Genomic DNA, 72089 nt, shown 5'->3' on the forward strand with positions numbered 1-72089 from the left:
TTTCCGGCCAGAGTCGGTACATGGTTCAGTGTAACGTTCGCTTGGAGTCCATTTCCCGTAACCGATACGACTTTTCCAGTACCCAAACCACCGGACTTGATTCGAGTGCCATCAGCCAAACAAATTTCCACTGACTTGTTTTGGCTCACATTGTTCAGCAAGCTAGCGTCACTCGTCATGTGCGACGTCGCCCCGGAATCCAAATACCATTTGCTGGTATCACACGGAGTAGCAGCAGACAAACACATTTCAACCGCACTCGGCACTTCAGCGGCCAAATTTGCTTTTCTAGTATCCTTTTTGGCACTATCCGATTTGTCCCGCAGAAATTTTGAACACTCGCGACGATAATGTCCCGGTAGATGGCAATAGTGGCAAACAACTTCTTTCTTCTTCTTCTCAATTTTGTTCTTACCACTCACAATTTTCAAAGCCTTTTCTTTGCTTTCTTCAACACTTTCACAGGCTTGTCTACGACGCCATTCTTCACGCAATTTGCTCTTCACAAAGTCTACAATCACTTCCGCTTCCGGTCGGTTCTCGATCACATTGATCAGACTACCGTACGACATCGGAAGGCTCGAAAGAATCAGCGCCATAAAAACTCTGACCTTTGGTCCTTCTCCCATCACTTCTAACTGGTTATGCAACACTGTCATCTCATTGAGATGCTCCAACAGGTTGCCCTCCTCCGATAACCGCATCGAACACAATTTTTGCAAAACGTGCAGCGTCGAAGGTAACGATGATTCCTCATGAATTTTCTTCAATGAGTCCCACATTTCTTTCGCGGTCGTCTTCCGGATAATATGCACCAGTTGCGTGTCCTCCACAGCCAAACCGATCATCGCGCGAGCTTTTCCGTCTTTCAGGATCCACTCCGTTTTCGGTTCTACAGGCTTGGCGGCCAAAACAACATCCAGCAAACTCTCCTTCAGCAGGAACAGTTCCATTTTGAACTTCCACACGGCGAAATTGTGGTCATTCAATTTATCGAACGACACTTTTGCGTCCGCCATTTTTGTTTTCACTTGCACCGGATCCGCAAAATGTTTTGCACTTCAAAAAAGGTTCGACTTTTTATATCACTATCCTCTATACTGCTAGGCCTATAACCTATTGGGCCGTCATCAAACTACAGTGGAATCAGTATTTGAGGATTACAGTAATAAATAAAATAACTTTTATTAAAACGGTGTTAACCGTATGAAAGTCGTAACTCGAGTGGATAAAAAAAACGGACGCGAAGTAAGCGCGCCAAAAAAACGAACAAGGTAGGCGGTGTTGTCAGCCCGCGAGAAAATTTTCACTTTGACAGCACAGCTCTATCAAGCGAGTTGCCAGTCGCTGCACCAGTCAATAGTTTTTGCCAATACGTAACGCTAGCTGCTCTTTTAATGCCGTTAGTATGTTTGTCTCTTGCTCCTCTACATGCTGATTTTGTCGGGACACGCGCCATGTCGGTTTCTCAATGTGCAGACAATAACTCACTTTTAGCTAAAGTTTCATAGATCGAATCATTGCGTGTAGAGGCGAAATTCCAAATTGATTTTGTTTTTGTTTTTGTTTGGATTATTCTCATTTGTTTCAGTTCTTGAAAAAATCAGGGCTTTTCCTGAGCGCTTGCATATGTACCAAGCTTGGGATTGTGTGCCTGTTATGTCGTTTAACACTTTCGTATCGTTCAGGCAGAACACTAGCTTCGTTGATACAAATACTTTCCCCAGTACTGTGGGAGAAAGCTCTGCAATTTCTGCATTTACTTTCTCCACTTCCTGCTTTGTTAGTTCCGTGATTTTCTTATGAAAGATGATTATTTTTTTGCAGCAAAGGAAAACAGATGAAGTATAATTGTTGCTCCAGATTATCCAGCCTTCTTGCTCAATAATCAATCGTAAGGGAACCAAACAGATAGCAAATAATGTACAGTAAGGAAGCGCAAGCGAGTCGAAATAAATCTATTCGCAAGTATAGGCAGTTCCATCCGCAGAAATTCAATCGTTTAGTGAATCTAGAGGATGTATTCAAACGATTTCTTTTAACGTCTGATCCTGTAATAGCATTATCGAATAGAGTAACAACCAAAGTGAGTGTACTCCATCTTCCCGATTAAGCAGCTGAATTAGTTTTAACACGCTAGAAGACAGCAATACATTATTTTAATATATATAGCTAATAAATGTCTTACATGAAAGAGCATTTTTCAATTAAAAACCCAAATGTTTGAACACAATTTAAAAAATTTAAAATAATATCTCCTCCGCCATTTTTTTTGTAAACATGCTCGAAAGTATTTTCTATCAAATGAAAGAAACCGATTTCTTTTTCATTTGCTCCAATGTTAGATATAGCAGTTTGAAAATTATCTGTTTTGGAACTAGTTTTGCTCATAACTTCAGTTTAGGAAACGCTACCTGAATGACACTATTGTAGTATCTCTAACGGTTTTAGTGTTACAGCTATTTTAATGGAGCAACTTAGGTTGTTCCTAAAATAATCAGATTTTTTGCTCTAGCTTTCTTAATTTTCACTTCTCGATTTTGGTGTCTTTGAATATCTTTTAGACTTTGTTGAAACCAATTCTTTCATGACTAGCGAATTCAGGTAGCGTTTTCTGAACCGAAGTTATGAGCAAAACTAGTTCAAAAACAGATCATTTTCAAACTGCTATATCTAACATTGGAGCAAATGAAAAAGAAATCGGTTTCTTTCATTTGATAGAAAATACTTTCGAGCATGTTTACAAAAAAAAATGGCGGAGGAGATATTTTTTTAAATTTTCTAAATTGTGTTCAAACATTGGGGTTTTAATTGAAAAATGCTCTTTCATGTAAGACATTTATTAGCTATATATATTAAAATAATGTATTGCTGTCTTCTAGCGTGTTTAAACTAATTCAGCTGCATAATCGGGAAGATGGAGTACACTCACTTTGGTTATTACTCTATTCGATAATGCTATTACGGGATCAGACGTTAAAAGAAATCGTTTGAATACATCCTCTAGATTCACTAAACGATTGAATTTCTGCGGATGGAACTGCCTATACCTTACTGTACATACCAATAGGAAGCAAAGCATGTTTTATAATTGCAGTCCCATGCACTAGAAGTTTATGCACGGTTGGCGACAGGGCATACCATCCATACAGTTCCACAAAACGAATTCTTGTTTGTTCAGCAAATCCCTGGAAAGCAGGTACCGAAATCTTCACATTGTTGTTTATCAACGTTAAGATTATAAAAAACCCTTCTTAATCCACCTAGTGGTGTGATAATGCCTTTCTCTTCTTTCATAACAGTCTCATGAAAATATGTTTCATATGTTATAAAATAAATTTAGACACCAATTGATTCAGATTGATTCGAGTAGTTCACAAAAGCATGCTTCAGTGTTTATGTCACACAGTCAGCATCATTTTTCCAAACTAGTGCATGACATTTGCGTTGCCTATTTGTATGAGAACAGTAATGCTAATCTATATCTGGAACGAAAAGTCACAACCATTTGATCTTCGAACTTGATCAAGCGCCCGGCAGTAGCTTTCAAACGAGCCCAAGTTTGTTAAAATCGGTTCAGCCATCTCTGAGAAAATTGAGCGCGTTCAAATATCTTCGAAAAGTGCACACACATACACACACACACAAACATTTTCCGATCTCGACGAACTGAGTCGAATGGTATATAACACTATGGGTCTCCGAGGCTCCGTTCGAAAGTCGGTTTTTCCAGAAATTCTAATACCTTTCTATAGAGAAAGGCAAAACCCTTCTTAGTCCACTTAGTGGAATTTTCATATATCTTTAAAAATCACCATAAGGGGGAGTACATGAAATTTTCGAAATCGAAAAAAAATTTTTGATGCCAAAAGGCTTAGAATTGCATGAAACGTCGAGATTTAGTGTCATCTCGAAAAAAAATTTTTTTGAAAAAATGGTTTTTTTGGGACTTAGAAAAAATATGAAAATTTTTCTAAGTCCCAGAAAGTTGATTTTTTTCAAAAAAAATTTTTTTTGAGATGACACTAAATTTCGATGTTTTATGCAGTTTTAAGAGTTTTGGCATCAAAAAAATTTTTCGATTTTGGAAATTTCATGTACTCCCCCCTATGGTGCTTTTTCAAGATCGATAATTGTCAAACCTTTACCACCGGGCAGCACCCCTTAAGCATGTCCGATTTAGGTCAAATTTTGCATGAAGGCTTTTTTCGAGGTGCTTAAACTTTTGAGCACTAGACCTTTACGAAAATAGAGTTGATCCTAAAATTTTGGCACCCTTATATATACAAGAGCGGTAAAAATCAACGTGTTTTGTCGGTTACGTCACTTATACCATCATATATCTGGAACCAAATGTCACAACCTTTTGATCTTCGAACTTGATCAACGGCCCGACAGTAGCTTTCAAACGAGCCCAAGTTTGTTAAAATCGGATCAGCCATCTCTGAGAAAATTGAGCGCGTTCAAATACAACGCTTTTTGTCGGTTACGTCACTTATACAATCATATCTCCGGAACCAAAAGCCACAGCCATTTGATCTTCGAACTTAATCAATGGCCCGCCAGTAGCTTTCAAACGAGTCCAAGTTTGTTCAAATCGGTTCAGCCATCTCTGAGAAAATTGAGCGCGTTCAAATACAACGCTTTTTGTCGGTTACGTCACTTATACAATCATATCTCCGGAACCAAAAGTCACAGCCATTGTATCTTCGAACTTGATCAATGCCCCGATAGTAGCTTTCAAACGAGCCCAAGTTTGTTAAAATCGGTTGAGCCATCTCTGAGAAAATTGAGCGCGTTCAAATATCTTCGAAAAGTGCACACACATACACACACACATACACACACACACAGACATTTTCCGATCTCGTCGAGCTGAGTCGAATGGTATATAACACTATGGGTCTCCGAGGCTCCGTTCGAAAGTCGGTTTTTCCAGCAATTCTAATACCTTTCTATAGAGAAAGGCAAAACCGTTCAAGAATATTTCCATTTAACTCGATGATTTGCGCTACTGTGTTATATTCTTTGAAAAATCTACGGGCCCAGATACCATCATTCGAGTTGCGCCTCCAGGTAATGGTTCACCAATGCCAGACCCTGTCAGCTTGGAGCGAAATCAATCTTCAGTATAGGAACGCCATCGCACGGCATCACATTCAACATATCATGTCAATTGTGTGGGTGCGCAGTAATGCTATTTTGGCGCGCAAGAATTTGACATTTCTCTTCCCTACTTCTATGTTCGAGATTCGATGCGGACTCACCCGAGGGCACCATGCTCGCAAAAAAGGATGTTGTCAATGATTTATTCTGGAAATGTGAGAGCTGGGTATCTTGTTAATATGATGTTTTTATTGGACCGTCATCAAACTACAGTGGAATCAGTATTTGAGGATTACAGTAATAAATAAAATAACTTTTATTAAAACGATGTTAACCGTATGAAAGTCGTAGCTCGAATGGATAAAAAAATGGACGCGAAGTAAGCGCGCCGAAAAAACGAACAAGGTAGGCGGTGTTGTCAGCCCGCGAGAAAATTTTCACTTTGACAGCACAGCTCTATCAAGCGAGTTGCCAGTCGCTGCACCTGTCAATACTCCTCCTCAGTGACTACTGCCGGACAATCCAAGCATACCAGCCAACTTCCGAAGCTTTACCTGACCAAGCGTCTTGGTAAGTAAATCCGCGACCATTTCGGTAGTTGGACAATACATCAGATTCAGCACCTGTGCATCACACAACTCTTTGATGTTACACTGCCGGGTCTCGATGTGTCTGGAACGCTTAGTTGTTCTTTCCGACGAAACAAACTTTATGCAGCTCTGGTTGTCCTCTCATAGTGGTATTGGCTTAGGTGATGGTTCTCCGAAATCTTCCAGCAAGTTCAGAAGCCAAACAGCCTCCTGGCTCGCCTCACTCAACGCCACGTATTCGGATTCCATGGATGATAACGTCACGAAATTCTGAAGACGAGTTTTCAAGTCACCCGCCCAATCTGCATCTGAGTATCCCACCAGCTTTCCATCAGGATCTCCGTAACGTAACTACCAATCCTTTGTTCCTTTTAGGTACCGTACAACTCGTTTTGCAGCCAAGGATCTTCCCAAAATTGAAACGCTAGCAGCAATATCTGGTCTTGCACAGACAGCGATATATATCAACGCAACCACAAGACTTCTGTACTGCGTGTTTGTCGTAAGTAGAGGACTATTTTCTCGTGTTTTGGTGAATCCATCCTCCATCGGGGATTACGCACACTTTGCATCATGCAAACCAAATCTCTCTGCCACTCGATCGATGTAGCTCTTCAGGGTAATGCCGTACATGCCACTCTCGTTTTTGATTTCCATGCCCAGGAAATAATTCGCATCTCCCAGGTTGGTCATTTCAAACTCCTGACCCAGCGCTGTGTAGATCTTTTCGATCTCCTCCTCGCTTTCACAGCCAATCAAAATGTCGTCGACGTAGACCAATAAATAAATACGCTTCCCGTTGACCACCTTCGTGTAAAGACACGGATCAGCTCGACTCTGTTCAAACTTCAGGCCCATGAACACGGAGTGCAGACGATTCCATCTCCTCCTCTGGGAGAAGAGTGCTTGCCACGAAAAGTTCTTCGATCAAGCGACGTGGAGCTATACCCTTCGTAGGCCTCAAAGATTTTCTTGCTGCTATGAGAGAATCGGAAAACGACGAGTTTGCTTCAGTCGCATTCTCGTACAGAGATTCATCCAAATCCGATTGCGCTGCCTCTTCTGGTGCTATATCGGGGTTTTCCTTAGTCTCTTCGACGTTCGTATCTCCTAGAGATATTATGACCTCACCAGAATTTTTTATTTGGGGTGAAACTGCCACTTCCACAGATTTCGTGCTATTGCGGACAGACTTCCTCGATCCAGTCGACTCGACGAATTTCGCGTCTCGACTTATTACGATGGTATCATTCTTAATATCCAGAAAACGATATGCTTTCCTTCCCTCAGCATATCCCACGAACACGAGCTTGATTGCTTTGGCGTCTAGCTTTCTCCGTTTCTCCTTTGGAACGTGCACATACGCCTCAGAGCCGAAAATGCGCAGATGAACGAAGGTTTCTTACCGTGTCACAACTCGTAGGGCGTCTTCTCAAGAACAGACGAAGGTAGGCGATTTTGCAGGTAGTTCAGGTAGAACCGGTTTCCACTGGGTGTCGAAACTTCCATCGGGCCACCAACGTCCGAATGGACCAGATCACCAACCGCAAACGATTTACTCTCGGAACGCTTGGGAAACGTTATTCGACTCATCTTGCCTTCCAAACAAATACCACAAAACGTTTCTACATCACACCTCTGTAATTTCAGGCCGAATCCCAAATCGTTTCGCACAATCTTCGAAATCGCCTCCGGATCACGGTGTCCGAACCTACAAATGCTCGCACAACTCAGGATGCTCCACGGTGCTCACCATTGCCTGCTCGGAAAATTGCTTCAAGCTATATAAACCTCCGCTTCTCTCGCCCATCAGTACAGCTTCCTGTTTACGTAGGACTCGACAAGCATCTTTCTCGAAAACAACACGATACCCGAGATCACAGATCTTGCCAACGGACAGCAAGTTTCCGGCCAGAGTCGGTACATGGTTCAGTGTAACGTTCGCTTGGAGTCCATTTCCCGTAACCGATACGACTTTTCCAGTACCCAAACCACCGGACTTGATTCGAGTGCCATCAGCCAAACAAATTTCCACTGACTTGTTTTGGCTCACATTGTTCAGCAAGCTAGCGTCACTCGTCATGTGCGACGTCGCCCCGGAATCCAAATACCATTTGCTGGTATCACACGGAGTAGCAGCAGACAAACACATTTCAACCGCACTCGGCACTTCAGCGGCCAAATTTGCTTTTCTAGTATCCTTTTTGGCACTATCCGATTTGTCCCGCAGAAATTTTGAACACTCGCGACGATAATGTCCCGGTAGATGGCAATAGTGGCAAACAACTTCTTTCTTCTTCTTCTCAATTTTGTTCTTACCACTCACAATTTTCAAAGCCTTTTCTTTGCTTTCTTCAACACTTTCACAGGCTTGTCTACGACGCCATTCTTCACGCAATTTGCTCTTCACAAAGTCTACAATCACTTCCGCTTCCGGTCGGTTCTCGATCACATTGATCAGACTACCGTACGACATCGGAAGGCTCGAAAGAATCAGCGCCATAAAAACTCTGACCTTTGGTCCTTCTCCCATCACTTCTAACTGGTTATGCAACACTGTCATCTCATTGAGATGCTCCAACAGGTTGCCCTCCTCCGATAACCGCATCGAACACAATTTTTGCAAAACGTGCAGCGTCGAAGATAACGATGATTCCTCATGAATTTTCTTCAATGAGTCCCACATTTCTTTCGCGGTCGTCTTCCGGATAATATGCACCAGTTGCGTGTCCTCCACAGCCAAACCGATCATCGCGCGAGCTTTTCCGTCTTTCAGGATCCACTCCGTTTTCGGTTCTACAGGCTTGGCGGCCAAAACAACATCCAGCAAACTCTCCTTCAGCAGGAACAGTTCCATTTTGAACTTCCACACGGCGAAATTGTGGTCATTCAATTTATCTAATGACACTTTTGCGTCCGCCATTTTTGTTTTCACTTGCACCGGATCCGCAAAATGTTTTGCACTTCAAAAAAGGTTCGACTTTTTATATCACTATCCTCGATACTGCTGGGCCCATAACCTATTGGGCCGTCATCAAACTACAGTGGAATCAGTATTTGAGGATTACAGTAATAAATAAAATAACTTTTATTAAAACGATGTTAACCGTATGAAAGTCGTAACTCGAGTGGATAAAAAAAACGAACGCGAAGTAAGCGCGCCAAAAAAACGAACAAGGTAGGCGGTGTTGTCAGCCCGCGAGAAAATTTTCACTTTGACAGCACAGCTCTATCAAGCGAGTTGCCAGTCGCTGCACCTGTCAATAGTTTTTGCCAATACGTAACGCTAGCTGCTCTTTTAATGCCGTTAGTATGTTTGTCTCTTGCTCCTCTACATGCTGATTTTGTCGGGACACGCGCCATGTCGGTTTCTCAATGTGCAGACAATAACTCACTTTTAGCTAAAGTTTCATAGATCGAATCATTGCGTGTAGAGGCGAAATTCCAAATTGATTTTGTTTTTGTTTTTGTTTGGATTATTCTCATTTGTTTCAGTTCTTGAAAAAATCAGGGCTTTTCCTGAGCGCTTGCATATGTACCAAGCTTGGGATTGTGTGCCTGTTATGTCGTTTAACACTTTCGTATCGTTCAGGCAGAACACTAGCTTCGTTGATACAAATACTTTCCCCAGTACTGTGGGAGAAAGCTCTGCAATTTCTGCATTTACTTTCTCCACTTCCTGCTTTGTTAGTTCCGTGATTTTCTTATGAAAGATGATTATTTTTTTGCAGCAAAGGAAAACAGATGAAGTATAATTGTTGCTCCAGATTATCCAGCCTTCTTGCTCAATAATCAATCGTAAGGGAACCAAACAGATAGCAAATAATGTACAGTAAGGAAGCGCAAGCGAGTCGAAATAAATCTATTCGCAAGTATAGGCAGGTTCATCCGCAGAAATTCAATCGTTTAGTGAATCTAGAGGATGTATTCAAACGATTTCTTTTAACGTCTGATCCTGTAATAGCATTATCGAATAGAGTAATAACCAAAGTGAGTGTACTCCATCTTCCCGATTAAGCAGCTGAATTAGTTTTAACACGCTAGAAGACAGCAATACATTATTTTAATATATATATATATATATATATATATATATATATATATATATATATATATATATATATATATATATATATATATATATATATAGCTAATAAATGTCTTACATGAAAGAGCATTTTTCAATTAAAAACCCAAATGTTTGAACACAATTTAAAAAATTTAAAATAATATCTCCTCCGCCATTTTTTTTGTAAACATGCTCGAAAGTATTTTCTATCAAATGAAAGAAACCGATTTCTTTTTCATTTGCTCCAATGTTAGATATAGCAGTTTGAAAATTATCTGTTTTGGAACTAGTTTTGCTCATAACTTCAGTTTAGGAAACGCTACCTGAATGCGCTAGTCATAGAAAAATTGTTTTCAACAAACTCTAAAAGATATTCAAAGACACCAAAATCGAGAAATGAAAATTAAGAAAGCTAAAGCAAAAAATCTGATTATTTTAGGAACACCCTAAGTTGCTCTATTAAAATAACTGTAACACTAAAACCGTTAGAGATACTACAAAAGTGTTTTTGGCAAAGTTGCTTGAAATAAGTTTTCCTACAATTTTGCCGAAGGATGCAGTCCTCTATCTCAACACATACGGAAAATAATTTTCGGATCACCTTAATAATTAGAACCATCCTAATACCATATGCTTCAAAATATGGCTTATCTTTCACTGATCATTTGTTTTGAAGACATCATAGCTCTAAAGTATAAGGCTAAGCCTTAAATGGTTTTGTCCCCCTAAATTGTGAATCCGGACCATTGTGTAGTGTAATACCAGAAGAACGTATATATCAGACTCAAAACTCAGGTCCAGATACAGAATGCAGTTTTAGAAACAGACATTCGGAATTTGGAGCAATTAGATGCGGATTCGGCATGACCCCCTTTAATTTGCATGAAACTTTGCATATGTGTTCGGTATAGCAAATGAAGTATTTCTCACTGGTTTAGATATTTTTTTCACTCAAGACTAATTTTTAAGAAGGGCGTATGTTTTATAAGCCACATGTTAGATTTAAGCAATTATAAATCAAAATCTATAATTTTAATTGTTTTACGTTTCGCACGGTGCCTACGAGGTATCAAAACCTAAATGTCACAATCTATAGCTTCTACGGAAATTTGTAGAAAGTTGTAGAAAATCAATTGAAATTTCATAAGAAGAAACACTAAAAACTAAAACTAAACTAAAAACAAAATCTTCAAATTTTTCACGAAATAATAAATAAAATTCATTTTATGCCACAAAAATGTCAAGTTACAACGAAACCAATGAATGTTTAAAAATATTGTAATGCTTAAAATAGTGAGCGATGAAAAAGTTTCCTATTGTATATTCGAACACAATTGGAGATCGTACTCGTGCAAAAGTAATGATGCTAGATTTTTCAATATTCACTCTCATACCGTTTTGATAGCACCATGTTAGAATTCTCTCGATATCCATCTGCAGAGCACAACAGTCCATCAGAGTTGTTACGATGCGATAAACCTTCAAATCATCCGCATATACGACTTTACAAGATGTAAGTCTGTCACAGAGGTCATTGATGAAAAGTACAAACAGTAGAGGCCCGAGTTCCTTGAGGAACTCCAGATGTAATGTTGAAGCTTACTGAACACGAAGAACCAAGCCTTACATATGCACTACGATTTGAAAGGTATGAAAAGATCCAGTTGGTTAACCAATCGGGGAAGCCAATTCTTTTCAGTTTTTCTACTGCAAGTTGATGTGGAACACAGTCGAAAGCCTTTGAAAAGTCTACATATACTGCATCGATATGCTGACGTTTTTCAAGTTTGCTAATAAGCGAAAACACATAGCTCATCAGGTTTGTTGTAGTAGAGCGATTTCTGAACATCGTTGACAAATGTCGGCTGAATTTTATCCGGCCCGGCTCCCTTGGTACTATCGACAGAACAAAGATGTTCATACATATCACGTTCAGAAAAAGAAATCGTTGGTAAACTGAAGTTGTAAGTAGGCAAACTACTCAGGTACTGTTCCGACAAAGGTGGTGAGTTATTACTAAGCACACTTTGAAAGAAAGACGCGAATAGATTTGCGGACTTCTCGGATGATGAAGAAAGTCCTCCCAGATAGTTGACACTTTCCGGAAATCCTCGGTTAGATGTTTTATTTCGCAAATAATTCCAAAACATCTTCGGATCATCCTTCAAACTGGTCTCAAGCCGGTGTACGTATGACCGAAAACATGTTGCATTAAGAGAATCGAACTGACGTTCTAAATCACGCACAAGCAATTTGTCGCTTTCTCCCTTTGTCCGAAAAAATACGCAGCTCCGCATTCCACCAAGGCCGTTTGTTCTGTGGACGAGACCTACGACTGATTCGGGGAACGTGCCGTTGAAAAATTGAGTCCAATTCATCATAGAATCTCTTCACAGCGTCATGTAAAGAGCCCAAAGTTAATATCTCCAACCAGTTGATATAAGAGATTTCTGCATTCAGAGAATCAAAATTGCAATGTTTGAAATCATAAATTTCTTCCACGTTATCATTCATAGATAAGTTAACCAAAACGTCAATAGTCAAAACAAACGGTTGATGATGACGATCTAGTTTCATTAAGCTCTGGGGGGGTCTAATAATTCGATATCACCAGCATTGCTTACAAAAGCCAGGTCTAGTAGTTAACCGTTTTCATTCGTTAAATAGTTCATTTGCTGCAAACCAGATGCAATCAGGCCCGTGCGCAGGGGGGTTTTCGGGGGTTTTAACCCCCCCCCCCCCATGAAGGATTTTTATTAAATTAAGTTTCATGAACAATGGAGTACTTATTATATTAAAGTGCAAATAACTTGACAAATTCATATTTTTTATCAATTTTTTTATCAATTTATAAACTGACATAATTTGAAGTGGATGAGGCGCCTTTTCGCCTTTTGGACACCCCCCTCTCCCCTTGAAACCCCCCCCATGGATGATTCCTGCGCACGGGCCTGGATGCAATCATTGATTCAGTTAACAGAGTTTCGTGTTCGGAAGATACGTTGGTCGGTATAAAGCTGCCAATTTCATCATCGAAGTTCCATTGTAGGAAAGGTAAATTGTAATCGCCCAGAATAATAACTCTCTCGCGTTCTCTAATCTGATTACACAGATTGTTTATACAAGAAGAATGCTGTTCATAAAAAGCGAGATTGGAGTTCGGGGGTAAGTAAATAGCACACAGAAAAAATGACACAGTACTATACTCGACCCGGATAGCGATTTGTTCTAAGCAGTCAGCTCCAACGAGTGTTACAATATTACTTCGTATGCCTCTCTTGACTGCGATCAAGACACCACCACCACGAGAGAACCGGCTAGAGAAGCAATTACGATCGCAACGATATATCATGTACTCGTCGGACAGCTCCGAGTTTTTAATATTTTTGTTGAGCCTGGTTTCGGTTAGCACCAAAATATCGTAATCGGAAATAGCGAGTGCTGCATAGAGTTCATTAGTTTTGGTACGGAGGCCTCGAACGTTTTGGTAGTATATCGTAAGCCTATGTTGTGATCCATCGGTGGTGTTATTAACATTGGGGTCAGAAGCAGGACATTGTAATTCAAACGGCATGTGTTCGGTTATAGTAACATTTTCAATGGAAGATGTACACGAGATAACCTGCTTAGTGATGTTAACTGGTAAAAAATCACTGCGATGGTTGGACAGGAAAGGTCGATCGTGCTTGAAAATCAAACTCTCTGAAGATAATACCCTTCTGCCAGGTAGAACTGGATAATGCAACAGATTTGAGTCGCGAGTCTAGACCAACTTTGAACGATACAAATGAAAGTTCGTCAAGATTCTTACCTTTCGGAACTAACTTTCGCACGTCAATAGTTTCACTGATGTTCAAATTTCTTTGCACCAATTCTCGTATATCAACCTCCGTAGCAGTTGGATGAAAGCCGGATAAGTACAACCAAAACAAATTTTGATTTGGGTTACGCTGGGCTAATGGTATTGTCACATTCGGTTCCATGTCTTTTGTGCCTTCCATTAAATTTTGACTAGGTTGATTAAGATCAGTGTCCAATTGGGGGCGCTTGCGAGATGAATTTAACGTACTATCCTTTCGCTGGGATCGATTCTGGAGTACGGTAGGTAAGCACATGAGGATTCAATTTATTTTTTCACTGCTCTGCTCCATCTCAAGTCGAAGGTCCTGAAGTGCTTTATTGTGCTCAGCACTGATGGCTTCCATTGCATTGTTTGTTGACAAAATTGTTTGGCGAAAGGTTGCATTTGCCATCATTTTGGAACACGCATTGCACATCCAGAAAAGCTGGGAGCATTTGGAAATAGCTTCACGGATGGCAGCTGACTGTTTCACGTACTTCAGGTGAAAAGATGATCTGCAAAAACCACTGCAAACAATTTCATCTGCCTTTTCCAAATCGCAAGCACTGGCACAGCAAATGAAAGTAGCATCCTAAATCCTGATTCCGAGCCTATTTTAGCATGTGCTAAAATAGGCTCGGAATCAGGTGAACTCGAGTGTTTTCGCATGAAATGATGACCGATGAACAAACACGAAAGGCGTTGGAAGTCAAAAACCGAAAATATAAACGGAAAAAACGTTGATTAGAAATTCAGCAAATCACAAGCTAACAAAGCTGTTTACCTCGAACTGTCAAACAACAGCGAAATATGTAAAATGAAAGTCGAAATAAATCAATTCGAACACGAGAAAAATAAATAAATGCGAGTAGAAGGATATTAAAACTGTTGAGTCGGTAAAATAAATATGTCTTACGATGTTACGACCAGAATATCCAAGAAAGTGGGAAAATTTTTTTGTCGTGAATACGACTTACTTTACTATGGGGTGCCTTTTCAAAATTTACCCTGTGAGAGAGTGATAAGTTTTTGATCGTGAATATCTCTTGTTGTATCTAACGAATCCACATAATTTTTGCTACATGCCATCGGAAATATGATCACAATTTTATGATAAAATTTTCAGTTGTGTGACATAATCTCAAATAGTTCAAAATTAAACTTTTCTGAAATGTTTGGTATAAACGAGTATCAAAGAGGATAATTCATATGGCGCGTTTGCCTTTCTCGTATTTTGAAAGCTCATAGCTCAGTGATCTGTGGAAGGATTTATATAATCTAACTACCAATAGAATCGAGATTTTTCAACTTAAACGTGTATAGTAAAAGCATTGAAGTATTTCAATAGTACACTATTGAAAAACCTATCTCATTTGACCCATGTCAACACCAGCCAATCAGAACGCGTTCTGAGGAAGAGAAGAAAATAGCTGCTGCTGTACAACAAATCGTTCAAGAAAAATGTTCCGAAAAGTAGTGAATATCGTAGTGATTTCCTCAATTTGGTCCTTCTGAATGCTAGAAACGAATCCCTACAGCATATTGATAGTTTCTTTCAATAAATTATGCAAATCCGAAATGAAATAATCGACATTAAAATTCTATTTGCGGCTATTTTTATAGCCGTTAGGACCGCCCATTAGTGAAAAAGCTACAAACGAAATCACATAAAAGGAAATCTCTTAACAAAAATTGAATCAGTTTGGATTCTATCGCCACTGCGAGCAGATGTGTTTTGTGTCGTCTGCACAGCTAGTTTCGCTTTCGACAAGAGCGATTACGTCACAGCTGCCAGTCATTAACATTGAAAAAAAACAACGGTGGAGAGCATTACACAATATCAGCCGTTCTAATGGCTCTAAAATTTTTCTAAAGAACTATTAGGATTTGTTTTTCGCAAATCGCAGGTAATTATCCTCAGTTTAGTGCAAATCAAGAACAATTTGGATAGATTTGTGCACTTTTCGCTGTGTGAAATTCACAGTAATCGAGATCAAGTGAAGCCTTTTTTTGCAAAAAATGTTCCAGAGTTTAATATCGTAGATAATTACGCAATTTGACCATTCTGAATGCTGGAAATGAATCCCTACAGCATATTGATAGTTTTTTTTCAATAAATTATGCAAATACGAAATGAAATAGTCGACATAAAAATTCTGTATGCGGCTATTTTTATAGCCGTTAGTGAACAAGCTACAAACGAAATCACATAAAAGGAAATCTCTTAAAAAAAATTGAATCAGTTTGGATTCTATAGCCACTGCGAGCAGATGTGTTTTGTGTCGCCTGCACAGCTAGTTTCGCTTCCGACAAGAGCGATTACGTCACAGCTGCCAGTCATTTCGATGGATGAAAAAGCAACGTTGGAGAGCATTATAGAAATTAGCCGTTCTAATGGCTCTAAAAATTTTCTGAAGAACTATTAGGATTTGTTGTTCGCAAATCGCAGGTAATTATCCTCAGTTTAGTGCAAATCAAGAACAATTTGGATAGATTTGTGCACTTTTCGCTGTGTGAAATTCACAGTAATCGAGATCAAGTGAAGCCTTTTTTTGCAAAAAATGTTCCAGAGTTTAATATCGTAGATAATTACGCAATTTGACCATTCTGAATGCTGGAAATGAATCCCTACAGCATATTGATAGTTTTTTTTCAATAAATTATGCAAATACGAAATGAAATAGTCGACATAAAAATTCTGTATGCGGCTATTTTTATAGCCGTTAGTGAAAAAGCTACAAACGAAATCACATAAAAGGAAATCTCTTAACAAAAATTGAATCAGTTTGGATTCTATAGCCACTGCGAGCAGATGTGTTTTGTGTCGCCTGCACAGCTAGTTTCGCTTCCGACAAGAGCGATTACGTCACAGCTGCCAGTCATTTCGATGGATGAAAAAGCAACGTTGGAGAGCATTATAGAAATTAGCCGTTCTAATGGCTCTAAAAATTTTCTGAAGAACAAAACAAAATTTCTCTTAACAAAAATTGAATCAGTTTGGATTCTATAGCCACTGCGAGCAGATGTGTTTTGTGTCGCCTGCACAGCTAGTTTCGCTTCCGACAAGAGCGATTACGTCACAGCTGCCAGTCATTTCGATGGATGAAAAAGCAACGTTGGAGAGCATTATAGAAATTAGCCGTTCTAATGGCTCTAAAAATTTTCTGAAGAACTATTAGGATTTGTTGTTCGCAAATCGAAAGGAAATATCCTCAGTTTAGTGCAAATCTAGAACAGTTTGGTTAGATTTTTGCACTTTTCGCTGTGTAAAATTCACAGTAATCGAGATCAAGTGAAACCTTCTGTGTTTTTGCGAAAAATGTTCCAGAATTCGTAGAGAACTGCACAATTTGACCCTTCTGAATGCTAGAAACGAATTTCTACAGCATATTGATAGTTTCTTTCAATAAATTATGCAAATGCGAAATAAAATAATAGACATTAATATTCTGTATGCGACTATTTTTATAGCCTTAGGACCGCCCATTAGTGAAAAAACTACAAACGAAATCACGTAAAAGAAAGCTCCTAACAAAAATCTAATCAGTTTGGATTCTATCGCCAATGCGAGCAGATGTATTTTGTGCCGTTTGCAAAGCTAGTTTCGCTTCCGACAAGAGCGATTACGTCACAGCTGCCAGTCATTTCGATGGATGAAAAAGCAACGTTGGAAAGCATTATAAAAAATCAGCCGTTCTAATGGCTCTAAAAGTTTTCTGAAGAACTATTAGGATGTGTTGTTCGCAAATCGAAAGAAAATATCCTCAGTTTAGTGCAAATGTAGAACAGTTTGGTTAGATTTTTGCACTTTTCGCTGTGTAAAATTCGCAGTGAGCGAGATCAAGTGAAGCCTTCTTTGTTTTTGCGAAAAATGTGGAAAAGGGAAATGCTTGCATAATTCATACAATTGATCAACTAATTGATATTCGGAAGTGTTAAGGAACATGTCATTTGTTTTCGTACTCACGACATCCAGTTATGTCTCTGACATTACCCACCCGCCTTTTTTAGTAGCGTTTTAGTTGGGTCACCGAACATTCAAAGACAGACACTCAGAACTGTTTTTTTGGGTTTAACGTAAGATTCGCTCTATGACTTAAACTTCAATACATTGGCTCAAATGATAATACGAGTACTGGTACATTAACTCCTTATTTTCGCTTCACTGTAACAGAGGTATTGCACTCTTCGCACATTGATTCTCTGGTCTCTCATCGCGTCGCATCTCACGTAAATATACGTTCAAGAACATGTACAAGAAACGAATCCAGGTGCAGATATTGCCTCAAATCCGGGAATCCAGGTGCAGATATTGCCTCAAAATTCATAAATTTTCAAAAAGGTGAAACAATCAACCCTTACAAAGGAACAAGAAGTATTCAAAACAACACTACTCCGGACTTAGGAAGTAATGACATCGAAGCTGCACCATCCACTAACCATATGAACACATCTTCAATATCACAGAACATAAATACGTCTGCAATATCACAGGACATGAATACAGACAGCCAATTCGAAATTGATCCAATGCATCCTCCAATTGTACGTCTTACTTCACAATCTGCAAATGGCGACGAACGCTTCTTAAAAGCAAGGCTTCGTGACCCGAAAATAATGCACGTCGTCCGTCTGTATTTGTCATACATGAAAAATCAACAACCTACAGTATGCATCGAGGGTATGACACCAACTAGTATAAAAATGCTATTAGCATCAGAAGGCCTTCCAACAACACCTGACCACCTCCTACGAATCTTCATCGAAGTGCATCAGGAATATGGAATGAAACCTAAGGAAGCGCTGGCCGACCTGGACTCTTATGGGAAATTTTTGACAAGTGAACGTACCCGCCGACTCCAACTAATCCGGGAAGCCGAACACAATTTTACAAGGCCGAATTTTCGGAAATAACGACGCCCTTTGACGAAGGAATAGAAACAGGAATTAGTAATGTAAGTATTCCAGAATTCTCAAAAACTTCTTCGCTTCACAAACAAAATGTGACTGAAATTTTGGTCTATTGCCAAAATTTCAACCGCATGAAAAGCCCGGCCAAAATGAAAGAAATTCACCAAAATTTAATAACCTCCTCTTTCGACGTAATCCTTGGAACTGAAAGCAGCTGGGATGAAAGTGTAAGAAGCGAAGAAGTATTTGGAAATAATTTTAACGTATTTCGGCACGACCGAAATTTATCTCTCTGTCAGAAAAAATCTGGAGGTGGAGTCCTTATAGCCATTAACTCTTGCTTTACTTCTGAAGAAATTATTACTCCTAAATATAAAGAATTTGAGCATGTATGGGCCAAAGTCTCAATATTGGGAGAAGAACATATTTACTGCTCTGTCTACTTCCCACCCGAAAATGCGAACAAATTCTCTTTTGAATTATTCTTTCAATCTTTAGACACAATTATTTCGAATATGGAACCTGAAGTAAAGCTTCATATTTTTGGCGACTTCAATCAACGTAATGCGGACTTCATTTCTGACATTGAAAATGAATCAATCTTACTTCCAGTCGTAGGAGAAAACGAAACATTGCACTACTTTTTCGACAAAATTTCTAATTTTGGTCTACATCAAGTAAACTCCGTAAAAAATCAACAAAACGCATATTTAGACCTTCTTTTCACAAATTGCACAGAAGACTTTTGTGTGAATGCATCAAACCTGCCATTATGGAAAAATGAAGCATTTCACACCGCAATTGAATATTCATTATTTACACACAATGCATCCCTTCCCTACGACTTGGAATATGAGGAAGTGCCGGAATACAATAAAATTGACTTTGAAGTAGTCAAGTGTAGACTAAGTATAATAAATTGGCGGAACATACTGAGTACAGAAGGAAATGTCGACGTCGAAGTAAACAAATTTTATCACATTATAAACAAAATATTAGCCGAAACTTTGCCTATGAAAAGAAGAAGAAAAAATCATAACAGCAAATTACCTGTCTGGTTCAATTCACAACTAAAACATTTGAAAAATAGGAAACAAAAAGCACACAAAACTTACAAACAAGAAAAAAGTGACGCTCATCTTCAAAATTACTTAAATCTATGCAATCAACTTAAAATAGCCATTAACACAGCACATGAAGAATATAACCGCAAAATTGAAAACGAAATAAAGACTTGCCCTAAGAACTTTTTTAATTACACAAAAACTAAACTAAAAAGCAACAATTTTCCATCTCAAATGCACCTCGACGAACATGTAGGGAAAAATAGTACAGAAATCTGCAATCACTTTGCAAATTTTTTCCAAGAAGTATATACATCTTATTCAGAAACTGACCGTGACCGTGAATACTTCTCTTTCATACCTGCATTTTCCAACTCCATCTCTGTAAACTATCTATCAGAACATGACATTTCGACAGCACTGAAAAACTTAGACGCCTCAAAAGGACCCGGACCTGACAGTATACCACCAATATTTTTAAAAAATCTTGCTGAAGAACTTACACTACCACTACAACTACTTTTTAACCTATCACTTAATAAATGTACTTTTCCTAAAGCATGGAAGTCTTCTTTTCTTGTACCAATATTTAAATCTGGTGCAAAATCTAACATTCGGAACTACCGTGGAATAGCCATTATCTCATGCATTCCAAAATTATTTGAAAAAATTGTAAATGAAAAACTTTTTCATCAACTTAAAAATGTAATAACAAACAAACAACATGGCTTTTTCAAAGGCCGTTCAACTACAACAAATCTCTTAGAATTTATGACATTCACTCTGAATGCAATGGACGCCGGAAACTACGTAGAAACTCTTTACACTGACTTTAGCAAAGCCTTCGACCGTATTGACATACCATTACTTCTACACAAACTACAAAAATATGGCATAAAACATACTCTTCTGGAATGGCTCAAATCATACTTAACGAATCGTGTACAGGTAGTCCGCTTCCAAAACATTCTGTCTGAACCAATTAATGTAACTTCTGGCGTACCTCAGGGTTCTCACATAGGGCCTCTCCTTTTCATTTTACATATAAACGACATTTCCTTCATACTCAAAAATCTGAAAGTGCTTATATATGCAGACGACATGAAACTCTTCATGGAAATTAAAAATATCAACGACGCTGTAATATTCCAGAACGAAATCAATCTATTCCACATTTGGTGCTGCAAAAGTCTACTCCAACTCAATGTAAAAAAATGTAACTCAATAACTTTCAGTAGGAAAAATGAAACTATACCTATAAACATACATCTAGGAAATCAACTTGTAGAAAAATGTAAAATTGTAAGAGATTTAGGCGTAATCTTAGACTCCAAGCTCACTTTTGTGGAACACTACAATACCATAATCAATAAAGCTAATAGCATGCTGGGCTTTATTAAACGCTTCAGTCATAACTTTCAGGACCCATACACAATTAAATTATTATACACTACATATGTCAGACCTATTTTGGAATATTGCAGCCTAGTATGGAATCCATACAATATTATTCACGAAGAACGCATCGAATCTATTCAAAAACAATTTCTTTTATATGCACTTCGTAAATTAAACTGGACAGCATTTCCTCTACCATCATATGAAGCACGCTGCATGCTCATCAATATACAAACACTTAAAGAACGCCGCGACTTTGCAATGCTTTATTTTATCAGCGACATTATTTCTCAACGCATTCAATCAGCTCCATTATTATCGCAATTAAATTTTTATATACCTAGCCGTCAATTACGTTCCAGGAAATTATTTTTAGAAAAACAAGCTAGAACAAATTATGCAAAATACAGTCCAGTCAATCGAATAATGCGCCACTACAATCAATACAAGGTGAGATGAAAAAACTGCAACCAACTTCAGACTGCTGTCATTTCTAAACCGCTCGTCCCACAGCTGTCAGATTTATTCTAGTGACAGCTCATTATATTATTTACAAGCGCACAAAAGCATTTTGGTGGAAATTTTTCAGAAAAAAAGTTATTTGTGATGGAATTCAAGTGTAATAGTGTGATTGCTTTGCATTTGGCTGGAAAACCACAAGTGGCTATCGTTAGAGCCCTCCAGCATTTAAAAGTGAATAAATCTTTTGTGTCTCGTACCATCGCTCGTTACCGTGATACTGGTAGCGTAGCCCGACGTCAAGGAAGTGGACGAAAAAAAACAGCAACATCGGCAGAAATGGTTCGAAAAGTGAAGAAGCGAATTGAACGAAATCCGCGTCGCAGTGGCCGAAAAATGGCTCGTGAGCTGAACATATCGCAATATGCCATTCGGCAAATATTGAAAAATGAGCTTGGACTAAAGCCATTGAAGTTCCAAAAAGTGCAAGATCTTACTGATGCGCAAAAAAAAGTTAGACTCGAAAAAGCTAAAGAGTTGCTTCGCTTGGCCGAAAGTGGTGAACTGCCGAATTTGGTTTTCTCCGATGAGAAACCATTCGTTATCCAGCAGTTTGTAAACAAACAAAATGATCGTGTTTACTTGCCAGAGAGGTCAGCTGAAAATTTGCAACTTCGGTTGGCCACCAGAACTCAAAAGCCGGCCATGGTGATGGTGTGGGCCGCCATAACAGCCGATGGTCGCTCGCCGCTCGTATTCATCGACCGTGGGGTCAAAATAAATGCGCAAATCTATCGCGAAAATATTTTGGAGGGAGTTCTGAAGCCCTGGGCACGCAAACATTTCGGCCGCAGACCTTGGACATTCCAACAGGACTCAGCACCATCGCACTCAGCACGCGCCACCCAAGAATGGTTAAGAAATGAGGTTCCTCGCTTCATTTCCACCGCACAATGGCCACCAAAATCTCCGGATGCCAATCCGTTGGACTATTGTGCCTGGGGTATTTTGGAAAGCAAGGTTGGCACTAAAAAATACCAAAGTGTCGATCATCTCAAGCAAGCGCTTCGCCGAGAATGGGACAAAATACCGCAGAGCCACTTTCGGGCAGCGTGTGATGGTTTCATTGGCCGTTTGAAGGCCATAGTTCGTGCCAAAGGTGGCCAATTCGAACAAATCTAAACCGATTCTCAAATTTGATGTTATTTCCGACATTTTTTGCTTCCATTCAATAAAATTTAAAAAAAAAATGAAAAAATTATGGCGTTTTACTTTGTTGCAGTTTTTTCATCTCACCTTGTACTGCGAATATCTTGACCTTACTATGTCTAAAAATCAAATCAAATCTCAGCTTTGTCGTAGAAATAATGCGTAGTATGTAAGTGAACATTGTAAACAATTTATATGTAGTCTACATTTGCTTGACGAAATAAATAAATAAATAAATAAGTTACTTCCCTGACTACCTTAAGAAATTCGATGAAATAAAAGAAAAACTACTGACAGTTAGAGCGGCGACTTGATCCGAGAATCATTAATCGACTGAGTCATGAAAGCACGCATCAGCTTTTCTTACACATAGATTCAAGCAGTTTCATTTGCTAGCCGAATAGAAATAACATTCAGGACCAGTAAAATCCAGCAGTAAGTCATCACTAATGGAATTTTCCGTCATTTGACAAATTAAGTCTTAATGAATTGCATCATATGTGGGATTAGATCACCTGTAAAATTCAAAACTTGTTTGTGAGAGTATATTCCGATGAAATCATTGTGCATTGTGAAGTTAATGAACAGTATGCCACTATCATTTGAACCTATTAACGTCCATTTAATATAACATTGATCTGACACGCTGTGTAACATCGATTCACTACACACTTAAAAAAATCCCTGTGATTTTACATCTTATTAGATGCACATAAATGGAGCGTCGCAGTTCACGCAAATTTACGTCGAAGAACATTTAATATTGTGTCTAAGACTCCATGACATGAAATTCATTGAAATAAAAAAAAAAAGAATACTGATAGCAACCACCGCGACTTGAACCGAGAATCATTGGATCGCAAGTACGTCTGTTAATCGACTGAGCCACAGAAGCATGCATCTGCTTGGCTGGTAAAAGGTGTATTTAAATTTATACAGTCGAACCTGCTAGCAGAACGCAAGTTACAGTCGAAACCAGTAAAATTCAAGCTCATCTAACATTAAGTCCTTACAAATAAAAGTTTCCGTCATTTGACAAATTAGGTCTTTATGAATTACATCGTATGAGGGATTAAGTCACCTGTAAAATTCAAATTTTTTTAGAGTGTACGACTTCGTTATGGTATTAGACTAGCAGTAAGAAATTGAAAAAAAAGGGGAGAATTTTCCTCCTGGTGGTCTAAAATGGTTTAACATTCGGGTGGAAAAGTCCAACCGCGTCTGCAATTTGAATAAGAGTAACCGTTATTCCGACTCTGTAACCTTAGGAACGGCTTCGTATTCAACAGAAGAGAAGATAAACAAAACTACGTCCATCTGAAAAATTCACAGATATATATTCTGACATGGGAGACATGTAATACATGGTATACATAACAATACCTACCTGGTCAAAAATAGGAAATATCTAAGCATAAATCTATACCGGTATTAGATAAAAAGAACAAGCTCTACACGCCTCTTTGACATAGGAATAGACGTAAAAAAATTAAAAGAAAAAAAATAGAATTCCAAAACATGGCATACGCACCACTAGAACACCCATGGTTAAGATTATCATATTTATGGGGGTAGTCGCATTATGTGGTTACGGCCACAAAGGAAAGGTGTCATGCTGTAGTACAACGAAAGTTATAAAAAGCAGCAAAAACGTCGAAAGAAAAAAAAAACCAAAACTTCGGACATAGAATTGTACGATATAACGATTACAAATGAAGATAGTAAGGGAGGAAAACCCATAACTAAAGACATGATATCAGGCCTATTTTGATGAATAAGAACGGAAGAGCACTGCCGATACCGGAGAATCAAGAAGAACCTCCGATACCGACAATCTCTGTAGAACCGAGACAAAAAGGCACCAACAGGGAAGCAGAAACGGAAAATGAGTATGTGGAACCGTTCACGATAATAGAATTAAGAAATAGAGAGATAGGAATTGGCAGCATAAAAGGGAATAGTTCGGAAACAATACGAACACCAAAAAGTAGCACGTGGGTGATCTAAACATAACAAACAATTTTTTTTGGAAAACAGCACGTTACGCACGGAATTAGAATCTAAGTTACTTCATGGGTTACTGTTATTATTGGAAAAATATTAAAACCCAGATTTGAGTCTATTTTTAGAAAGGAAAAACCAGGTACACGCACCAAAAGAACCAGCTCAGGTAGTGGGGGAGAGAAGCTGCGGCATGGACATTACACAACCGACCAGTTTAGAAGCAATTTCAATAATTGAACGGAAGGACGACTTCTGAAGCTATGGAGGCAAGAATGGTTAGACACCATTAAAATGAACACGGCATAGAAGCTAGTTGCGGGATAGTTTATAAAAAAAGGTTTAGAAAAGATTCATTATAACCTGCAACAAGCATTTGCATGCCGCAACTTTAATGAAAGAATTTATTTCCACAGACAAACGTATTGTCGACAAGACGGGTAATCTGCCTGTCTCTACGGGCGAGATAACATAAATAAAAAAAACATAGGCACAAGATTAAGTTATAAAACTTTTTTTTCTTTAACTATGTTGTATTCACTGTGATGTCGAAAAAGAAGTTTTAGCAAATCGTTTCAGTAGTCAAAACATACAAAAAAGACAAAATGCACAAAGATATGATAATGAAAAAACAAAAAAAAAAAGAGAATGCACATGCACAATACGATTATGGAAAAAATACGTATATACAAATAATAACAATCATAGAATAAACAATAGATCACGTAATACGTATATAAAAATAATAATAATAATAACAATCATAGAATAGAAAAATGATTACACTAAAGGCACAGAATCATACAAAACGAATAAAAGTTTTTTTTTTTGAGTCCCGAACTGTGTGTGTGCGCGAAAATAGTCATCGCAGAAGGAAGGATGTCAGTAGCTTAGCCAAGCTACCTAAGAGAACGAGAGGGTGTGATCGGATGCGGTGGCAAGTTGAAGACCGGGGAATCACCAAGATGTCAGAAGGAAGAACAGCAGAGCTGAAAAATCGAGGCAATTACAAGTTGAAAAAATCGAGACAGAAAAATTACGAAAAAGTTTAATATGGAAGACGTGATAACAAATCGAAATAATGGCAATGCTACAAATTGCTAGATCAACAAGTACAACTGATAACAAAACAAGAAGGACAGTTCGTGCTGGCATCTCATCAGACACAGTCGACAATTGCTTACGGTCGAGACGATAGAAACAAAGACAATACAGTGTAGTGAACAATAGAGTGTACGAAATGGGCAAATACGATTTAACAAAGCCTGAAACTTGGCCTACAAGGCCAAATTCAATTTGTATTGATTTCAAGCGCTGCAAAGTTAGGCCAGCAGCAACCGAAATTGAAATCTAGCTTAAGGAACGAATGCATCTAAACGTTACTGATGTAAGTGAGATTCAATTCAACAAGGCGTCTAACTGTGTGTACATTATGTTCAAACGTGAAAAAGATGCAATTACATTTGCTTCGGTTAATAACGGGGTGCACAGTACTGATCATGACAATGTTAAATATAAAATCCCTGTGTACATGGTGGACAATGCCATAGAAGTACGCGTGCATGACCTTCCCCCGCAGACCAGCGAGCAGTATGTTCGGGAATGTATGTCGCAGTACGGTGAAGTTCTTTCCATCGAAAGGGAAGTATGGCGGAATTTTTTTCCGGGTATCCGGAATGGCGTGCGAGTAGTACGTATGCAACTACGTAAAGCAATTCCATCTTACATCATTTGTGATCAAGACGGGATACATCCGTGTAAAACGCTGATTACGTATGAAAATCAACTGGTTACATGTCAGTTTTGTGAACAACCTGCACACTACGGCAAACCTTGCACCGAAACTGCAAAAAGGACATCTTTAAACAAAAATAAGGACAACCGTCCAACAACGGAAACTAGTGAGCGCAGTACTTCTGTTGTACCATCAAACCCACCAACAACTGCAAATAATGCACAACAAGGCGCGTCTACAGCAACTAACAACCAACCCAAGAATGCGAATTACAAGGAAAACAAAGAAAAAACGGAAACCAACAACGATACCACTGATGCGGCAATAGAGGACGAGACGAGCCACGAACAAAGTGCCCCTCACTCATCGCAAGATAAAAATGGAAGCTCCTCTCCCCCTAGAAAAAGGGTGACAACGAGATCCAACGGTAAAAAAATTATTTTATCTAATAAAAACAGATGATGCTCATTCGGCCACGTAAAGCTTCTACGCAAATTGGCCTGAATAAAAAAATTTTTATAAAAAAAAAAAACAAGAAGGAAGTAAATGCAATCAACACAGTTAAAGATGACTTGCGTGGGTATGCCACAACGTTACGAATTGCTATCCCATATTTTACTCAGTGAGCATCGCCAAAAGCTCAGCTGAGTACCATAAACCAATATAGGAAAATCAAAGTTAATACGTGAAAACTTAAACAACAAACACTACGAAGAAAATAACCACGAAATCAAATGAAATGCATAAAAGCTGCTAGGAGCCTCAACACATTGTACCCAACGAGAAGCCACGATGAGAAGCAACAATACAGAATACTAATACCTGACTAATCAACGAAGAAGCTTCATCACATATATTTTTACGGAACTATTATTACTACTGGCAGTAATCTCAATGAGGCTCAAAACGCAAAGGAGTCAACCGTTCGATCACCCCCACAGATAAAGTAACAATAGAAGCATACCATGGAACAGGATGGCGTCAGAGGAGAACACACACACGAGGACCATCGTAAGGTTAGGAAATTTAACTAGCGTATAGCCAAAAACGAAAAATAAACCATATGTAAAAAAGGCTGGCAATAGCAATTGTAAATACGGAAATTTGTGATCCAGCTATAAATCTCAATGTTAAAAACCAACGCATTCGAATTGATGTTCACCCTTCAGGTAACATCAAGCTCAGTAAGTAAGGGGGCATGCAAGCGCCCTTAGCAAATTTTCCTTCGAACTTGCTAGTATTGTAGAAAAAGTAGAGAGCCGTGAAGGAATAGCACCATTGCAAGAACAGCAACCCAGTCGTGAAGGAAAAACTCGTCACCTTTCAGGCAAGCCTTCACGTCAGCGTAAACGCGACGAACAATAACAAAAATATCTTTTCACGGACACCGGTCACTGTCATTGACATTGTGGCAGTGGTTTCGGTTCGCGACTCTCGGAAATTTTGATAGAACTTCGGGAGAAAGTCGGATGAACTTTCTGCTTAAAATCACAAGCTCGGCTTGTACTAAAATCTTCGGGCTTTACCGAAAGTAAATGTTAGGAATTTAAAAACCCATAGTTGGGAAGAGTTCAGTTTTAAAGAGTTAGAGAGGTAGTCGTTATGAAGGTGGTCGTTATTAAGTAGTCGGTTCGCGTAGTCGGTTAGTGGTGAGTCAGTAACTAGCCATTAATCGGCGTTGTTGCACAATTAATCAGTTCCAAATATTATTTAATAGTGTATATAGCCGTTACTAGTGAGTCAGTATCTAGCCATTAATCGGAGTTGTTGCACAATTAATCAGTTCCAAATAGTAAATAAAATAGTGTATATAGCCGTTAGTAGTGAGTCAGTATCTAGCCATTAATCGGAGTTGTTGCACAATTAATCAGTTCCGAAGTGACAACGTGATACGCGATAACCGATCGTGACTAGCGAGTTCAACAAAGTGGCAATCACACCAGATCTCACCAGAAGAAAAACAATCAATCAAATAACGTCTGTTATAAAAGATTAAGAGTGTAGCCAAATATTAGTGAAGAAAATACAGACAAAGAAAAAAACGGATTATTGACAAAGAGTGTTAAGATTTTTCGTATAGAACAGAAAGAAACATCCTCCTTCGGTATTTTCCTCCCGCCGCCGCTCGGCCGAAAACAACGAGGTGCTTGCACCACAAACAACTCAAAAATTAAGTTTGCTGAAAATTTGAAAACAACGCGGAAAATACTTTACTTTCGCTTGAGTTTTCGCGAAAGGACGACGATTTTGAGGTAGTCAGGCACATATCTTCAACTGAACGTTATAAAAAAGAGGTACCGTGGTCGAAAATCGATCATTTCTTCTTGTACGTTGGATGGAAGCGGACGTCGGGACTAGAAGACGCATTCAAACAGCGGTATCGGAGAGCACCCCTTCTGCGTGGTTAAAAAGCACAAACGCTCAGATTGTAGTTCTCATTTGCCTTCCGGTCGTCAAGGCGAGAAGACGCATTAAACCAGTTTCGCATCATTTGGCACTGCGCATCATTTGCACAAATTTTTTCAAAATGACATGTAATTACAATTCTCGTTTCCCCCCGGTGAACGAACAAAAGGTTCAAGCCGGGGTAAAATAAATGATATTGATAATAATAATAATAATCATGCAACAGAGCTGGTCGTATGCATTGCAGAGAAAGAAAACGAAAAACAAAAAGTGGACATTGAACAAAATCAGCCGTTCTAATGGCTCTAAATGATATCTAAAGAACTATTAAGATTACGTCTTTGCAAATCGAAGGTAAAAATCAACAGTTTAGTGAAAATCCAAAATAATTTGATTTGCTTCGTGCACTTTTCGATGCGCGAAGATCGTTCGAGAAAAATGTTCCGAACTGTGCTAAATATAGTAGAGAATTCCACAATTTTGTCCTTCTAAAAGACAGAAATGAATCCTGTACAGCTTGATGGTTTCTTCCAACGGTTTCTTCTGCAAATCCGATGGTTTCTTCTGCAAATCCGAATTGGGATAGTCGACGTCAAAAGTTTCACAATTCACACAATCGATCAGCTATCAATTCGAATTCAATAGTATAAAGAAAACGTGTCAGTTTTATTCTTATTCTCGAAATCCAGTTATGTCTCTGACATTACACACCCGTACTTTTTCTTCATGACCTTTCCCCTACGGAATACGTTGGACAATTGTCATTGGAGCGCAGGTTGTAGTAGGAGGAAAGTTTGTCATATGCCGACTTCAAATTCTTCCGAACTTTATCAAGTATTATTTTCTCTCTTCATTTTTAACTAGACCGTCGGTGGTCGTTAACGTTAAATTCCTTAGATGGTTATACTCCCTACCATCCGATACCATGTTCCGACCGACTAAAATGTTTGCGTTGATTCAGTTTATTCAACCGTTCTATTTCTGTTTTGAACGTCAGAAATGGCTCGTTACGTAGCTGTTTACGTTCGTATATTTTCTGCCGGATTCTTTTGTTCTTGTTTATATTTCCGTACATGTAACGAATTCTTTCTTCGAAGTCCTGCCAGTCTAAGAACTCATCGGCGTAGCACAAGTACCAATCGTAGGCCTCTCCGCCAAAATCGTACGAACACTTTGCAGTAAAATGTCAATTCGATCCTTTTTCGCAAGTCTTCAAATCTTGTGCAAACAATCTTCTAGTGGTCGATGCCTTGTGTCTCCGCTAAAAGTGAGATGCCATTTTTCCATACGCCAATCAGCATCTAGATACGACCTCGCGGTCACCTATTTGTCTATTTACCCGACGTCTGTGGAACCTTCCCGAAGAATAACCATCTTCATCCTCGCTGCTTTCCTTGTTCAGTTGATTCTCTCAAAAATGGTCTTCGTTGATCCCACTGTGACCCGGGTTGGTGGTTCAAAGCATAGGGCGCTGGTATTACAAGCCAGTTGTCGTATGTTCGAGCCCCGACCTGGAAGGATTCTTAGTGTCAGTAGGATCCATAGTACTAGCCATGCATTGATTCTGTACACTAAGAATCGGCTGCGAAGTCTGTTGAAACAGAAAGGCCAAATTCCACAAAAGGAATGTAATGTCAGCACTTTGCTTTACTTTGATCCCACTGTATCCGCCTCTTATCTTGAATATCACTGTACCGACCTATTTAACCTCGACTCCTTGGTTCGGCGCATCGAATGGCACCATGGTTGAACGGGAGAAGGGAGTTCCTTCTGTGAGAATCCTGTCTATCTGGCCTCTCATCCCCTTTTTGTGATTTTGAACCATTCTCCGCTTCCGTTTTTTTTTCAATTGCTAGCCGTAAATTGATAGGTTCTTGCTCCAACACCGCTACTTTTTTCAGTAACAAATTGTTTTCGTTTTTCTGCGCGTTTTCTCGACTTAACTCGTTCTGCTTAACTGGTTTTGTAACCGCTCCTAGTGATTGCCGCGGATCTTGTATTAACAGTCGATTTTTTGGGCGGTGGATTAAAAAACTCCGAGCTTCCTTTTTTCGTCGTACCCTCTGTTAGCCTACGGTTCTCTACATAGTCCTTCCTGGTCTAAAACAAAAATCCACTAACGGCCCCTTCTAGGGAAACGACATCCAAAACTAATTTTCTTCTTAAATCGTCTATGATGCTAGAAACGCGATCGAATTCTCGTTCTATAGTAAACCTCGACGGACCAGGGTAATTTTCTGAAAGCCATTTCACCGAAAGACGATAACGTTAACGTCGGCTTGGTAACATACAATTGTACTTCTTGAATAAAGATTGATTCTTGTACTCATGTAAAAGATCGATTCATAAACCTCAGTACAGAGTTCCCAAGAAAACTTGTTGACTACTAAGCATCAAAAATTGCATAGGTGTACCTACCAGGCTTGAGCTACTAAGCATCAAAAATTGCATAGGTGTACCTACCAGGCATATGTATGTGATATTTTCCGATGATTAATTGAAAATGAAAAAATATCTAATGCGGCTAAAGCTTGCTTCGGATAGAATTGGAACAAAGACAATTGCCAGTATTTCAGTTATTGATTATTGAATTCAAGATTTTTTTTATACAAATGTAGCGTTTTCTTCATACTTCATAAGAAAAAATACCGATAAAATTATTCGTCACGGTTTCGAAGGAATTATCAAAATTTTCCTGCAACACGAATCATGAGGCGGCGCACACCTTCTTCGTCCATCGTTTTAGCTATCTTATTCCACCAGGTTGTCATCTGATTGATGTCTTTGACAACCTTGCTCTTTGCCTTGAGGCTTCTCTTCATGATTGCCCAGTATTTCTCAATACGGCGGAACTGGGGGCGGTTGGGTGGGTTAAGGTTTTTCGAAACAATCTGGACCCCTTTCTCTGCATACCATTCTTAAACGACTTTGCTGTAATGACAGCTTGTCAAATCTGGCCAAAACATTACGGGATGATCGTGGGATCGAATGAACGGCAAAATTCGTTTTTGGAGACACTCTTTTTGGTATAGTTCCGATGTCATTGTCTTATTTGTAACGAAAACTTTCTTTTTTTGCCACTTGCCAAACCATAAATTTTCTTGCAAATTTGTCGGCAAAAACAAATTTTAATTTGGATGGAACATCCTCCCGAGCCGTTGCCAAGTAAAATTTTTGACCTGGGATTTGCCCGAAGTCAGTCTTGACATAGGTTTCATCGTCCATCAGAAGACACCCGTCGAACTTGGTCAGCACCTGGTCATATAGTTTCCGAGCACGAATTTTGATCACACTATTCTGTTTCATGGTTCGATTTGGCTGCTTGCTAGCTAGATACGACTTGATTTCTTCCCGGAGTCGAGCTCTCCTCACGGTACTATGGGCAGCACCGAATTTTCTGGCCAAACCACGATCCGACAGATTAGGATTCCTCTTAATCGTCTTCAAAATCTTACCACGCAGTTTTCGGTCGACAGTTCCATTTCTACGATTTTCTTCAGGCTTCCGAATCGTCTTCAATGTTTCCCTATACCGTTTGATAACGCGCCATACGGTATTTCTGGGCAATTTCAGCTGTTTAGTTAGCCTAGATGCAGACCACAATGGATTTTCCAAATTACTGTGCACAATTTTTTCCCTTCTTTCGGCTTCCATGTTGATTGTTTACAAAGTACATTCGATTTGTGGAATATCAAAAATCATAACGCTGACAAAATTCCCGACACGTGGGCGCCAAGAACTTCCAAATCCGTCCATCAGGAGCGCCACAATATGAGCAAAAGTTTGTTCCAATTCTAAATGAAGCAAGCTTTACGCCATATCGTTTTGGTTTATGTGCTGCTCGACCTAATACAAAGAAACCTAGCTTTGAGTACACCGGGCAAACGAGGCGGTTACCGGTTTGTATGCAAGATGCCGCCGCTTCCGACGGCGGGTCGGCGGCTTTATGCCGCCGAGCATTCTAGGCTTCGGTTATGTGGCTGCGCCACATCAGTTGTACAGGAGACGTAGCATACAGGAGACATGACCAGGCGAAATGACCCTTTCGACGAAACGCCTTACGGCGACATAACCTATTCGGCGAAACGACTTCCGACGAAATGGCTTTCGGCGGAATGACCCGCTCCCAATCGCGACGAATATTCTCGATTTTCTCTTAAGTCTTCGTGGAAATGGTTTCGCAAGGGTCGATACTTGGCCTCCGAATCAGTTTTAGTTTCTTCCAATCTACCGCGAATTATAAGCTCGTAATACAATTCCTCATTGGTTAAGTGGTCAACTCTCGAAAATTTGGAAGCCATTTTTTTAATTTAAATATAATTGCTTCCTGGCAGCTTTGGAAATTATTCATTCAACCGTAATAAGAGATTATTCGCAAAGAAATTATGTACAGGAATTCATCGAATACGGAACCGAGTTAACAAATTTTAGAATGTTTAGAAGGTCAACAAAAAATGAATCAGGATCGGTCAAGATAGGCTAAAGAAAAACTATTCTCCAAAAACAGCTAGATGACCCTATTATCAGCCAGCAGTAATCACCGAAACCTCAATACCCTCAGAGAATCAACGGTGAGAAAGTTATCCGTGCCTAACATTATCATCAGTTCGCTTTCACATTTCATTAAAGTCAGTCGATAAAACAAAACCGTTTACGTTCGGGACGGAAGAAACCAAGTACACTATTGTGTAGTGAACAGTAGAACGACCTCAAAAATGACTGAACCGAACGAACAAAAGCTACCGCCGATACGAAAGAATACAATTGTTATTGACTTCAGGCAGTACAAAATTCGACATTCGATACGAGAACTTGAAGGTTTGCTTAAGGAGCAAATGCATCTTGACTTTAAACGTGTGCATTTACTTCAATGCAGTAAGACAAATAATGGTGTTTACATCCGGAATTATAAAGAGTTAGATGCAATTCAATTCGCAAAAGACAATAGTAATGTGCACTATGTGGAGCACGAAAACATTAAGTACAACATTCCAATATATATAGAAGATAGTGCTATAGAAGTGCGTGTGCATGATCTTCCCTTAAGCGTCATCGATCCTTATATTCGTAAGACTATATCCCAATACGGAGAGATTCTCTCTATCGAAAAAGAAAGTGGAAGAACTCTTTCCCCGGTATTATAAATGGCGTACGTTTGTTACGCATGCGCTTGAAGAGGTCTATACCTTCTTATGTGACTTTCGGTCAGGATACAAGAATCCCGTGCAAATCACTTGTTACCTATGACAATCAGATGGCCACATGTCAATATTGATAAAAATCTGTTCACTACGGTAAGCCATGTGATAACCCAAAGGACAACGGTGCTTCCTTCACACCAATCCCAAGCAACCCCAGTACACCTGTGACAGTCACCAACAACAGTAAAGTATCCCCTTCAACGAAACCATCCAACGTATCCCCTATAGAACAAAGTACACCAGCTGCAGTTAACAGCTTACCATCCAACCAACCAGCAACTGCAAATAATTTACAACAAGGCGCATCTACAGCAACTAGCAACGAAATCAACAACAATACCACGGCAATGGATGACGAGACGAACCACGAACAAACTGCCTCCCAATCCTCGCTGGAGGGAAATGGAAGCTCCTCTCCCTCTAGAAAAAGGGTGATAACTAGATCCAATACAAAATAAAATTTAGCTGAAAGCTCAGCTCTATCGGCCACGTAAAGCTTGTACGCAAATAAGCCTGAATAAAAAATATCTTCCATAAAATAAAAACATTATCATCATGGGCTGCACTGTCACCAGATAGCGTAACCTAACAGAAGCTAATCTTACAGCACACATTCAAATTCCACTGAGCAGAAGACAGCCAACAACAAAAAAGCTCTAACGAAATGACGCAAACATACGAAAACCTCACCAAATACCTATAGAAAAGTTATAATCTCTATTGAGCTACATATAGGCATTGAAATAAATAAACATTTATTAACGGAATAACAGTTTAACTTTATATTGCATTCCTGTATTAGATTTTCTAATTTCCTACCTAGGTTATCTCCTAAGTATTTCCTACCTAGCCTATCTCCTAGGTGCTCCTTACCGGCTCCAGCGTTGAAATGTGCTTCGCACCCGGGTGACCAATACAATGGGTTGTGTGTGGCGTTCAAAAATGGTGTCACAAAACATGACCCTCAATTTATGGACGCGTCCCTACTTTCGTCTTTAAACCGGGATTTTGATTTACAGTGAACTTAAACGGTTTATTAAATAACGGGGCGTCTTCAGTGGACACCGCCCCACTATCAAGCAAAAACGATGCGCACGTCGATCGTCGTTCTATTGGTAATGGCGGTGATGACGATTGCGGGTAATCACGTAACAGATATCTATCACGCCGGTTCTGGCCAACGGTTCCTGGCTGCTATTGACGGACAGTTGACGAACGAATGCCGTCTGGCTGATGTAATTATGATTACCGATTAAAGCAGTTTTGATGTAGACTTAGATTTTTTTCTTTTCTCATATAAAAAGGTTATGCAATCACTGTAAAAACCGACTCTTTAACCGAAGTCCGGAGGGCCGAGTATCATATACCATTTGACTCAGTTCGTCAAGTTCGCAAAATGTCTGTATGTGTGTATGTGTGTGTATGTATGTATGTATGTAACATTTGTTTCACTCACTTTTCACAAAGATAGCGGAACCGATTTTCATGAACTTAGAAATGAAAAGTCAAGTAACCCCACAACTATTTCCTGAATCTTATTCGAATCCGAATTCCGGTTCCGGAATTACAGAGTGATATGTGCAAAAAAATTAAAATAAGTGCACTTTAAGAAAAAAAGACGGCTGAACCGATTATTTCAAATTAGATTCAAATGATCGATACAATTGTCCTATACAAAATTCCTGAATTTTATTTTGATTCGACTTTCGGTTCCGGAGTTACAATGTGATTAGTGAAAAAATTATTATTTCAAATTACTTCCTCACTTTTCTCAGAGGTGGCGTTACCGATTTCAACAAACTTAAATCCAAATAAAAGGTCTCATGGTCTCATACAAAATTTTATCCGGATCCGACTTCCGGTTCCGTCACTTGAAGCGGCGTAACAAAAAACGTAAAAAAATTCTTAACTTGCCTCGCAACTATTCCAATTGGTAGCCATTGTCAATAGACAAACGAACAACCCTATTACGGCTGTGCTGGTTCTTGCTTTCTAATTTTGGAAGCAACGAAAATAAAAAAGTAAAATAATTTCTAACCTTGCCTCAAAACTATTGCAATCGGTAGTCATTGTCAGTAGACGGCCAAACATTGATTTGGCTTTACTTGCTCTTGGGTTTTTGATGAATGACCGAAGATTGTAGCCAGTGATGTACGAGTTCAGCACACGAGCTGCTCTATACCTGCAGTGTGCTGTGCTTTTCAAACCAGATTCATGAGAGTGTGCTATTTATGTAGTCCACCTACTGACACGAGACAATAAGGAGCAGACACTGTGTGCTTGAAAATTATATTATATTATTAAATAAAATTTAAAAAACCGACACTCAAGTCAGCACATGAGTCATCTCACGAGCTAGCTCCCCGTTCCAGCTCATGAGCCTGCAAATGAGCCAGCATTGCGAGCTGATGCTTCGAAGCATACGACTCTCGATCTAGTAGCAACACGGCACACGACCCGAGTAGAGTGTGAGATCAAAAAGAAAACTCAATTTGATCTTGTGTTGTTCGTATATATCGATTACTTAATTTGCTATCTTTTTGATCGTTTTAACGGTTAAAAGATCGAAATCGAACGCAAAAAAAATGCTGTGTGACATCAAACTGAAAACTAGTTTTGCTCTCAGTGAAAACACATTGAAAACTTAATATGACGTAGATTTTCTCGAAATTAGGCGATATTACTCGCAAGCAAGAAAAAAGATTTTATGCAATCTCTATATTAGTCGCAAACAAAAAAAAAGACTTCATGCAATCTCCACACTACCGCGGAGAGAATCCGGTTTCGAACTTTGGAATGCGAACTTTTTGCGATTGCTATGGACTATAAGTGCTAGCTATAAGGAGATGGAAAATGTTCGATTATATGACAAGCAGTGTTGTTTCACAAAGTTGTATGCTGGTAGTTTCTGTCAATGCGTCGTTTCCATCCCGCATCCATCGTTAATAGCAGTGTGGATATTTGAGCACAATATAAAAATGTTCACTTTGTCCTTATCATATCCAAAGCTGTAGCATTCAAACATTAGATTAAGTTATCTACTTAATCTCACACAACTCGCACATGTAATCACTTTGAAATACGAATTTAGAGGCTCTGAACACCGAACGTTTTACAGTGAAGTCTTCTTCCGAAACCGGAAGTCCTATTCAAACAAAATTAAAAAAATTTGTATGGGATCATAAGACCTTTCATTTGGATCTATGCTTGTGAAAATCGATTTAGTCATCTCCGAGAAAAGTTAGAGTAAAAAACGTGTTTATTCCACCTAACAGTGAGAAGATACCTCTTTTTAAACAATTCGAATATGTTTTTTGCATGAATAATGTGTTGTGTTTAATTCTCATGGAATTATTTTAATGACCGTCGTTTTAAGCGGCAAATTTAGATTTTAATCACTCATTACCCTGTAACGTGGAAACTGCAAATCGGATTGAGTTTGAATCTAAACGTGTGACAATCGATAGACATTCCATGAGATGTAGAAGTAAGTTGCTATTTATAGTTTTTCGTCATTATTTACGGTACTTCCAGAGCCGGTATTCAGGAACCAGAATAACCCGAATTCACACGACCGTAAATAAATATGACGAACAAAATTCAATAGTTCTGAGTCTAACTTTTATATCGGATTGAATTTAAAAAACACATCACCCTGTAATTCCAGAATTGGAAGCAGGAATCGGTCAAATTCACCAATTTTGTATGAGACCATAAGTCTTTCAATTTTAATTATTGTTTACGAAATTCGATTTGGCCTTTTTTGAGAAAATGATTGAGATTTGAGAAACAAATCTGCAAACCCGATAAACCTGAATAATTTATGTGAAATGGACATTGTTATACTAATCAACCGGAAGTTGGATTTGACTAAAAAGCAAGACCTTTTATTTGAATCTTTGATGGTTCTTAGATTTCATTTGAATCTTTGATCGGTTCGGCCATCTACGAGAAAAATGAGTTACACTATTATAATTTCGTTTCACATATCCTGTAGTTCCGGAACCAGAAGTCTTATCCAAACATAATTCAGGAACCTTGTTCGGGAGCGTACAACTTTTCATATGAATCTGAGTTTGTAGAAACGGTCATCGCCGAAAAAATTGAGTGAAATTATTTGTCACACACGCATTTGCTGATTTCGACGAACTGATTCGAATGGTATATGGGTGTTATGTTCTTCCAGCATTCAGTTTAAACCAATAAAATTATGGAATTTCAACTCGAAAATGCTGCCATCATCTGGTTTAAATATGTCATATTCGAACGATTATGTTGCCGAAAACGAACCGGGCTAAAAACGATCCGAGGCAAAATGTCACGAAAAAGGATGCTGTACACAGACTTTTTTGGTACTTAGGAACAATTGTATGTAACAGTATAAAAAATTGATCCCAAGCATTGCTTTGTCATACAATGCACAAAACTCATACTGCTGGAATAGTGGGAAAAGTCGCTTGCACAAAAATGTCGATATCATCGTTAAAAAAGAACGGGTTTTAACAAATTATGGCTAGTTGGATAGCTATTATCATGCGCAAAATAAGTCTGGAAACATATTCTGTTTTCAAGGTCAAGTGTGACAGATACTTTCAAAAAACATTTTGACATAAAACTACGTATAACTCAATAAGTAAACATCCGATCTCAAAACCATTCAATAGCGTTCTTGGTAACGGAAAGACCTTTCATTTGCGACTAGTTTGATCAAAATAGATCCAGCCATGTCTGAGATCTCGACCTCTTAGTTGATAACACACATACAGACCCACACACATACACACACGGACATTTGCTCAGTTCGTCGAGCTGAATCGATTGGAATATGACATGCGGCTTTCCGGGCCTCGGAAAATTTTTCTAAAGTTTGAGCGAATTCTATACCTATTTTTTATATATGTAAAAACCTTTCTTAATCCACCTAGTGGTGTGATAATGCATTTCTTTTTTTTCATAACAGTCTCATGAAAATATATTTCATACTTTTAATAAATAACTTCGGATACTAATTTTGACACCAATTGATTCAGATTGATTCGAGTAGTTCGTAAAAGCATGCTTCAGTGTTTATGTCACACAGTCAGCATCATTTTTTCAAACTAGTGCAGGGGTTTACATGAAATTTCCGAAATCGAAAAGAAAATTTTGATGCCAAAAGTCTTAAAATTGCATGAAACGTCAAGATTTAGTGTCATTTCGAATATTTAAAAAAAATCGACTTTTTGGGACTATCAAAATTTCAAGTCCCAGATAGTTGATTTTTTTAAAAATTTTTTTTTTGAGATGACACTAAATCTCGACGTTTCATGCAGTTTTAAGAGTTTCGGCATCAAAAAAAATTTTTCGATTTTGGATTCATGTACCTCCCCCCTATGGCGCGTTTTCAAGATCGAAAATTTTCACCGCCGAAATTTCTTTTTTTTTTTCAAGATCGAAAATTTTCACCTTAACCGCCGGGCAGCACCCCTTGCGCATGTCCAATTTAGCTCAAATTTTGCTTGAGGACATTTTTCGAGGTGCTTAAACTTTTGAGCACTAGCGCTTTATGAAATTAGAGGTGATCCCAAAATATTGCAACCTTTATATATATCATATCTCTGGAACCAAAAGTCGCAGCCATTTGATCTTTGAACTTGATCAATGGCCCGACAGTAGCTTTCAAACGAGCCCAAGTTTGTTAAAATCGGTTAAGCTATCTCTGAGAAAATTGAACGCGTAAAAATACAACGCTTTTTGTCGGAAACGTTACTTATACAATCTCCAGAACCAAAAGTCACAGCCATTTGATCTTTGAACTTGATCAATGGTCCGACAGTAGCTTTCAAACGAGCCCAAGTTGGATAAAATAGGTTCTGCCATCTCTGAGAAAATTGAGCGCGTTCAAATATCTTCGAAAAGTGCACACACATACACACACATACATACACACACATACATACACACATACACACACACACACATTTTCTGAGCTCGTCGAACTGAGTCGAATGGTATATAACACTATGGGTCTCCGAGGCTCCGTTCAAAAGTCGGTTTTTCCAGAAATTCTAATACATTTCTATAGGGAAAGGCAAAAAGGTAACCACATACACACTCATACACACAGACATTTTGCTATTCGACGAACTTAGTCAAATAGTATATGGCAGTCTGCCCTACGGGTCTCAGTTCAATAGTCGGTATTATACGTTATATACAAAAAGATATGTTCACGATCGCATATTTTACACTCTCTCAGAGGGTAAATCTTGAAAAGCCGCCTCATGGTAATTCACGACAAAATCGGTTAACTGGTGTCATAGAAATTCGAGTGCACATTTTCTTATTTTTGCACATTTTATCCTGTTGTTCCTGAGCCGAATGTTTGATCTACATAATATTCAATAGAAGACTATGAGACCAAGAGAACCGGTTCAGCCGTTTCTAAGAAATTAAAATGATTTCTGGTTTGGAGTACACGAACACTTTTTGCCTTTCTCATATAGTAAGGTTATGCAATCACTGTGAACACCGACTTTCTAACCGAGACCCAGAGGGTCGAATGTCATACACAATTCGACTCAAGTCGACGAGCTGAGCGAATGCCTGTGTGTTTTTCTGTATGTCACATATATATGTATGTGTGTATGTAACAAAAATGTGCCCCAGATTTTCTCGGAGATGACTGTACCGATTTTCACAAGCTTAGATTTAAATTAAAGACATCTTGATCCCATAGGGTGCTATTGAATTGATCGGACTTCCGGTTCGGGAGTAACCTAACGGTGGTCCCTGAGAGGTAGGGTTGGAGATCCAAGGTGTTTTAGAGGGTAGTTCCAATTATACAGTGGTAGTCCTGTGAAGAGTCCCACACTCTGTGCGTAAATGCATCTCACCTTGTAAAAAAATAAAAAAGGCACACACACATACGATTAATAAGTCGGTTTTCACACTGATTACATAACCTTTCTATATGAGAAAGGCAAAAAGAGAAACAAACGAAACGATACCAATAGAAAGAGAAGTCATAGAAGCATGAAGAAGGGCATATACAGTCACTGAAATTTTTAACCTGGAACATGCCTCCGCATACCTCAACTCCACTAACATTCCTCTTTTCACAAATAAAGTTGGGTAGTCTGCCTCCATCTACGAGATAAAGGTGCGAGTAATTTTAACAGCTCAAAAATTTCATAAGCATGAAAACTTCTCTGTTAATGGAAATTCAGTCCAGATAGCAACCAATTAATAATATAAAAGTAATAAAATGCATTCAGAAGATGATATGAACACTATGAGAAAATTTTTCCGCCATAAGAAATTTAAAACCACTGCCAAAACCTTTAAACAATTATTATAAAAAGCCGCTATTTTTGTGAATTGCGACTTGATGAAAAAAAACCCTTCTTAATCCACCTAGTGGTGTGATAATGCCTTTCTCTTCTTTCATAACAGTCTCATGAAAATATGTTTCATACATTTACTAAATAATTTTAGACGCCAATTGATTCAGATTGATTCGAGTAGTTCACAAAAGCATGCTTCAGTGTTTATGTCACACAGTCAGCATCATTTTTCCAAACTAGTGCTTGACATTTGCGTTGTTTATTTGTATGAGAACAGTGATGCTAATCTAAAATATTTGTATGAGAACAGTGATGCTAATCTAAAATAAAAAAAAGGCGGGTGGGTAATGTCAGCGACATAACTGGATGTCGTGAATACGAAAACAACTGACATGTTCCTTAACACTTCCGAATATCAATTGTATGAATTATGCAAGCATTCCCCTTTTTCACATTTTTCGCAAAAACAAAGAAGGCTTCACTTGATCTCGATTACTGTGAATTTCACACAGCGAAAAGTGCACACATCTAACCAAATTGTTCTTGATTTGCCCTAAACTGAGGATAATTACCTGCGATTTGCGAAAAACAAATCCTAATAGTTCTTTAGAAAACTTTTAGAGCCATTAGAACGGCTGATATTGTGTTGTTTTTTTTTCAATGCTAATGACTGGCAGCTGTGACGTAATCGCTCTTGTCGAAAGCGAAACTAGCTGTGCAGACGACACAAAACACATATGCTCGCAGTGGCGATAGAATCCAAACTGATTCAATTTTTGTTAGGGATTTCCTTTTATGTGATTTCGTTTGTAGCTTTTTCACTAATGGGCGGTCCTAACGGCTATAAAAATAGCCGCATACAGAATTTTTATGTCGATTATTTCATTTCGGATTTGCAGAATTTATTGAAAAAAACTATCAATATGCTGTAGGGATTCATTTCCAGCATTCAGAAGGGTAAAATTGCGTAATTCTCTACGACATTAAACTCTGGAACTTCTTTCACAAAAAAAGGCTTCACTTGATTTCGATTACTATGAATTTCACACAGCGAAAAGTGCACAAATCTAACCAAATTGTTCTTGATTTGCCCTAAACTGAGGATAATTACCTGCGATTTGCGAAAAACAAATCCTAATAGTTCTTTAGAAAACTTTTAGAGCCATTAGAACGGCTGATATTGTGTAATGCTCTCCACCGTTGTTTTTTTTTCCAATTGTAATGACTGGCAGCTCTGACGTAATCGCTCTTGTCGAAAGCGAAACTAGCTGTGTAGACGACACAAAACACATCTGCTCGCAGTGGTGATAGAATCCAAACTGATTCAATTTTTGTTAAGGATTTCCTTTTATGTGATTTCGTTTGTAGCTTTTTCACTAATGGGCGGTCCTAACGGCTATAAAAATAGTCGCATACAGAATTTTAATGTCGATTATTTCATTTCGGATTTGCATAATTTATTGAAAGAAACTATCAATATGCTATAGGGATTCATTTCTAGCTTTCAGAAGGACCAAATTGAGGAACTCACTACGATATTCACCACTTTTCGGAACATTTTTCTTGAACGATTTGTTGTACAGCAGCAGATATTTTGTTCTCTTCCTCAGAACGCGTTCTGATTGGCTGGTGTTGACATGGATCAAATGTGATAGGTTTTGCAATAGTGTACTATTGAAATACTTCAATGATTTTGCTATACACGTTTAAGTTGAAAAGTTTCGATTCTATTGGTAGTTAGATTATATAAATCCTTCCACAGATCACTGAGCTATGAGCTTTCAAAATACGAGAAAGGCAAACGCGCCTTATGAATTATCCTCTTTGATACTCGTTTATACCAAACATTTCAGAAAAGTTTAATTTTGAATTATTTGAGATTATGCCACACAACTAAAAATTTTATCATAAAATTGTGATCATATTTCCGATGGCATGTCGCAAAAATTATGTTGATTCGTTAGATACAACAAGAGATATTCACGATCAAAAACTTATCACTCTCTCAGAGGGTAAATTTTGAAAAGGCACCCCATAGTAAAGTAAGTCGTATTCACGACAAAAGCCTTCTTAGTCCACTTAGTGATGTTTTCATATATCTTAAAAAATCACCAAAGGGGGAGTACATGAAATTTTCGAAATCGAAAAAAAATTTTTGATGCCAAAAGGCTTAGAATTGCATGAAACGTCGAGATTTAGTGTCATCTCGAAAAAATTTTTTTTTGAAAAAATCGACTTTTTGGGACTTAGAAAATATATGAAAATTTTTCTAAGTCCCAGAAAGTTGATTTTTTCAAAAAAATTTTTTTTTGAGATGACACTAAATTTCGATGTTTTATGCAGTTTTAAGAGTTTTGGCATCAAAAAAAATTTTCGATTTTGGAAATTTCATGTACTCCCCCCTATGGTGCTATTTCAAGATCGATAATTGTCAAACCTTTACCACCGGGCAGCACCCCTTAAGCATGTCCGATTTAGGTCAAATTTTGCATGAAGGCTTTTTTCGAGGTGCTTAAACTTTTGAGCACTAGAACTTTACGAAAATAGAGTTGATCCCAAAATTTTGGCACCCTTATATATACAAGAGCGGTAAAAATCAACGTGTTTTGTCGGTTACGTCACTTATACCATCATATATCTGGAACCAAAAGTCACAACCATTTGATCTTCGAACTTGATCAACGACCCGACAGTAGCTTTCAAACGAGCCCAAGTTTGTTAAAATCGGATCAGCCATCTCTGAGAAAATTGAGCGCGTTCAAATACAACGCTTTTTGTCGGTTACGTCACTTATACAATCATATCTCCGGAACCAAAAGTCACAGCCATTTGATCTTTGAACTTGATCAATGGCCCGCCAGTAGCTTTCAAACGAGTCCAAGTTTGTTCAAATCGGTTCAGCCATCTCTGAGAAAATTGAGCGCGTTCAAATACAACGCTTTTTGTCGGTTACGTCACTTATACAATCATATCTCCGGAACCAAAAGTCACAGCCATTTTATCTTCGAACTTGATCAATGCCCCGATAGTAGCTTTCAAACGAGCCCAAGTTTGTTAAAATCGGTTGAGCCATCTCTGAGAAAATTGAGCGCGTTCAAATATCTTCGAAAAGTGCACACACATACACACACACATACACACACACACATACACACACACACACACATACACACACACACAGACATTTTCCGATCTCGTCGAGCTGAGTCGAATGGTATATAACACTATGGGTCTCCGAGGCTCCGTTCGAAAGTCGGTTTTTCCAGCAATTCTAATACCTTTCTATAGAGAAAGGCAAAAAGCCTTCTTAGTCCACTTAGTGGAATTTTCATATATCTTGAAAAATCACCATAGGGGGGAGTACATGAAATTTTCGAAATCGAAAAAAAAATTTTGATACCAAAAGGCTTAGAATTGCATGAAACGTTGAGATTTAGTGTCATCTCGAAAAAAATTTTTTTTGAAAAAGTCGACTTTTTGGGACTTGGAAAATATATGAAAATTTTTCTAGTCCCAGAAAGTTGATTTTTTCAAAAAAATTTTTTTTCGGGATAACACTAAATTTCGATGTTTCATGCAGTTTTAAGAGTTTCGGCATCAAAAAAAATTTCGATTTTGGAAATTTCATGTACTCCCCCCTATGGTGCTTTTTCATGGTCGAAAATTGTCAAACCTTTACCACCGGGCAGCACCCCTTACGCATGTCCGATTTAGGTCAAATTTTGCATGAAGGCTTTTTTCGAGGTGCTTAAACTTTTGAGCACTAGAACTTAACGAAAATAGAGGTGATCCTAAAATTTTGGCACCCATATATATATATATATATATATATATATATATATATATATATATATATATATATATATATATATATATATATATATATATATATATATATATATATATATATATATATATATATATATATATATATATATATATATATATATATATATATATATATGTATATATATATGAGCGGTAAAAATCAATGTGTTTTGTCGGTTACGTCACTTATACCATCATATATCTGGAACCAAAAGTCACAACCATTTGATCTTCGAACTTGATCAATGGCCCGACAGTAGCTTTCAAACGAGCCCAAGTTTGTTAAAATCGGATCAGCCATCTCTGAGAAAATTGAGCGCGTTCAAATACAACGCTTTTTGTCGGTTACGTCACTTATACAATCAAATCTCCGGAACCAAAAGTCACAGCCATTTGATCTTCGAACTTGATCAATGGCCCGCCAGTAGCTTTCAAACGAGTCCAAGTTTGTTAAAATCGGATCAGCCATCTCTGAGAAAATTGAGCGCGTTCAAATACAACGCTTTTTGTCGGTTACGTCACTTATACAATCATATCTCCGGAACCAAAAGTCACAGCCATTTGATCTTCAAACTTGATCAATGGCCCGGCAGTAGCTTTCAAACGAGTCCAAGTTTGTTCAAATCGGTTCAGCCATCTCTGAGAAAATTGAGCGCGTTCAAATACAACGCTTTTTGTCGGTTACGTCACTTATACAATCATATCTCAGGAACCAAAAGTCACAGCCATTTGATCTTCGAACTTGATCAATGGCCCGCCAGTAGCTTTCAAACGAGCCCAAGTTTGTTAAAATCGGTTGAGCCATCTCTGAGAAAATTGAGCGCGTTCAAATATCTTCGAAAAGTGCACACACATACACACACACATACACACACACACATACACACACACACATACACACACAGACATTTTCCGATCTCGTCGAGCTGAGTCGAATGGTATATAACACTATGGGTCTCCGAGGCTCCGTTCGAAAGTCGGTTTTTCCACACGGAACGCCCGAAATTTGCTCTGCGCCTAATTCGTATTACTGTTTTTGAATTAGTTGATTTTAACAACAAAATTTCCAAAATAACTATAAAATTAGTTAAAATTTAGAATTTACTGTGCTGAAAAAAACTCTTATTTTTAGAGAATGTGTTTAGTTGGCGAATATTCTGGACACAAACCAGCAATATTTCAATCCAACACGAAATTCTCATTGACAACTAATTTCGTTATTAAAATCAGAAACTTTGATTCTATTTATCTATCACCGTCATTACTGAAGGACAGCAGTGTCAAAGCAAAACAATCCATTCAAAAGCTAAAAGGGACAGTCTTGTTGAAACTGCTCGCAAATTGTTTAGATGTTTTTCGCATGTGTTACGATATATCCCTATATAATTTTCTAAACCGATATGTAAAAATGACGTAAACTGTTAGTGGAAAGTGTATGTATTCAGAATTTGTGCGCACTTGAAGTGATTGTGCGTAATAATGTTTTTACGCGGAGCAGTGATGTGAATTTCGAATGTTTCACTCTAATTGTGATGAAGTTTTTTTGTATCTTCAAACCTTCCGAGTTGCGCCGTCCGGTGTACTATTTGTATTCGGTTTTTGTTTTCCGAGTGCTCAAAGTTTTCAGTGAGAATGAAGAAACAGTGATTTAGAAGAAAAAAATTCAAAAAGATGTTTACGTTTCGTTTATGTCTTTTTCTCCAACGCAACATCGTATTTATACCTGCCAATATAGAAAAGACAACCGCGTCTGAATTTTTTTCGGCAGTAGTGTGCCATCTAGTGGCTAGTAGTCATTAAGGTGTTACCGTTTCGGTGACAGGGCGCCATATAGCTGCAGATTGCAGAAGCCAATTCAACCATTCATATTGGTTGAAAACAACATTATATTTCTTTAATTCAACTAAAAAATTAGTTGACTGGATATGAAGTGTGCCTTAGCTAAGAAATGACAGTACGTTTAATTTGTGAATTCAACTAAAAAAAATAGTCATTTCAACAAATATTTTATTATTATTAAGGGAATGAGAATAAAAAATCTAAATCAGCAAAAGTAAGATTTTTTTAGTTGTCTCAAAAAATAACTAACTAAAATCAGCAAATCAACTAAATTTTTCGCGAAAATGCTGATTTCGGTCGTTCCGTGCAGCAATTCTAATACCTTTCTATAGAGAAAGGCAAAAACAAATGAATAAATTAATAAATATATCCATAGGCACATATAAATTCGTGAGAAAATGAAACTATAGAAAGGTGACAGAGATTTAATTAATAAAAAGGCGGGTGGGTAATGTCAGAGACATAACTGGAAGTCGTGAATACGAAAACAACTGACATGTTCCTTAACACTTCCGAATATCAATTAGTTGATCAATTGTATGAATTATGCAAGCATTCCCCTTTGCACATTTTCCGCAAAAACAAAGAAGGCTTCACTTTTTATTGAGAGGCTTGTTTCTACCTGATTTCGTTTGTAGCTTTTTCACTAATGGGCGGTCCTAACGGCTATAAAAATATCCGCATTCAGAATTTTAATGTTGATTATTTCATTTCGGATTTGCATAATTTATTGGAACGAAACTATCAATATGCTGAAGGGACTCGTTTCTAGCATTCAGAAAGGTCAAATTGCGTAATTCTCTACGACATTAAATTCTGGAACATTTTTCGCAAAAACAAAGAAGGCTTCACTTGATCTCGTTTACTGTGAGTTTCACACAGCGAAATGTGCACAAATCTAACCAAACTGTTCTAGATTTGCAGTAAACTGAGGATATTTCCCTACGATTTGCGAACAACAAATCCTTATAGTTCTTTAGAAAACTTTTAGAGCCATTAGAACGGCTGATTTTGTGCAATGCTCTCCACCGTTGTTTTTTCCCAATGCTAATGACTGGCAGCTGTGACGTAATCGCTCTTGTCGAAAGCGAAACTAGCTGTGCAGACGACACAAAACACATCTGCCCGCAGTGGCGATAGAATCCAAACTGATTGAATTTTTGTTAAGAGATTTCCTTTTATGTGATTTCGTTTGTAGCTTTTTCACTAATGGGCGGTCCTAACGGCTATAAAAATAGCCGCATATAGAATTTTAATGTCGATTATTTCATTTCGGATTTGCATAATTTATTGAAAGAAACTATCAATATGTTGTAGGGATTCGTTTCTAGCATTCACAAGGACCAAATTGAGGAACTCACTGCGATATTCACCACTTCTCGGAACATTTTTCCCGGACGATTTGTTGTACAGCAGCAGATATTTCGTTCTCTTCCTTAGAACGCGTTCTGATTGGCTGGTGTTGACATGGATCAAATGAGACAAGTTTTTCAATAGTGTACTATTGAAATACTTCAATGCTTTTGCTATACACGTTTAAATTGAAAAATTCCGATTCTATTGGTAGTTAGATTATATAAATCCTTCCACAGATCACTGAGCTATGAGCTTTCAGAATACGAGAAAGGCAAACGCGCCATATGAATTATCCTCTTTGATACTCGTTTATACCAAACATTTCAGAAAAGTTTAATTTTGAACTATTTGAGATTATGTCACAAAACTGAAAATTTTATCATAAAATTGTGATCATATTTTCGATGGCATGTCGCAAGAATTATGTTGATTCATTAGATACAACAATAGATATTCACGATCAAAAACTTATCACTCTCTCAGAGGGTAAATTTTGAAAAGGCACCCCATAGTAAAGTAAGTCGTATTCACGACAAAAGTACAGGTATGGGAAAAACAAACTAGATTTTACTTCTTTTGTAATTTTTCTGTACATGCCAGAGTCACAAATGAAGATAACTGGTAATGAAAAAGTATGATGCACAAGGCAACTATAAAAAAACGTGGAAACAAGTAAAAAACTTATTTTAATCGACCTAGTGGTGTAATGTAATGCCTTTCTCATATATCGCATACTCTCATGTAAAAATGTGTGGTATTCTTCAAAAAATTTTCTTTGATTCTTAAAAAAATATAAAGGTTCGTCCATAAACTAGTACAACCTAAAGAGTGAAACAGTACTCTGGTCAGTTAGGCCATCTTTGAGAGAACGAAAACAGGTAGCTCTGAAACCGGAATTTGAGACCCTGATGTTCGCAAGCTGGTTCGAGAAAGGCGACTTTTAAGAGTAAGGAAGTTATTTGAAATAAGAATTTTTTCACTAATCACCCAGTAACTCTGGAACCGGAAGTCAGATCAAAATAGAATTCTGGAACTTTGTATAAGACAATTGAACCTTTCATTTAAATTTAACTTTGTGAGAATCGGTTTATTCGTCTCAGAGAAAAGTAAGTAAGTTTCTTTTTGCGCATATTACTCTGTAATTCCGGAACCGGCAGTCGGATTCGAATAAAATTCAGTAACTTTGTATTATGGTTGTAACGACTGGAAGATGAGTTTATATAAGTATTGACGGCTTTGTCAGTCCCAAATAACTAGGCAAACGATTTAATTCTTAAATTGCCCGACGCTTCGGCTGTTTTTGATGGCCTTTTTCAAGGGAAACTGTAAAGTTGTGCTTTTATTATTTTTTGCATAAGCCAAAATCATCGACAGAACCTACCGATCGTCGTCTTTACCCATACTGGAGATGTGTCATATTACAAACACAGCTAATACCATCAATCATTGTACCGATGTAGACGGACTCAACACTATCTACGCAGGCACACAATTAAAGCTACCACTAGTCGCCGAAAAAGAGTCACAACAGAGAGCAAAATGATTGTGGATCACGTGTCTCACTAAGCACACAAGCAACACCAGTTTGTTCACCAAATTTCTACTGACCGTTGTGAAGCAAGTGTACACCCAGAGAGTCTGTGACTGTTATCGACTACCAAACGCAAATATCCGCGAAGCAATTAAAGCCGTTTAAAATTGTTGAACTTCTTACCGTTTTCAATCAACGTAATCGACAAAAACGAATTGACTAAGGTGAGTTTAAAATATGTTTGTAGTATTTTGTATTTATGTAACTTTTTTGTACCTTCTTTTTGACAATAATAAAAACACAATTTTACAGTTTCCTTTGAAAAAGGCCATCAAAAACGACCGAAATGTCGGGCAATTTAAGAATTAAATCGTTTGCCTAGTGATTTGGGACTGAGAAAGCCGTCAATACTTATATAGTAATTTTGTGTTTGGGTCCAAGACCTTTCATTTGAATCTATGTTCATGAAAATAGGTTTCGTCATCTTCGAGAAAAGTGAGTGCAAAAATATATACCATACATACGTACACACACACATACAGGCATTATTCGTACTCGACGAACTGAGTCGAATGGTATATGATACTCGGCCCTCCAGGCCTCGGTTCAAAAGTCGGTTTTTACAGTGATTGCATTACCTTTCTATATGAGAGAGGCAAAATAATAATAATGTATAGAAAACAGATTGTATTGCATTAGATTACAGGCACAACTTTAGAACATTTAGGGGTTAGCCAAAATTTGCTAAACTCATCAGTGCAGAGCAGTTCAAATTGAACTGCTTAGTGCTAAACTCGGCAGTTAAATTTGAACTGCTCTGCACTGATGAATCAAAGACGAAACGTAAAAATAATAAAAACGGTTATGTGCCCTAGCACAAAATTTGGCTAACCCCTACATGACTAAACCTGCATCGGCCAGAAATAGTCGAAAACACGTTTTCGTTCGGCACGTCAGAAAAGACATTGCACTCCGTTGCAAAACAAAAAGTGTTCTGTAAGTAGCAGAAACTTTACGTCTGCTTAGCGGTTCAAATTGAACTGCCGAGTTTAGCAATAAGCAGTTCAATTTGAACTGCTCTGCACTGATAAGTCAAAGACGAAACGTAAAAATAATTAAAACGGTTATGTGCCCTAGCACAAATTTTGGCTAACCCCTAAATGTTCTAAAGTTGTGCCTGTAATCTAATGCAATACAATCTGTTTTCTATACATTATTATTATTTTGCCTTTCTCATATAGAAAGGTTATGCAATCACTGTAAAAACCGACTTTTGAACCAAGGCCCGGAGGGCCGAGTATCATATACCATTCGACTCAGTTCGTCGAGTACGAATAATGCCTGTATGTGTGTGTGTACGTATGTATGGTATATATTTTTGCACTCACTTTTCTCGAAGATGACGAAACCTATTTTCATGAACATAGATTCAAATGAAAGGTCTTGGACCCAAACACAAAATTACTATATAAGTATTGACGGCTTTCTCAGTCCCAAATCACTAGGCAAACGATTTAATTCTTAAATTGCCCGACATTTCGGTCGTTTTTGATGGCCTTTTTCAAAGGAAACTATAAAGTTGTGTTTTTATTATTGTCAAAAAGGTACAAAAAAGTTACATAAATACAAAATACTACAAACATATTTTAAACTCACCTTAGTCAATTCGTTGTTGTCGATTACGTTGATTGAAAACGGTAAGAAGTTCAACAACTTTAAACGGCTTTAATTGCTTCGCGGATATTTGCGTTTGGTAGTTGATAACAGTCACAGACTCTCTGGGTGTACACTTGCTTCACAACGGTCAGTAGAAATTTGGTGAACAAACTGGTGTTGCTTGTGTGCTTAGTGAGACACGTGATCCACAATCATTTTGCTCTCTGTTGTGACTCTTTTTCGGCGACTAGTGGTAGCTTTAATTGTGTGCCTGCGTAGATATTGTTGAGTCCGTCTACATCGGTACAATGATTGATGGTATTAGCTGTGTTTGTAATATGACACATCTCTAGTGCAGCGCCCTTAGCAAATTTTCCTTCGAACATGTTAGTATTGTGAATAAAATAGGGAGCCATGAAGGAATAACGACATTGCAAGAACAGCAACCTAGTCGTGAAGGAAAAACTCGTCACCTTTCAGTCAAGCCTTCACGTCAGCGTAAACGCGACGAGCAATAACAAAAATGTATTTTCACGGACACTGGTCACTGTTATAAAACCATAGACAGTCCCGAGCATTAGTCAGCACAGTAATGTTGTAGAAAACAAAGTTATTTTCACGGACACTGGTCACTGCCTCTGGCCTAGCGACAGTGGTCTCGACTTTAGGTAGAACTTCGGGAGAAAGTCGGATGAACTTTCTACTTGAAATCACAAGCTCGGCTTGTACTAAAATCTTCGGGCTTCACCCGAAAGTAAATGTTAGGAGATTAAAAACCCCTAGTTGGGAAGAGTTAGAGGTAGTTCAGTCTCAGAGTGCGCGGAAAATATCCGTTAGTCTCGGGCGTCGGCCCGTAGACAAGTTAGTAGCCAGTTCAGATACAGTACGCATAGTGTGCATTGTGAGGTTCGAGTATCAAGTGCCCTCAAAATCAAGTAAGAAATAATGTTTTCGGAAGGCATCTAAAGAAGTGAAAATTGCTGTAATGAATAGAGATTTAACAGTTTCATGTGTAGTGTTTGAGATCACCATGAAGTGTTGTGAATAGATTTACAAACTAGTGGAGTATGCAATAGAACTACGAGTCAAATTAAAGAAATAACATACTATGGTTATAGCATAACTGCACAGAATTTACGGTGAAAGTTAAAAGGTTCCAATTCTAATGTAAAGTCGGTGTGGAATAGTGTAAATGTGTGAAAACCATAAAAAGGTTTGAAACTCAGAAAAAGGTGAAATTCGTGATATTAAACTCAAGTACATGGAGAAACCGAATTGAAGAGTATTACTCCGTATAGAACTGAAAGAAACATCCTCTCCGTTATTCCTCTTCCGCCACCGCTCGGCCGGAAGCATACAAGTGGTGACAGCGGTACTAGCCGGAAGTGGCAAGGATACGCCAGGACTAAGGAATAGGAATCCGGAATTAAGGATGTTGGGAGAAGTAGCATTAGTATGGTGAGTCCCCACTATTTTATTTTTTTTTCTCCTCGTTGTTTTGATCACGTAATGTTGCCACTTATTGTCATAAAAAAATAAAGATGGCATTAGCGCGAAAATTTTTCTGATTTGTTTAGCTCGCGCTCGCAAGGACCAATATTATTTTTTCTAACTACATTACTCTCAATCCATCAACTAGTAAACGATATCAGAACTTTTTCTCATGCCTACAGCGGATTTCAAGAACAGTTATATACATTCCGTTGTTGAGTCATTTGGCAAGCAATAAATTTGTTCAGTTTCCTTGAAAACTGCGGACGTATAGATTACGCTCACAGTCGATTTGTTTACGTTTTGACCACTGTCAATACGAGCGCATGTGTTGAAGAAAAAAAAAAACAACACCGCGATAATACTTACAAAAGTGGCCACACTAGAATAAAGGCCTAAGAAGTTTTTTTTTTCTCCCCCTCGTTGAAGAGACACGAATATCACGACCAGCGGAACAGTTTAGCACTGGTGTAATGATTGTAAGGTCAAGGTGACCATCCGAAACCAACGCGTATGAGCGAAGGAATCGGCAATCTGACGCATCATTTTGCGAATAAGCAAAGCCGTCTGACATAATAAAGCAAGCCAACGAGCGAGGCACCAGGAGTGCATGCTACGATGTATGTATACTTAAACGGTGGTGAACTAACCCATATGGGCGGAGCCTACCGAAAAATGCGTTGCTAGGTAACACACCAAAAACAATCACGGCCATATTTACGGCTAAAAGTCTGGCAACCGAAATAAAAACAGAGTACGGTAGCGGTATATGACAATAATAATAATAAATCGACATTGACTTTGAGTCGCGTACGGTAAACTATAATTTTAAACCACGAGTATGGTACGATGCGATGTTGAAGCCTATGCCGTCGACCCTTATAACGGAATTAACAAAGACAGTTTAGTTTGCGCACACGGCGGGCATGACAAATTTGAGAGCACCGAGTTGGGCTGGCTCAATAATAAACAAAAAAAAAAAAAAATGCCAATGCGAACGAAATTTGACCACGCAGGGCTCGTAGCAGTTAAAGCTTTATATTATACAATGACATGTAATTTAAAACTAGGTCAAGTTTGTTTACGATGATTGTTCTTTTTGTTTGTCGACCATGACCACGGTCAAGATCGTAGTTTTTCACTGTTGACGGGTAAAGACGACGATCGGTAGGTTCTGTCGATGATTTTGGCTTATGCAAAAATATAATAAAAGCACAACTTTACAGTTTCCCTTGAAAAAGGCCATCAAAAACAGCCGAAGCGTCGGGCAATTTAAGAATTAAATCGTTTGCCTAGTTATTTGGGACTGACAAAGCCGTCAATACTTATATAAACTCATCTTCCAGTCGTTTCAACCATAATACAAAGTTACTGAATTTTATTCGAATCCGACTGCCGGTTCCGGAATTACAGAGTAATATGCACAAAAAAAATTAAAATAAGTGTACTTACTTTTCTCTGAGACGAATAAACCGATTCTCACAAAGTTAAATTTAAATGAAAGGTTCAATTGTCTTATACAAAGTTCCAGAATTCTATTTTGATCTGACTTCCGGTTCCAGAGTTACTGGGTGATTAGTGAAAAAATTCTTATTTCAAATAACTTCCTTACTTTTTAAAAGTCGCCTTTCTCGAACCAGCTTGCGAACATCAGGGTCTCAAATTCCGGTTTCAGAGCTACCTGTTTTCGTTCTCTCAAAGATGGCCTAACTGACCAGAGTACTGTTTCACTCTTTAGGTTGTACTAGTTTATGGACGAACCTTTATATTTTTTTAAGAATCAAAGAAAATTTTTTGAAGAATACCACACATTTTTACATGAGAGTATGCGATATATGAGAAAGGCATTACATTACACCACTAGGTCGATTAAAATAAGTTTTTTACTTGTTTCCACGTTTTTTTATAGTTGCCTTGTGCATCATACTTTTTCATTATCATTTATCTTCATTTGTGACTCTGGCTTGTACAGAAAAATTACAAAAGAAGTAAAATCTAGTTTGTTTTTCCCATACCTGTACTTTTTATTAATTAAATCTCTGTCACCTTTCTATAGGTTCATTTTCCCACGAATTTATATGTGCCTATGGATATATTTATTCATTTATTTATTTGTTTTTTTTTCATCAAGTCGCAATTCACAAGAATAGCGGTTTTTTATAATAATTGTTTAAAGGTTTTGGCAGTGGTTTTAAATTTCTTATGGCGGAAAAATTTTCTCATAGTGTTCATATCATCTTCTGAATGCATTTTATTACTATTATATTATTAATTGGTTGCTATCTGGACTGAATTTCCATTAACAGAGAAGTTTTCATGCTTATGAAATTTTTGAGCTGTTAAGATTACTCGCACCTTTAACTCGTAGATGGAGGCAGACTACCCAACTTTATTTGTGAAAAGAGGAATGCTAGTGGAGTTGAGGTATGCGGAGGCATGTTCCAGGTTAAAAATTTCAGTGACTGTATATGCCCTTTTTCATGCTTCTATGACTCCTCTTTCTATTGGTATCGTTTCGTTTGTTTCTCTTTTTGCCTTTCTCGTATAGAAAGGTTATGCAATCAGTGTGAAAACCGACTTATTAATCGTATGTGTGTGTGCCTTTTTTATTTATTTTTTCAAGGTGAGATGCACGTCTGCGGTTCAAATTGAACTGCTGAGTTTAGCACTAAACAGTTCAATTTGAACTGCTCTGCACTGATGAGTCAAAGACGAAACGTAAAAATAATAAAAACGGTTATGTGCCCTAGCACAAAATTTGGCTAACCCCTAAATGACCAAACCTGCATCGGCCAGAAATAGTCGAAAACACGTTTTCGTTCGGCACGTCAGAAAAGACATTGCACTCCGTTGCAAAACAAAAAGTGTTCTGTAAGTAGCAGAAACTTTACGTCTGCTTAGCGGTTCAAATTGAACTGCCGAGTTTAGCACTAAGCAGTTCAATTTGAACTGCTCTGCACTGATGAGTCAAAGACGAAACGTAAAAATAATAAAAAAGGTTATGTGCCCTAGCACAAAATTTGGCTAACCCCTAAATGACCAAACCTGCATCGGCCAGAAATAGTCGAAAACACGTTTTCGTTCGGCACGTCAGAAAAGACATTGCACTCCGTTGCAAAACAAAAAGTGTTCTGTAAGTAGCAGAAACTTTACGTCTGCTTAGCGGTTCAAATTGAACTGCCGAATTTAGCACTAAGCAGTTCAATTTGAACTGCTCTGCACTGATGAGTCAAAGACGAAACGTAAAAATAATAACAACGTTAGAAGTTTTTCCTTGTCCAAGCCGCAACGATACACCTAAACTAAAGTACAGATTAGTTATATTGAACATTCTGACATACAATTGAATATTACGGAATAGCAGTATAGTTCTTTATGATAAAATAATGGTCGTTCTAAAAAAACCTTTTAGGTTCGTAACGGAGAGTGACGAGTTGAGTTCGAATCTATTCTGAGTTCTATCCATTTTATATAGCAAATCAGCATTCTACTACCATCTACAACTGGTTGAAAAATGGGCCGTGTAAAGGAAAATTTCGCATAATTCTTTGGGCATACAAATATGGTTCTAAACAATAACACACATAATTTTGATGTCGATTATTTCATTTTGGATTTGGTTATTACAGTGAAAGAAACTATCAATGTGCAGTACCGTATTAGCTTCTGGCATTCAGAAGGGCTAAATTTTAAAATCTTCCAAGATATCAAACATTGTTTGGATATACATAGACGATATTAAACACTGTTGCGAATTTTGCACAGAAAAATTGCACAAAGCAAAATAAAACTATCCCAAATTTGCACTACACTAATGGGTTTAATTACCATTTTGCAAATTGTTGTCCATTTTTTGTTGCATTTTGCTCTAATGCAAACGACCAGCAGCAAGATGATGCAATCGATCTTCATTCAAGGCAAACTGGCTCTGCGTCCTGTGCATTTGAGGTTTTGTACCATGCAAAAGGTCTGCGCTTTCATTGCCGTCTGCTCCACGTGACGACCGAAGTCCATATTAGAGCACGACCTGAGCGTTTGAGGTTTTGTAAGACTTATTACTGACGAATGCTGCTTTCGACGAGCAAAGTCATTGTCATTTCAACCTAACGAGTGAACGGGTGCTTTTTGGGCATTGTGTCACAAACTCGCGCGCAAATTATTTATTATTTACTTTTACATTTCTTGGCCCGCGTCGCGTAGTGCTGTTTTTATCATATCGCGCAGTGCAGTATGGCAAAGTGCGGTGTCGTCAACTGTGCACTGAACGATAATCGTTCACTTCGGAATTGCAGTGGAACCTGCTGCTGTGGAACTGCTGCGTATATTCATGCTGCGTATATTCAAACGGAGCTGACCAAAATAAACAACGTTAATACTGCAACCGAAAAAAATATCACTGAAATTTTCTAAGCTATCAGAAACCATAAGTATGCCTGAATCTCTTGCTGAAGATTATGGTAAATCAAGTAATACACTGGCAATTATTGCGCAGTCGGCAATCGAAAAATGCACCGCAGTTCTACTTCACAAATTTGACGAATTCGAAACAAGAATCTATGCTGACGCTAGTAATCTCAACATAGACACGAACAAAATAGGCTACCAAATTATGGACGCAGTTAAATTTTTATCGTCAGAATTCTCTAACCCAAGGCCGGAAAAGAAATTGACAAGAAACAGCGCACTCGACGGCTGCTAGAAAAACATGCAGAAAAAGCAAACCTCAGACGGGGAGCGGGTCATATCGCCGAAAGCCATTTCGCCGAAAGTCGTTTCGTCGAATGCCATTTCGCCGAAAGTCATTTCGCCGAATATGTCATTTCGCCGAAAGTCGTTTCGCCGAAAGGGTCATTTCGCCGAAAGGGTCGTTTCGCCGAAAGGGTCATTTCGCCGAAAGGGTCATATCTCCTGCATGTTATGTCTCCTGCATAACTGATGTGGCGCAGCCACATAACCGAAGCCAAGATGGCTCGGCGGCACAAAGCCGTCGAGCCGACGCACAGTGGTTCGAATCAATAAAAACGTGGACATAAATCAGTAGCTGCCAAACCGTTCTTTTAATGCATATAGTTGCTTTGAAGAAATTATTTACAAATATACATCGCGTAATTTGATCCTATCATTAATTGTTCATGGCCTACTTTGACAAAAAATGTAACCATAACTTTTTTTTTGAAGAGATAGAAATTTTTTTTCTTCTACAAAGTTTTAGATCTATTAAAAATAAATTACTTTGTCAAATATACTAAAAGTCTAGGTCGCACCGTTTCGGATATACAAAGCGTTTTTATGGCAACCCCCTTAAAATCAGTTTTTTATTCATAAATTGTTTCGAGTTATTTTGTTATGCATACTTTGTTTGGAATAATTGTAGAATTTATAAAATCGCATATTTCTGTTGAAGATAGTGCATAGGTTAGTTCTTTCCTGGCAAAGTTGTGCAACATTTTACCTTTTTTTTTTATCTAGGATAAAACCTTGCACCGAAGCGAAATATGCAACTTTATGCAGCTGATTTTTACAAAATTTGTAGGCAAAGATGTGCCCAATATCATGAAAAAAAATCTAAGTGGAACTCGGTGGAACTTTTTTTTTAGGTCTTTTCAAAGTTAGTTTTAATTACTGAATTATGGCAACACCCTTAAAACTAGTTTTCTAGTCATAACTTGTTTCGAGTTATTTTTTTATGCATACTTCGTTTGGAATAATTGTAGAAAATATAAAATTTCATAATTTTGTAGAATCTAATGCATAAGCTTATTCTTTTCTGGAAAATTTATGCATAATTTTACCACAGACTAACAGACATGACAGTATGAGTGAATTCTAATAAAAATTATTTTTCGTGATTCACTAGTTCCACCTATATTGTACTGCGCGAACTATTTACTATCTGTACACCCCTTGTGTTATGTAAAAGTTTTTTTACTAGTTGGTTTCCCCTCGTTTGTCAACACCGATCAGCTGCTTGCAGGGATGCCTGATTTCATCAAAATATTTGAAAATGAATCGTCACAATGATTTATTGGATTACGTTGATAATATATTTAACTTTTTCTTGATTCATTCATTTATCCATTTATTCGACTCAATTTTGTTCATCTAGACTATTTTTTATTGTGTTGGTAGTTTTCACCCGAAATTAAGTGGCGGCAGACCAGAAGCAAGTAAATATTGTAACAAAACGGGTTCGATTTTTTATTGAGTTGGAGGATGAGAAGTAGGCGCAATTATGTATATAGTTTAGGCAATATCAAAGATAAACTCAAGATAGAGTAGTCTGCAATTTCTTAGGTATCATTTGAATAGGACCCCTCGATGAGCTCGGTTCACTGTCAATTTGAGTATTTTGAAGCAAAACAACAAGTGTCTGATCACTAGATGCGTCGTAACTATGACAATGATTGTTAATGTTTGGAAAAATATCAAGTTACAGTATGAACGATATTGAGAAATTTCGCTTTATATCAGTGATTCTTAGAATAAGAAAGTGAAAACTACTTAGAACCATTGTCTAGAATTTATTTAGTTTGTTATAGCCTCATCCCATGAAGCATCAGTTGTGGCAAGAAATCATTATATGCTGAATGTAAACATATGTGTGCTTCCTTTCTAACTTGTATTGTTTCCATGGCATTTTGTCGGAACTAGTCGACGCTTGTTAACGGAGGGTCAATAAAATTACATTATTACTGAACCAACTGGTTCACGATTACTGACCCAACATTTTTCAATGAAACGTATGGAACATTGTAATCTTCAGTTTATCTTTGGCAATATGTATTAAATCTGTATCCTGCATGAAATTCGCATGGACGTATACAAATCAATACATTACAGGTAATTCTGTATGAATGGCAACTCTGTTGGTAAATGAAAAAAATAAAGACAGTCTAGATGACAGACATGATGTTTTTGATAGGGTAACGTGGCGCCATCATGACACATGTGAGTACTGTCCCAAATAATGGAATATTCGAAATGACCGTTAAAATGATTGAAGAATCAAATTTGAGTGTCCTGTCTGTTAGTCTGTGATTTTACTTCTTACCTAGAAAACCTGGTGCCGAAGCGAAATATGCAACTTAATGCAGCAAACTTTTATAATACTTATAGGAGAACATGTAGCTTATCCAATTTATTTTCCAATGAGAATATCTTGAGTAATATTCGTGTGACTCATTTCCACTATGGCCATGCTGAAACCATGAATGGTTAAGAAACAGAGGGGGCACAATAGTCCAAAACTGGAAAAAGACGGTCACAAGTCTGTACACACTTTCCCTGATTTTTAAGAGCTAACGTGTCTTCGAAGAAGTTTTACAAAATTATATAACGCTTCTTTTGAAAGTAGCAATTTTTGTTAAGGGGGTAGTACCGATTTCGAAAAAAAAAATTTTTGTTTTTGACGAAAATTTTTTTTTTCTATCTCATTTCAAAGAAAAAAAACATTTCAAGTATTTTTGCTGAAGATATGAATAATGCAAAAAAAAATTTTTTTTGATATATTCGCTTTATTTTAAACAGTTTTTTTTGGATTTACCTACGTAGAATTTATCTCTATCACCTAAGTATCTACTACAAAGTTAGCATTTAAATGAGTAACTTTTCCCAATACTTTTCACAACCTTATCAATCAAAAAAACTAGGTAGTTAATGTTACCTAATAAATCATTACAATATGTCACTTAGTCGCATTGCATTCGATCAATCAGTATCAGTCACGCTATCGTCTGAGTTTTCCGTATCGCTAATTTCTTGTTCTGTTGTAAGTTCTAGCATATCAATTGCTTACAGTGACAATTTCTTTCCAGTTTTGATAGGTTTGTAACAAATATTCGAAATCAGTGGGTCAGACGCTACTAGGAGTCTACAACTTTTTTCATTCAATAAACTATAAAGGTTGTTTTATGAAATCGCTTATTTGAAACCTAAGAAAAAACCGTATATTCATACCTTGGACGAATTTTTGTATCTTTGTTATATTTTACAGGCTGTTGAAAAAAGGCTTTGTGAGAAATACCCCATGGATTATCACTATATATGCTACGCACGTATGCAAATATATGAAAGACATTTCTATACTATTTCCGACTACCAGTCTGGACGCGCGTAAACACGCATAAACAAGTTCATGCTTGCACGCGCAACTTAAGCAAACTGTTGCGATTTTTATTTTGTTACTTTTTACAATTGACAATATTAGAATAAATCTAAGTGGAACTAGATGCAATTTTAGGCCTTTTCAAATTTAGTTTTAATTATTGAAAATCCGAAAAATATCAAAACTTCAACACATATTTAAAAAATGGAAAAATGTTTTCTAGACAAAATATGATAAAGTATTGTTAAAGTACAAACCTTTACGAAGAGATTTCATGTTTAAACGTGTAAATAAATTGACTTATCGCGAAGCAACGCGATTTTTAAGACGAGATGTTGATCAGGCGACGCTCACTGCAAAAGTGAGTTACAGAAATAGCAGACGCGTGACGCCCTCCGTTTCTTAACCATTCATGGTTTCAGCATGGCCATAGTGAAAATGAGTCACACGAAGAGTACTCAAGATATTCTCATTGGACAATAAATTGGATAAGCTACATGTTCTCCTATAAGTATTATTAAAGTTTGCTGCATTAAGTTGCATATTTCGCTTCGGCACAAGGTTTCCTAGGTAAAAAAGGTGCAATTATGCATAAATTTTCCAGAAAAGAATAAACTTATGCATTAGCTTCTACAAAATTATGAAATTCTATATTGTCGTGAATACGACTTACTTTACTATGGGGCGCCTTTTCAAAATTAGCCATATGGAAGAATGGGCAGAACTTAATCGCGAATATCTCGACTTGTATTAATGGTAGCAACATAATTCTTTCACCATTTCATCAAAAATATGATCAGGAATTCAGGATAATATTTTGAACAGTGTGCGATAACCACAAACAACTCAAAAATTAAGTTTTCTTAAAATTTGAAAACAACGCGGAAAACTTTTTACTTTCGCTTGGGTTTTTCGCGCAAGGACGACGATTTTGAGATAGTCAGGCACATATCTTCAACTGAATGCGTATAAAAGGGGAACCGTGGTCGAAAATCGATCATTTCTTTTCGTGCGTTTGATGGAAGCAGACGTCGTGGGAGTGGAATCATCAACCAGCAGCGACAGAGAATGCACCTTCTGCGTGGTTAATAAAAACCTCAAACGCTCAGGTCGCATCTCTCATTCGCTTGCTGGCAATCGAGGCGCGAGGACCAGCCAGCAGCAGCAGCGGGAGTTAACCAGCAGCGAGAGAGAATGCACCTTCTGCGTGGTTAATAAAAACCTCAAACGCTCAGGTCGCATCTCTCATTCGCTTGCTGGTCATCGAGGCGCGTGGACCAGCCAGCAGCAGCAGCAGCGGGAGTTAACCAGAAGCGAGAGAGAATGCACCTTCTGCGTGGTTAATAAAAACCTCAAACGCTCAGGTCGCATCTCTCATTCGCTTGCTGGCCATCGAGGCGCGAGGACCAGCCAGCAGCAGCAGCGGGAGTTAACCAGCAGCGAGAGAGAATGCACCTTCTGCGTGGTTAATAAAAACCTCAAACGCTCAGGTCGCATCTCTCATTCGCTTGCTGGCCATCGAGGCGCGAGGACCAGCCAGCAGCAGCAGCGGGAGTTAACCAGCAGCGAGAGAGAATGCACCTTCTGCGTGGTTAATAAAAACCTCAAACGCTCAGGTCGCATCTCTCATTCGCTTGCTGGCCACCAAGGCGAGAACCAGCAGCGACTGAAACTGGATTCTGAGTCTGTTATTGGATCTAAATTTAGGTCTTGAACTCAGGGTCCAGTTCTCTATTCCAGAATTCTATTCGGTTGTTCTTAAAACCATAATAATACTCCTAAAGAATTATGCAGAATTTACTTTACTGTACCTCTATACAACCCATATTTTATTCATGGCGAAAAATCGTCTTCAAATTTCAGAGCTTAGTTCCGGAATATGAGTTTAGAATTCAGAGTCTGCGTGCTGAACTGGATTCTGAAAAATGATTGTAGTTCTAGAACTAAAATCCAACTGAGTTCTGAGTCTGTTCTATGTTCTAAATTTAATTCTTGAACTCAGATCCAGTTATTAATTTCAGAATTCTTCAAATCGGTTCTTTTGTCGTGAATACGACTTACTTTACTATGGGGTGCCTTTTCAAAATTTACCCTCTGAGAGAGTGATAAGTTTTTGATCGTGAATATCTATTGTTGTATCTAATGAATCAACATAATTCTTGCGACATGCCATCGGAAATATGATCACAATTTTATGATAAAATTTTCAGTTTTGTGACATAGTCTCAAATAATTCAAAATTAAACTTTTCTGAAATGTTTGGTATAAACGAGTATCGAAGAGCATAATTCATATGGCGCGTTTGCCTTTCTCGTATTTTTAAAGCTCATATCTCAGTGATCTGTGAAAGGATTTATATAATCTAACTACCAATAGAATCGAAATTTTTCAATTTAAACGTGTATAGCAAAAGCATTGAAGTATTTCAATAGTACACTATTGAAGAACTTGTCTCATTTGATCCATGTCAACACCAGCCAATCAGAACGCGTTCTGAGGAAGAGAACGAAATATCTGCTGCTGTACAACAAATCGTCCGGGAAAAATGTTCCGAGAAGTGGTGAATATCGCAGTGAGTTCCTCAATTTGGTCCTTGTGAATGCTAGAAACGAATCCCTACAACATATTGATAGTTTCTTTCAATAAATTGAATGCGGATATTTTTATAGCCGTTAGGACCGCCCATTAGTGAAAAAGCTACAAACGAAATCAGGTAGAAACAAGCCTCTCAATAAAAAGTGAAGCCTTCTTTGTTTTTGCGGAAAATGTGCAAAGGGGAATGCTTGCATAATTCATACAATTGATCAACTAATTGATATTCGGAAGTGTTAAGGAACATGTCAGTTGTTTTCGTATTCACGACATCCAGTTATGTCTCTGACATTACCCACCCGCCTTTTTTTTCTACAATTTTTCCAAACGAAGCATGCATAAAAAAATAACTCGAAACAAGTTATGACTAGAAAACTAGTTTTAAGGGTGTTGCCATAATTCAGTAATTAAAACTAATTTTGAAAAGACCTAAAAAAAAAGTTCCACCGAGTTCCACTTAGATTTTTTTTCATGATATTGGGCACATCTTTGCTTACAAATTTTGTAAAAATCAGCTGCATAAAGTTGCATATTTCGCTTCGGTGCAAGGTTTTATCCTAGGTAAAAAAAAGGTACAATGTTGCATAACTTTGCCAGGAAAGAACAAACCTATGCACTATCTTCAACAAAAATATGCGATTTTATAAATTCTACAATTATTCCAAACAAAGTATGCATAACAAAATAACTCGAAACAATTTATGAATAAAAAACTGATTTTAAGGGGGTTGCCATAAAAACGCTTTGTATATCCGAAACGGTGCGACCTAGACTTTTGGTATATTTGACAAAGTAAATTATTTTTAATAGACCTAAAACTTTGCAGAAGAAAAAAAATTTCTATCTCTTCATAAAAAAAGTTATGGTTACATTTTTTGTCAAAGTAGGCCATGAACAATTAATGATAGGATCAAATTACGCGATGTATATTTGTAAATAATTTCTTCAAAGCATCTATATGCATTAAAAGAACGGTTTGGCAGCTACTGATTTATGTCCACGTTTTTATTGATTCGAACCACTGTGCGACGCCAGCTGAGTCGGCCGCCGACCCGCCGTCGGAAGCGGCGGCCTCTTGGATACAAACCTGTAACCGCCTCGTTTGCCCGGTCTACTCAAAGCTAGGTTTCTTTGCTTTAGTTAGGTCCGAACGAGCGGTAGCGAGGTCGGACAGCACATGATCCAAAACGATGTGGCGTAGCCGCATTAGATATTTTTTCATTTTCACTTGATAAACGGAAAATACCACCTACATTTGCCTGGTAGATACACCTATGCAATTGCTTTGGTGCTTACTAGCTAATAGTCAACAAGTTTTCTTGGGAACTACTTTCTGAGGATCATGAATCAATCTTTATTCAAGAAGTACAATGGTAGGTCAACAAAACGGGCGTTAACGCTATCATCTTTTGTTTTGTCTATAATTACAATTAATTCTAATTACGATTTCAAGACGATTTCAGGATTCTGCGAAATGACCCTTTCGGCGAAATGGCTTTCGGCGAAATGGCTTTCGGCGAAATGGCTTTCGGCGAAATGGCTTTCGGCGAAATGGCATTCGGCGAAGTGACCCATTCGGCGAAATGACATTCGGCGAAATAACCCTTTCGGCGAAATGACTTTCGGCGAAACGGCTTTCGGCGAAATAACCCTGATCCCTCAGACGGAAACATCGGAAACGGAAACAACAAAATAATACAAATTTCAACAACAACAACAACAACAGAAACAAATATTACAGTATACGCAGTAAAAACAACAACTACAACAGCAAACACGACATCAACAACAACAACAACAACAGCAACAATAGCAGCAGCAACAGCAACAACAACAACAACAATAAACAACAACAGTAACAACAACAGTAACAACAACAACAACGACAACAACGTGCAACAATTTCAACACAAATAGTAACAATATCTGCCCTTGGACAAAGACTTACTAGTAGCTGCACGTGTTCAATTCTTCGGGCATCCAGGTGCAGACAAAATTCATAAATTTTCAAAAAGGTGAAACAATCAATCCTTACAAAGGAACAAGAAGTATTCAAAACAATACTACTCCGGTCTTAGGAAGTAATGACATCAAAGCTGCACCACTAACTATGTGAACACATCTACAATATCACAAAAGATAAATACGTCTGCAATATCACAGGACATGAATACAGACAGCCAATTTGATCCAATGCATCCTCCCATTGTACGTCTTACTTCACAATCGTCAAATGGCGACGAACGCTTCTAGAAAGCAAGACTTCGTGACCCGAAAATAATGCACGTCGTCCGTCTGTATTTGTCATACATGAAAAATCAACAACCTACAGCACCCTTTAGAAGGTCTACTTCGGCGGTCCCTCATAGCTGTAGAAAAAGAATAAACAAATCCTCCCATAAGCTCCCTAGTAAGGGTTCGAAGATGTCTTCCGAAGGGCTTCGGAAAGTTACAGCTAACGGTAATCGTGACAAACTACCGAAGCAAAAATCTCCTGGTCTCGGAAAACTCAATTCCGAGATGGAATTCCCACGACTTCCCGGGACTACAAAATCCCCAAGCATCCCTGAAAATCTACCAGAGTTCTCTGATGTTGTGGACTGGATTTTTACAACTTTCAATATTTCTGAACCTCTTAAAAGCATTTTAATTGCTTTCATGCCAACAGTAAAACATATTTAAATCAGTTGACTGCAAATTGGCCCCTTCTCTCAGCGATTGTATCCTTCGATGGCTAAATCATCCACCGAGGTCACGGATCTAATCACTGTTTTACAGTGGAATTGCAGAAGTATCATTCCAAAAATAGATTCTTTTAAATTTCTGGTAAATAATCTGAAATGTGAGGTATTTGCATTGTGCGAAACTTGGCTAACTTCTGAAATATCCCAATGGAGGAGTACTTTTGGGGATCAAAAAGTGCTATTCTTTTTATCGCATTAACCTCCCCTCGATACCAGGTATTGAAATTGTCGCATGTCATGTTACAATCAAAGTCAAGGACCTTTGCATTGCTTCCATTTACATTCCCCCAAGAGCCTCGGTTGGGCATCGGCGTCTCAATGATATCATAGAGCTCCTTCCTGCACCGACGTTGGTTTTAGGAGACTTTAACTCACACGGTATGGGATGGGGCTGTCTTCACGACGATAACAGATCAACTATGATCCATGATATCTGTGACAACTTCAATATGACAATCTTGAATACGGGAGAAATGACACGAATTCCTGCACCACCAGCAAGACCAAGTGCGCTAGACTTATCCCTTTGCTCGACATCGCTACGGTTGGACTGCACGTGGAAAGTTATCCCTGATCCCCACGGTAGCGATCATCTACCTATCGTGATTTCAATCGCCTACGGATTAAGACCATCGGAGACAATCAATGTTTCGTATGACCTCACACGAAATATTGATTGGAAATGCTACGCAAATTCGATATCTGAGAAACTAGAAACAACACAAGAACTTCCTCCGGAGGAAGAGTATACATTTTTGGCTAGCTTGGTTCTCGACTCCGCGATTCAAGCTCAGACGAAACGTGTACCCGGTGCGAAAACTAACATCCGCTCTCCCAATCCGTGGTGGGACAAAGAGTGCTCATCACTGTACGCGGAAAGAACCTCCGCGTTCAAACAGTTTAGAACCAATGGAACACGTGATAGTAATTGTAATTACACAAGCATACAGGGTTCGGCACTCGATGTGTAACCAATTAAAAAGGCCATAAATTCAGTTTGGAAAATTACTTTTACTTAATTCAAAGTACAAAATGTGTAAAAATAATACAAAATTCAGAATCAATTCACTTTTGCTCGATATGACCACCTTTTCCCTTGACTTGATGACTTGAGAGAGCGAAGGAGTTGCTTCGTTTGGCCGAATGTGACTTGCAGGTATTTTGGCCCACTCGCGGACAATCACTTTTTTCAGCGCCTCGAGACTGGTGTATCTTTTAGTTCGGACTTTGCTCTCCAAAATGGCCCAAAGAGAATAATCCATTGGATTCGCATCTGGTGAATTCGAGAGCCATTGTGTGGACGTGATGAAGTTCGGAACGTTGTTTTACAGCCATTCTTGGTTCACTCGAGCTTTGTGAGACGGTGCCGAGTGCTGCTGAAACGTCCATGGTCTGCCACCGAAATGTTTGTCTGCCCACGGTTTCAAAGCAACCTCCAGAATACTTTCCCGATAGTATATCGCATTTACCTTGACGCCAGGCTCGATGAAAACGATTGGAGAGCGCCCATCTGCGGTTACAGCGGCCCAAACCATTATCTGTTGCGGGTGCTGCCTCCTGGTGGCCAATCGATGACTCAAATTCTCGTATGAACGGTCGGTCAAGTAAACCCTATCGTTTTGAGAGTTTACGAATTGCTCAATTGGAAAAATTTTCACGTCAGAAAATACAATGTTCGGAAATTTACCGCTTTCGGCCAAACGAAGCAACTCCTTCGCTCTCTCAAGTCATCAAGTCAAGGCAAAAGGTGGTCATATCGAGCAAAAGTGAATTGATTCTGAATTTTGTATTATTTTTACACATTTTGTACTTTGAATTAAGTAAAAGTAATTTTCCAAACTGAATTTATGGCCTTCTTAATTGGTTACACTTCGAGTGCCGGACCCTGTAGACAAGCAAATGAAGAACTTAATTAAAACAAAAAAACGCAGTTACTGGCGCCGGTTTGTTGGCGAATTAACAAAAGAAACATCGATGAGCACTCTTTGGAACACAGCTCGACGAATGCGCAACAAAAACACCACGAACGAAAGCGAGGAATATTCTAAACGCTGGATATTCGATTTCGCTAAAAAAGTATGTCCAGATTCTGTTCCGGAACAAACGATTATACGCGTCGCCTCATCAAACAGAAACGAAACACCTTTTTCAATGGTAGAGTTCTCACTTGCGCTTTTGTCGTGTAACAATAAAGCTCCGGGGTTAGACAAAATCAAATTCAACTTGTTGAAAAATTTGCCTGACTCTGCCAAAAGACGCTTATTGAATTTATTCAATAGGCTTCTTGAGGATAATATTGTCCCACAGGACTGGAAACAAGTATGAGTTATTGCCATTCAAAACCAGGGAAACTAGCCTCCGATCACAATTCGTATCGGCCGATTGCTATGCTTTACTGTGTCCGGAAATTGTTCGAAAAAATGATTCTGTTTCGTCTAGACAATTGGGTCGAGACTAATGGCTTACTTTCAGATACACAATTTGGTTTCCGCAGAGGCAAAGGAACGAACGATTGTTTGGCGTTGCTCTCAACCGACATTCAAACGGCATTTGCTCGTAAGGAACAAATGGCGTCAGTTTTCTTAGACATCAAGGAGGCTTTTGACTCAGTTTCCATAAACATCCTATCTGGGAAGTTGCATCAGCATGGTCTTTCACCAATTTTGAATAACTTTTTATACAATCTATTGTCCGAGAAATACATGTATTTCGAGAATGGTGATTTGTCGACAGTACGATTCAGTTACATGGGTCTTCCTCAGGGCTCATGCTTAAGGTGAAATGTAGCGGAATGCGAAAATCGCGTTTTTGATCAATTATTCAAAAACTAGACCGATTTTCGAAAAACCAAAAACACTTAAGTTTTCGAAATCAAATTTATCATAACTAAGTATTCTTAGAATTTTGAAATTTTCCTTTCCCGAGCCGTAATTGGTTTGTGAAATCTATAAACGGTAACTGTTCCGTTCCACGGGGATGATTTTAGAACTGAAAAGTAGTGTTTGTAGCAGAATTTCACAAAGAATCTGAAAATGCAACTCAAAATTATAAAATTTTAGCTAAAACATCCGAAATTTGAAAAAGTTTACATAAACTTTTCCGCATTTTTTTTATTGCTTCCGCTCTGCTGTTTCGTATTGAGGTGGTGTGAGAAATGCACGGTGGGCACGGTGGCATTACATCGTGAGCAAAAATTACATGTAAAATTATGACGCGAATTTATGCAGGTCGGGTTTTGTGTAGAAATAAAAACAAGTTGAATACAATAAAATGGACATGTAAGAAAATGTTTATTTTTTAAGTAACTGACATTTATAATGCTAATAATGTCCAATTCTGTTGAGTTCAATGCATTGATGTTGCTGAAGCAATAAAGCCTGGCTGTGTGATATCGTATAACAGGTATTATTTTAGATTGTAGCAATGTTTATAGCAAAACTATAACTTCATCATTGACAAGCTACTGAATGAAATACAAACCAAGTATTATCGTGATATAAACAATGTGATAAACATTGATAAACAACAGGCATATACATGGTTAGCAAGTTGGTCAATACATATACATATAACCTCATGTTAGTCATTCATAATTACTCATGATTTATAGCTCTAGTGTAAGAGTAATCACTAACAATAACGATTGAATTAGGATATATTCAAAGTGTGAAGAATTCAAAAATCCATTACGTCCAGTCTTTTTTACAAGCCAATATAACGAGAGCTAAGCCCACTGCGCTCAATCATTGTAAAAAGTTCTTGTTTCCATGTGTCCGTTTTTCGTGGTATGCTTTGTGCGACGGTTCGTTCAACTGAAGCGGATGAAATTTTGCGCGCATTTTATGACGTTACATTTCACCTTAAGCCCCCTTTTATACAATTTTTACGTGAACAGTATTGATGAATGTATCAACACATCTTGCACGCTAAGACAACTTGCCGACGACAGCGTTGTGTCTATTATAGGACCCAAAGCTGCCGATCTCCAAGGACCATTGCAAGATATCCTCGACAACTTGTCGACATGGGCTCTTCAAATGGGTATCGAGTTCTCTACGGAGAAAACTGAGCTGGTTGTATTTTCAAGGAAGCGAGAACCAGCACAACTACAGCTTTAACTAAGGGGTGAAACCATAGCTCATGTCTTCACATTCAAATATCTCGGGGTCTGGTTCCACTCTAAACGCACCTGGGGATGTCATGTTAGGTATCTGAAGCAGAAATGCCAGCAGAGAATCAATTTTCTTCGTACAATAACCGGAACTTGGTGGGGTGCCCTGATCAGGCTGTACCAAACAACGATATTGTCCGTAATGGAATATGGATGCTTTTGCTTCCGATCCGCCGCGAACACCCATTTCATTAAACTGGAAAGAATTCAGTATCGTTGTTTGCGTATTGCCTTAGGTTGCATGCAGTCGACTCACACGATGAGTCTCGATCGATTGCTTATCCGATGCGATATCTTGAATCCGATGGTGATTGAAAACTTCGAAAGGCTGGTCGAGCTCAATTCTCAGACCCGTTTTATGTCCTTGTATTTTGATTACATGACTCAAAATATTAATCCTTCTTCGTTTGTTTCCAACCGTGCTCATTTCTTGGATACTTCTAATTCTACTGTGTTTTTCGACACATCCATGAAAGAAGAGATTCATGGAATTCCGGATCACGTACGCCCTCGAGTGGCCCCAAATATTTTTTATAATAAATTTAGAACAGTCAACTGTGAAAAGGTGTTTTACACTGACGGATCAAACATCAACAGGTCCACAGGCTTCGGCATCTTCAATCAAAACATCACCGCTTCTTACAAACTCAGTGATCTGGCTTCAGTTTACGTCGCAGAATTAGTTGCTATTCAATACACCCTCGAGATCCTTGAAACCTTGCCCAAAGACCATTACTCCATTGTGACGGACAGTCTAAGCTTAATAGAAGCTCTCCGGGCAATGAAGCCAGGAAAGTATCCCCCATATTTCCTGGGGAAAATACGGAAACACTTACGAACTTTATCTGAACGGTCTTATTCAATATCGTTAGTGTGGGTCCCTTCGCATTGTTCCATTCCGGGCAATGAAAAGGCAGACTCATTGGCTAAGGTGGGCGCATTAAAAGGTAATATTTATGAAAGACCAATCTGCTTCAATGAATTTTTCAGTATTTCTCGTCAGAAAACTCTCGAAAGTTGGCAAACTTCATGGACGAATGACGAACTGGGATGATGGCTACATTCCATTATCCCTAGGGTATCGACGAAACCTTGGTTCAGGGGGATGAACGTGAGTCGCGATTTTATTCGTGTTATGTCGCGGCTCATGTCAAATCACTACACTTTCAACTCACATCTCCGGCATATTGGGATCGTGGAGAGCGGGCTCTGCACCTGTGGCGACGGTTATCAGGACATCGAGCATGTCGTGTGGTCGTGCGTAGAGTATCGTGACGCCAGGTCGGAGCTTCTGGAATCCCTCAGGGCCCGAGGTAGGCCGCCTGAGGTTCCGGTTCGGGATGTGTTGGCGAGTCGGGATACTTCCTACATGCTTCTTATTTACCAATACCTTAAACATATTAATATACAAGTGTGATCCGTTGTATTTGGCATAGAAAGTTTTCCTTACTCTTTTCGAGAC

Source organism: Malaya genurostris, chromosome 2 (assembly GCF_030247185.1).
Source record: "Malaya genurostris strain Urasoe2022 chromosome 2, Malgen_1.1, whole genome shotgun sequence".
Lineage (NCBI taxonomy): Eukaryota > Metazoa > Arthropoda > Insecta > Diptera > Culicidae > Malaya > Malaya genurostris.